Below are 72089 nucleotides of genomic sequence, written 5' to 3' on the forward strand. Positions count from 1 at the left end.
CATTTATCGTTTGAGTTTCTTAAACTCATCTATTACCTTGTTATATCCAAATAGGTTGTTGAGACAACATTGGACCCTATTAAAGTGAACTGGATTAACATAGTAATTGCCCCTGGTTACTTATATGAGGTGACGTCTCTAAGTGACTAGATTGTGAGTCAATTGATGGCAAGTTCAAGTGCCATAGGGTCATAAGAGATGACCAGTCGATCACATAGACAGACTGTAAGAGACACTTTGTCGGTCTGTGACCGCTAATAGAGTTCTGGTAATTCATATAGCCTGGTCGTAGCGAGAGCTACTATAGTATTCTTTTGAGTCAATTCTTTGACTAAAGACTATTCACCCAAGTTGGCACAGTTTCTGAGTAACTTTAAATTATGCTCTACGATTTTCGTAAATGAGGTCTAATGGGCATTTTTTGGTCATGATGAGCTATGGTTAAACAAAGGGAATAGTGTGATACGAATTGTCCACCCCCTTGTCAGGGTTATTTAATAATCTCAGGGCCACTCGAGGAGTAGTGAACTGAAAATGCGTGGCCACGCTTGGAAGGTTTCTACGGTAGATAATTCCGGTCAGATAGTTACTCTCCAGATCGAGGAAACCACTCTTGATATGATCACTTGCAAGAACGACCTGCAAGACACCTTGCATTGAGTGTGAGATTGTAATAGGACAAGAAAATTGGTGACGCACACTTGTCTCGGACAAGTGGGAGATTGTTGGAGTATGTGTCCTCGACAATAGTGCGATCACATTATTAAAACTCATAATAAGAATATATAAAGGGATGATTCATTTTTATACGTCAACTGATCAACATTAATCGGTAATGATTGGCTGACTAGAGTTTGACATTACTGTCGCTTGATGGTGGTGATCAGTTGATCCCTTAAGGTCACACCTGAAGGACAATTCCCTTAATAGATATATTAATTAATTGTATAATGATACAGATTAATTAATTCCTTAAAATTGAACAATTTACATATGTGAGTGAAAATATGAATCTTATTGTAATTCGATTAAATGAGATTCGTTTTAGTAAATAAAATGTTATATATTACTAAAACTTTGTTTATGAAACAATTAAATTAAGAATGATCGGTTAATTATAATTACAATTTGTTGTAGATTATATTAACATGGACCACTTTATACACTTGTAATCATGAATTACTAGTCAATTGTTATATATAATCAAATTAATATATGTAATGATATTTAATTGTTAAATATGCATTAATATTATTAATAACATCTTACATGTTACATGTTACATGTTACACATTATGTGACAAAGAGACAATTGACAAAAATAAAATGGACTCCATATTAGCAATGTGCACCGGTTTTTAGAGGGTTAAAAGGGAGAAATGGTTAATTGTTTTAAATTGTTTAAAAACATAATCATTGCCTATTCTTACAAGTCTAAGCCCTACATATTTTGGGTAAGACAAAAAGAATAATGAAAAGGCCATGCATTGGCCCCTTCTCTTCACCCTACCCGGCCACCCTTCAAAAATGAGCATAAGTTCTCATTTTATATCTCTCTCTAATTCATTCTTACATTATTGAATATCTCACTACTCTCACATTTTCTCTAAAATTAGTTTTAGAAAAATATATTGTTCAAAATATTATATTTAAATTACTAAAAGTAGTAATAGAAATAATAATAAGATTAATTTTAAGATCCCTAATTATATATATCTAGTTAATATATTAGTTAGATTTAAGGGTTGTCTTGGTGCAATTGAAAGGAGGTTCTCACAATATTGAGACAAGTAGGATCATCCATTTACTTTGAGCTCAAGAACAAGTAAGAAAGGTGTTCTTACTTGTGCCCTTAAACCGATTTCAATAATGTAAGAAACTTTATTCTTAGTCTTTGATTTATTTATGTAATGCATGCATAAGAGCATCATCTATTTTAATGAGTAAATTAGATATAAAAATAAAGAGATTATTTTGAGGGTTATTGAATCCTTTCAAGTGGTATCAGAGCACTTAGGTTGTTGCATGCATAATCGGCTTAGTTTTTCCGACTAAATTAAAATTTGAAATTTGTGATTTATATGATTAAGCCACGAAATTATTTTGCATGTTAAGTATTTTGGTCCTAAAATGTATTTTGGTCATTTTGATAATTTATGGTAATTTTTGGCTCATTTTAATGATTTTTAGTAATTTTATTACATTTAATTGTATAAAATGGTAATTAAAATGCTAAAAATAGTTAAACTTTGTTTCTGACCTTGAAATTTTTATATGACCTTACATGCATATTTTACTTATTGTATGTAAAATTTCGTATAAATTTGATTTATTTTGCATGATTTATGATTTTTATGAGATAAAAATGACATAAATGGAGGTAAAATGGTTAAAATTAGTTAAACTTCGATATAGGCCATGAAATTTTAGTATGTTGTCACATGCACATTTTACTCACTGTGTGTAAAATTTTAAATGAAATTGATTCATTTTGCATAATTTATGAATTTTTAGTGTAAAAATGACATAAATAGTGACTATTTTAGCATAAATAGCTAAAACAAATTAAATGGCATGAGAAAATTATTTTATGTTGCATTTTTATCTCACATATCAGATATAAAGTTGGAACATTAATTAGATTAATCTTCATATGCTTTAGATATTTTATTAGATAAAACCGATAAATTGCAACTATATTTTTCTCGAAATAAATTCGAAAATTTTAACCTTGATTTTTGATATTATGAGAGTCATGGAATTATTCCAGAATATTCAAAAATTTAAAATTCAAATTTCGAAATTATTGTAATTTAATTTGGATTTATTCATAAAAGGTTATGATATTAAGGTCGAAAATGAGCATAATTAATAAATCAAGTTGAATTATTGTCAAAAATTGAGTAATGGCTAATTTTTGAGTCCTAAAAGGTTAGGATAATTAACTTGGACAAAAATTTGATTTTAGTATTATTTTGTGTAATTTTAGTAAGTTAAAATTGCGAATATCCATAAAACCGGTTTATATTTACGATATAAGTTAAATAGGGCTATTTGGCACATAAATTGGCATGTTAGATACATATTATAATGCTGCATATTTCATTGATGAATATCATATTTTATTAATATAATTTTGAATTATGTAATTTTATCTTAGTATGGCCTTAGTTTAATCGATATTACCGGTAATGTAAGAGAATATTGATTCGGTTGTAATTTATTGTGATCTCGTATCACTTTTATTTTATTTCATTAGATTTTATTTTACAAATGTATAATAGTAAGTACCATGTACATTTTATTATTTAAATATTTGTAATTCCGGAGTTCCCAAAGATGGTGCCATTCGGAAAGGAGTTCCGATCGAGACGGTGTCTATCCTTGGGAGGCGTGCCAAATGAAGATTCAAGGGACCAAAGGAGTTGGTTTCCGAATATGTAATAGAATATAAGATTTTCTATTTTAGGAAAGGCCATACTAGGAAATTTGTTTTCTTTATTTGCTTGCTTTATATGTTTGCATGCATTGCCAAATCGCCATAACTACACATGCATATTTTATCGTCATATCGACTATTGTCAATTATAATTATCAAGCATTCATCGACATAGTTCACTCAAAGATGATAGATAATAAATCGACAAGACCTCACACATATTTAAAATTGAGATTAGCCTTTCCAAATAGTAGGACTCATGAATCCCTTTGACATTTGGGGTAGATTCGGTTCCCCGGGGTACTTTCATTTATCATTGGGTAAGTGGGGTAATAAAACGTTATTACACACGAAATTTGGTTAGACTCAACGGGATATAAAGACTAGTCTTATGTTCCGGGGCTAGAGATGGAATTTATGAAATACATCGACCGAGAATTCTATAGTAGAATCAATTAAAGAGTTAATTCACCAAATTTATGCAAGTATGGGTTGTATCGGTTTCCCGTATCCATGTTTGTATAAAAATGGATCTCGGAATCGTTTATATAATATAGGTGCGAGGTCATTATATAAATGCATATTTTCTTTAAAACCTTGTTAAAATGTTTACAAGTAAAAATGATAAATGTTAATTGTTTCCTTCATTTCCTTTTTGTAGTCAATTTCGATTAATTTGCAATGACAACTCCGATTTCATCCGCTTCTACTAGTGGAACCGCTCCACCTCTCACCAATGCTTCTTGGCTCCGATCCTCTATGGATCGATGTAAACTTGAAAAGAATGGGACTAACTTTGTCGATTGGGATGCGCAACTCCGCTTGGCCGCGGAAGGTGACGACAAGCTTCGTTACCTTACCGAAGCCGCTCCCGCTATACCTACTACTAGATCCACTGCCGCGGTTAGGGAGGCCTATGAGGCTTACCTAAAGGAATCGGCCGCGATCAAGAATGTCTTGATCTTCTCTATGGATGTCGATCTCCAAAGGAGTGCTATTAAGATAGGCACCGCCTATGAGATCTATACCAAGCTTGTGACCATGTTTTCACAAGCTCCTAGGATCATCCAATATGAGGGGGCCTCCTCATTATTTGAGCTTAACATCAAAGAGGGTCAAAAAGTAAGCCCTCATGTGCTCAAATTGATTGAGCATGTTGAAACACTCAAATTGCAAAAGGTTGAAATTCCCGAATAACTCGTTATTAACCGAGTTCTCCATTCCTTGAATCTCATCAAAGCATTTGTAAAATTTAGGGTAAACTACAATATGCAAAACATGAAAACCTCTCTCCATGAATTTCACAACTTGCTTGTGCAAGCCGAGAGAGACATGGGTCTCAATGTAAATACGACCAAGGATGTGCTCAATATTAATGATAAGAGAAAGGGGAAATTCAAGAAAAGCGCTAGAAAGGGTAAGAAACCCACTCCCAACAAGGGCAAAGGGAAAGCTATTGTGAATAGCTCATCCCAGCCCAAAAAGGGTGCATCTTCCGAAGATAAGTGCCACTATTGTTGTGGTACGGGCCATTGGAAACGTAATTACCCAAAGTATCTAGGAGATGTCAAAGCTGGACGTGTGACTCCAGTAGGTAATAAATTCTCTAATTGATTGTGTTATTGATATAAATCCCAACTTTGGTATTAAGATACAAGTTGAGATTCTCACCCTCTTTAATGTATTTAGGGCATGTGAGCAAAGACAAAGGCAAGGACAAGCAAGCTTGAAGAAAATCTTCGACAAAGGGATTCTAGGGTAGCCGCCCATGGTAGAAGACCTATGAAAGCTTGGCTTTTATTTTGTATTGTCTTCTTAAGTTTTATTGTATTTTGACTTGTTGTTTTAGAACTCGTTTTGATTTCCGTGTTGGACATGGAAATTTGTTTTATTTCCATTATGCAAACAATGGTTGTATGATTTTAATGACTTGGTTTTCAACCCAAGTCATTCGGTTTATGGAATTTTCTTTGTTCTAAAAACTTGGCATCATACACTTTTTTTACATCAACAACATAAATTGATTTGACTTAAATTAATCATAAAAGAATTACAACGATTGGATCATTGTAATGAAATCATAAGCCATGAATTTGATTCCCTCTGATGCTTTTATGACTAAATATCACATCTTATTTGAGAAAAGATAGAACGATTGAAAAGTCAAATAGAGTTATTTGAACTCAAGGTAGAGAATTTTATAAACCAATTGAGAACACCACTTATAACTAAGACTTGTAACCACTTATAAGACTCCATACGAGTTATGGAAGGTCTTAAGACCCTAAAATTGTATAAGGCATGGATATGAGTCCAATCCTTTATCTTATAAAGGTTTGTCTATCTTACTACTAGATTACAATGTCACTACAAGAGGGTCATCTATTAAGGTCATAATGTGCGACATTTACTCTTGAAAATTGTTTGTTGTTTACATAGCTATCTTTCGATAAAATAGGCGTATTTTTCAAAAGATAGAGTGGGAGAAAATTAGCAACAAACTCAAGACTAGTGAGGAGACCAAAAGAAAGCTTCTTAGGTCAAACTCGAGACTAGTGAGGAGACCAAAAGAAAGCTCCTTAGGTTAAACTCAAAACTAGTGAAGAGACAAAAAAGAAGTATTCTTCAATAAAGATTATGAAGTGGTTGTATCAAGAAAAATTCAATTCAATTTACATAAGAGCCTAATGAACCAAAGTGAAATTTGTGCATCAGAGTTGCATAGATAAACATTAAGTTGTCTACAAAGCTGAGTTAAAGAGTAACTATGCTAAGATCCATATCATCATTGCTACACCTCAAAGTGTGAATAATCAAGTTAGATGTTAAGACCAATTTCTAAATAGGTATTTGGAAAATGGTGTGTGTATGTGACATTAACACAAGGTTTTAATCAACACTTAGAAATTGCAATGATCATCTCAAGTTATGTGATAAGAAAATGGTTTTACTCGAGTTGTCAAGAGGCCATAAGTATAAATGGATTTAAGTGGGAGTCGATATTGTCATGTTTAGACATGAAAGACAGTGGGAGAAATTTTAATATCATTGAGGATGACATGCTAACACTACCGTCGATGAAGGAGTGTTTTTGTTTTCAATTCTCGATGAAAGAAGACATGTTGCATTTTAAAATTCCAAATCTATCATTATATAGGGAATTTTAAGTTGGCACGTAGATAAGTATCTTATGTTGATAAGATTCTTTATCAGTTTAATATCAACATAGGTTGAGGAGGTTATTCATTTAAACGAAAGTGGAATTACTATGATAGAGTCATAGTCATTCACTAAACCCCATGAGTTGTTGATCACATGATATCAATTGCTAATGTTTCCGCCATTAGAACGATCATGTATGCCAATGTATGCACATGCCATGATGAATAATATGCTTGGAGCATAATGAGTCAATGACAAGTTATTTCGTATAAAAGTCATTTGAAAGCCTTCAAGAACATCCACTGTGATTCCTGAGAAGAAATGACGATCCAATCTTGTGTTTGGAAAACATACTAAGTTGTGTGTTGAAGGGTTACACAAACTCTGGTATCCAAACCTATAAGGATTTATTGAAATCCTAGGCTAATTTTATTGACTTAGGAATAAGTGACTAGAAAAGTGTTCTAGTATCAATCATTGCAAATTCTACAAATAGAGTCTGAGTACATTGTGATAAGGTGGTTTATAAAGGGACTATAGGTAGTTCCTTCCACCAAGTGTTTTATCACAAGTTATATGATGACAGTGGAAGCATCTTTAAAGTTAAAGAGCCAAAGTCTATGAAGAAATCTAGACATGTACTTAGAAAAGTTCATAACATTAGAAATGACATTGAATAGAAGGAAATAGCAATTCATTAAGTTGGACTGAATGGATACATGGTATATCCACCGACCAAGCTTTTATTGCACCTTGACATGTGTAACATATACACTTTAGATTATAAGATATGAAATAGTAATAAGGTATTGAATATTCATATGTGATAATCGCATTTATCGTTTGAGTTTCTTAAACTCATCTATTACCTTGTTATATCCAAATAGGTTGTTGAGACAACATTGGACCCTATTAAAGTGAACTGGATTAACATAGTAATTGCCCCTGGTTACTTATATGAGGTGACGTCTCTAAGTGACTAGATTGTGAGTCAATTGATGGCAAGTTCAAGTGCCATAGGGTCATAAGAGATGACCAGTCGATCACATAGACAGATTGTAAGAGACACTTTCTCGGGCTGTGACCGCTTATAGAGTTCTGGTAATTCATATAGCCTGGTCGTGGCGAGAGATACTATAGTATTCTTTTGAGACAATTCTTTGACTAAAGACTATTCGCCCAAGTTGGCACAGTTTCTGAGTAACTTTAAATTATGCTCTACGATTTTCGTAAATGAGGTCTAATGGGTATCTTTTGGGTCATGATGAGCTATGGCTAAACAAAGGGAATAGTGCGATACGAATTGTCCACCCCCTTGTCAGGCTTATTTAATAATCTCAGGGCCACTCGAGGAGTAGTGAACTGAAAATGCGTGGCCACGCTCGGAAGGTATCTACGGTAGATAATTCCGGTCAGACAGTTACTCTCCAGATCGAGGAAACCACTCTTGATATGATCACTTGCAAGAACGACCTGCAAGACACCTTGCATTGAGTGGGAGATTGTAATAGGACAAGAGAATTGGTGACGCACACTTGTCTCGGACAAGTGGGAGATTGTTGGAGTATGTGTCCTCGACAATAGTGCGATCACATTAATAAAACTCATAATAAAAATATATAAAGGGATGATTCATTTTTATACGTCAACTGATCAACATTAATCGGTAATGATTGGCTGACTAGAGTTTGACATTACTGTCGCTTGACAGTGGTGATCAGTTGATCCCTTAAGGTCACACCTGAAGGACAATTCCCTTAATAGATATACTAATTAATTGTATAATGATACAGATTAATTAATTCATTAAAATTGAATAATTTACGTATGTGAGTGAGAATATGAATCTTATTGTAATTCGATTAAATGAGATTCATTTTAGTAAATAAAATGTTATATATTACTAAAACTTTGTTTATGAAACAATTAAATTAAGAATGATCGGTTAATTATAATTACAATTTGTTGTAGATTATATTAACATGGACCACTTTTTACACTTGTAATCATGAATTACTAGTCAATTGTTATATATAATCAAATTAATATATGTAATGATATTTAATTGTTAAATATGAATTAATATTATTAATAACATGTTACTTGTTACATGTTACATGTTACATGTTAAATGTTACATGTTACACATTATATGACAAAGAGACAATTGACAAAAATAAAATGGACTCCATATTAGCAATGTGCACCGGTTTTTAGAGGGTTAAAAGGGAGAAATGGTTAATTATTTTAAATTGTTTAAAAACATAATCATTGCCTATTCTTACAAGTCTAAGCCCTACATATTTTGGGTAAGATAAAAAGAATAATGAAAAGGCCATGCATTGGCCCCTTCTCTTCACCCTACCCGGCCACCCTTCAAAAATGAGCATAAGTTCTCATTTTATATCTCTCTCTAATTCATTCTTACATTATTGAATATCTCACTACTCTCACATTCTCTCTAAAATTAGTTTTAAAAAAATATATTGGATATTCTCTCGTGTACCCCTCAACTTTTTCAGTTTTTACGATATACCCCTCTTTTCATGCAAAAAAACTTTGACCGTCAATAACTCTTGGCTACAAGTTCAGAATACGATAAATTTTGTTTCCACATTGAGCGTCTTTAAGAGGTCTTCAGTTTGAGAAAAAATTCACCGACGTCTCAACTCGTAGTCGGGAATTATGGTCGGTCAAAGTTTATTCATTAAAAAATGTTTGACCAACCATAACTACCGGCTACGAGTTCAAAATGCGGTGAATTTTTTTTTCAAATTCAAGGCCTTGACGAGATAATTTGTTTGAAAAAAAAATTACCATTTTCTGAACTCGTAACAGAGAATTATTGTCGGTCAAAGTTTTTTTGTGAAAAACGAGGGGTACACCTTAGAAAACGAAAAAGTTTAGGGGTACACGAGAGAATATCCCAAAATATATTATTCAAAATCTTATATTTAAATTACTAAAAGTAGTAATAGAAATAATAATAAGATTAATTTTAAGATCCCTAATTATATATATCTAGTTAATATATTAATTAGATTTAAGGGTTGTCTTGGTGCAATTGAAAGGAGGTTCTCACAATATTGAGACAAGGAGGATTACCCATTTACTCTGAGCTCAAGAACAAGTAAGAAAGGTGTTTTTACTTGTCCCCTTAAACCGATTTCACTAATGTAAGAAACTTTATTCTTAGTCTTTGATTTATTTATGTTATGCATGCATAAGACCATCATCTATTTTAATGAGTAAATTAGATATAAAACTAAAGAGTTTATTTTGAGGGTTATTGAATCCTTTCACCACGGTGGGCGCCAATTGTTTTGGTAAAAAACTGTCAAAACACGATATTCTGTCTCGTTAGGGAGATAATGACACAAGAGATTTTGGTGACGCGGAAAACCCGATGTGGGAAACAACCGCGGGGGGAGTCGGTATGTAATCCCCTGTAAAATCTAGTGCAAAACAGTGGCGGAAACACTGTCGAATGGGATTAAATACACAGAGATAAAAGTTATAACTGTTATAAATTGAGAATGTATAAAATTCTCAAGGATAAAAAAAAAAAAAAAAAAAACAAATGGTCAAGTCTAAACAATTGCCACTTTTATAAAAAGTGCGAAAATAAAATTCCTCAAAAGTGTTAAAACTAAAAACCATAAAAGAAAGCATAAAACAGAGTAGGATCTGCAAACTACTCGCTACCTCACACAAAAATCCCCAGCAAAGCTAATACCTGTCATGTTATAAACATAACAGCCACAATCAGTGGGGAGTAACTCGACATTCTCCCAGCCATATCACATGATATAAATGTTATAGATGCAATAATATATCAAAAATAAATTGAAATATCAAAAACATATGTAACAAAAATAAATTATCAAACTCACGCTTAAAATAAACGTGCTGCATGCTTAAAAGCAAAATTCCTCAAATGATAGAATGGAAATAATATAGTTCAGGCTAGATTTTCACTTTGGCTATACTCCTTGATACCGCAGCATCTTACACTAGTTTCGAGAACCCAGTGTCATGCAAAGGTGACCAACTCCAGGTCCACTCACTAGAAAACAAACTATAACAGGACTCGTCTTACCACGCAGTGCGTAGTCCCAGTCTAAGTACATGTACATGACTCTACGACAATTTGTACCTCCCACAAGGGTACCCAATCATATAGCTGTATAAGAACCCGTATGCCTTAGTTTATTATTCTTTGCCCTTACTTTAATTATTCCAAACTTAAAAAATATCCCAAGTGATATCGTATATTATTCAAATGGTTGGTAAGTGAACTACACTTTTATTTTCTTCGAATTAGAAAACTTAAACTTAAATCCAAAAGTATAAAATTTATTTAAGGACTTTAAATAAATTAAGTTACTGAAATTAAACTTTAAAGACCATCCTTTGACTTAAGGTACTTTAGTAAAGACTTATTACTTAGGCTTTAGTGAGACGGAGTTCTACATTAGTTTAAAAAACTGAACAGCAGTATTGTAAAATTCATAATTAATTGCAGAAAAATCGAAATGATGCAAGGCCAATTTTCATGGTTTCCTGTAGCTTTTAGCTACAACTTTCATTTTTTTGACCAACTTTAAATTACGAAAGTATCAGGTGTCTAAAAATTCATTTCTAAAAAATTTTAAAACGTCACCCATAATGTTTGGTTCATAAATCCACCTTTAGAAAACATTTTAAGGCAAGGCATAATTTTAAACATAATTAAACATTATAAAACTTCTTTGAGAAAAATATTAGCTACCGTATCAAAAGAAAATTATCTTTTAAAAATGAATCTCGAGAGAAGTCGTAAACGCGTTTTTCAAAGTATTGTTCACAAATAATTGTTTCCGAGCAAACCGTACATTGAAAATTTATGAAACTTTTTGTTTAGATTCTAGACTTATAAATAACAGATTAACAGGAGTCTATTCTTTACACTTTGCAAATTCGAAACAAAAACAGGTGATATGATTTTTACAAACAGACGAACATATTTGACAGATTTAACAACGTTTTCATCAAACTTGTAAAATACACCATAAATCGAAAATAATGATTGAAGACCTAGAAATTTAAACAAAACCTAATACTCCATGTCTCTGACACATATTAAAATCTCGTGAATTTATAATTTAATTTAGTATTTTTAACATAATTAAAACCGAACAGAATCGCTATAATCGCAGAAACTGCATCAATACTTTAAATTACGAAATAAATACTAAAACTCCAAAATAATTACCACGAAAATTCATGGTATCTTAAAATCTATCATTTAACCCAGAAAAATAATTTACACCACATGGAAATCATAAAAACGAATTTAAACTATCTTTATATCATAATAATCGATTTGATCATAAAACTTGTAAATCAACCAAAATAAATACCCTATTGACAAAATAAAATTATACATAGTCAAAATAAATTATGGATATCAAAAGATCAGAGATTAAAGGATTCGAAAATCATATGTATCAATAAATCATCATAAAACATTAAAAATCCGATAATACATACAACTACAACAATTAAATCGATGTAATACCGAGTAACGTCGAAGTTACCTTGTTACGAATCCGAATCAATCAAGTACTCGTCCTTGTGCGGATCGTCATGAAATCCTTTAGTATAGATGAACGGATGATGAGAGAAGATCGATCTTAATAAAGAAGCAAGAAGGCAAGCACGTACGTAGAATTTTGAAATAAAGAAGTAAGAAGGCAAGCACGTACGTAGATTTTGTTTTACAACGGCGGAAGCAGAGTAACCCTCAGAGTTACTGGGTTACGTTTCATATTTTTTTGCAAAAGGAATAGATATGTGAATGATAAGATATTATGTGAATAAATAAAATAAAAAGATGTTAAACACCTTTTAAAATATCTCGGTAAAAGGCTTAGGTTTTGATCTTAAAATGATCATTTGAACAATACTCGGTCCATTTGATAAATTGGACCGCAAATCAACTAAGAACGGATTTAATAAAACAAATAAATAAAAACCGTAAATTAAAAGATAAAAAATTTAAATCTCATAAGTAAGAATTAAAACATATGAGATAAAAAAAATGAATAAGAATAAAAAGGGTTCAAAAGAGATAATTTCCAAAGTCCAACGAATTAACTCGGAGTAGAATTAGAATATGAATAAATGAATAAATAAAACGAAGCTCCAAAGATTAGAAACATAATAACTCTCGAAACAAAGGAATTTTCGAGACATAAGAGAACTTAAGAATTCAAAGGAAGAAAAGAAATGGCTCATAGATAAATTCTGAGTCATACAAATCAAATCGTAATCGAAAATAAAATACGGTCACTAAAGTAGAATACAAAAATGGCGGGTGTTACAACCTCCCCCACTAAAAAAAGTTTCGTCCTCGAAACTTAAAAGTAGAAAACAAAATTTAAAGAACAGGATTTTTTTTTTTTTTGTTTTTTTTTTCTAAAACGTTTCAGTTAACACTTAAATTCGAAAAAATCATCGTTGAGGTCAAACAATTTTTAAACCAGTTTTCAAAATTGAACTATTAAAAATCACTTGTCTCATCTCATGGAACGAGGGAATACTGTCGCGAACCAGGATTCTGTCGTCCAAGAAAAGGCTAAGTCAACATTGGAAAAATCAATTCTTACAACCATGCATCAGCAAGTACTGAACCGGTCATTAGACGTCTTTAATGACAAGTCCTAGCATCCACCAATGTCGAATTTCAAAAGTAAATGTGCCAATTTTACTTAAAACCTTTGAACAAATCAAATTTTGAAAATACAACACCACTTTTGAAAGTTTCTCAAGGCATCAAAGTGTCGAAAAACGAAATTCGGAAGTATTTTCAAACGAATTTCAAGTCATTTCGAAACAAAACCAACTTTAAATGATAACCCAAAACTAAAAGAGAAAGAGAAGTTCAAAACTTTGAAGCTAGTCATAATTCAAAATTTCCAAGATAATCAAAATATTTTCATATAAGTCAAAATATTTTGTGTAAAATGGAATTTCTCAAAGAAAAAGGTTAACGACAAATCAAATATGTATATACAACATAACATTTGAATGTTTTTTTTTGATGCATTAAATAACTTTATTTGAAACAATTCCGGTATATTTCCAAACGAGTTTTAAGACATTTTGAAACAAAGCCAAGTTTAGACACTAATCCAGAGTAACACTAACTATGAAATTAAAGTTTTTAAATCATAACTCAAAATTTAAAATTTCCGAGAACCAAACTTTGTAAAAGCCGAAACTCTTGAATAAAATGGAAATATCCGAGGAAAAAGGTCAACGGTAAATCAAGGCAAAAGTTTTGAAACTAAAGCAAGGGAGAGAAAGATTTAGGAGTCATATATAACTCTCTCAAGGATTATGAAAGGGGATAAACATCTCGAGATTCTTGGTACAACTCCTTTATGAAACTCCAGCTTTCCTATTTCCATCGAAATCAATTACAAGCTTAGTAACACCAGGCAACTAAGTTGTCAAGTTCAAAGTTGCCAAACTTCCTAATCTATATCTCCAAAATTATCAGTTGGGACAACATTCATCCAAAACCTTACATACTTGCGCAACCTCTCAGAATAGCATGGTAAACATCCATCAAGTAGTCCAAACTCCACTCTTACTAACCGAAATTCCATAGGTTATCAAAAGAAAACTAATCCAGTTAACTGATAAGGCCCTTAAGACTGTTGTAAACTCATCAAATCCGCACTCGAGATATAAAATAAACCCAAATAGCCTAATAAGGCATAACACACTCAAGGATTTTACTATTCCGAACTCACCACCAAATCAACAAGGTTACTAAACTCATAAGGTTTCTCGAGTTATGGAACACCAAACCAAAATCCACCATCTAACAACGCACCTCTCAATTGAACATACTAATTCGTTACTATTATCCACAAAGTAACATCCAAAGGTGAAATCTTAGAAGTCCATCAAATGAATATAAAGGTCTCTCAGCAGTCCATTAAATTCTCAATCATAACACCATAACAACTAGTTGGTTAAGAACTCAACCAAGCTACAATTTCGATCATATAAGGTCATCAAACAACAATTTCCTTTAAGGTAATTCAGACCAAAATATTCCTCCGAGAAATACCAGTACTAAGGTTAAGACATTAAGATATAATAGGTATACATAATTCCCAACTTCAGGTTCTTAATTCTTCAAATCAATATAATCAATCCAAAATGCAGTTGAGCTAAGACACTCTTTATTCTCAAGACTAACACTAAACAACCCAAATAAAGTGAAGTCATACCTCCAAAAGCTCATAGGAAATTAAACAACCTCACATCAACTCAACGATCTAAATCCGTAAGAATATAAACTGAGATTAATCTAGATCAACCAAAAATGACACATGGATACTATAAAAGCCTTAATCACCTCCAGTCCAAAATATGTAAATTACCTATAATCCGAAACCATTAACTAAGCCAAAATTCTAACTCCATAATCCACCACTCACCATTCAAGTTAATCCTCAAAAAATAACAGCTCTTACAAGATAGGCATTAAGGGTAAAACTCACTATCCTCAAACATAAGTAACAAGACTTTACTAAACCTCAAACTTACTTAACTTCCATCACATTTCTTCAAGAAATAGAGTTTAACCAATAAATCTCAAGAGAATAGATACCAAGGTGGAGGAATCACAAAGAAGGATTATTCATCAGAATAGGATATGAAAATTTATAATAAGGATATAGGAAGTAGCTAAGGCTGAAAAAGTAAAGGAAGAAGAAAGATGATCATAGACTAACAAGGTCTGAGACCAGAGAAGGAATTTTTAAGGCTCTAGAGTTGCAAGAGGGCTCACTAGGTCGCTCCATCTTCTGGTAGAGAAATAAACACACGAGTCCTGGGTCGCTTCATCTAACAGATCCACAGTATAATCATCTCTTGGTCTACTGCACCATCGCAAAACTTGAGTCTATTCTTGGCCACTGGTCTACAACTTGAGCTAGACTGAATCTGGGCTGGAACTACCATTGTCCCTTCCTTGTGGCATCAAGTTCTCCACGCGGTCAGCTAGGTTGTGGAGCGGGTTCAATAACCCATAATGATCACATTCTGGTCCGGGAAAACACCACGTCCATGTCCACCTTCGTTCATCCTCTTCATCAGAGAAATAAAACATAGATTCAATGATAGTCATTGATTTTACAGGAACACATAAACTAACATCCAAGTCCTAATTGATTTCTACCCACCTCTCACTAAATCATTTATTTAGTCAAATCATTTATTAGGCATTTTCCTAAAGATCAATGTGTGAGCGTCGGGAGCAGTGATGCTCTGATACCAACTGTAATCCCCTAGAAAATCTAGTGCATAACAGTGGCGGAAACACTGTCGAATGAGATTAAATACACAAAGATAAAAGTTATAACTGTTATAAATTGAGAATGTATAAAATTCTCAAGGATAAAAAAAAACAAATGGTCAAGCCTAAACAATTGCCACTTTTATAAAAAGGGCGAAAATAAAATTCCTCAAAAGTGTTAAAACTAAAAACCATAAAAGAAAGCATAAAACAGAGTAGGATCTGCAAACTACTCGCTAGCTCACACAGAAATCCCCAGCAAAGCTAATACCTGTCATGTTATAAACATAACAGCCACAATCAGTGGGGAGTAACTCGACGTTCTCCCAGCCATATCACATGATATAAATGTTACAGATGCAATAATATATCAAAAACATATGTAACAAAAATAAATTATCAAAATCACGCTTAAAATAAACGTGCTGCATGCTTAAAAGCAAAATTCCTCAAATGATAGAATGGAAATAATATAGTTCAGGCTAGATTTTCACTTTGGCTATACTCCTTGATACCGCAGCATCTTACACTAGTTTCGAGAACCCAGTGTCACGCAAAGGTGACCAACTCCAGGTCCACTCATTAGACAACAAACTATAACAGGACTCGTCTTACCACGCAGTGCGTAGTCCCAGTCTAAGTACATGTACATGACTCTACGACAATCTGTACCTCCCACAAGGGTACCCAATCATATAGCTGTATAAGAACCCGTATGCCTTAGTTTATTATTCTTTACCCTTACTTTAATTATTCCAAACTTAAAAAATATCCCAAGTGATATCGTATATTATTCAAATGGTTGGTAAGTGAACTACACTTTTATTTTCTTCGAATTAGAAAACTTAAACTTAAATCCAAAAGTATAAAATTTATTTAAGGACTTTAAATAAATTAAGTTACTGAAATTAAACTTTAAAGACCATCCTTTGACTTAAGGTACTTTAGTAAAGACTTATTACTTAGGCTTTAGTGAGACGGAGTTCTACATTAGTTTAAAAAACTGAACAGCAGTATTGTAAAATTCATAATTAATTGCAGAAAAATCGAAATGATGCAAGGCCAATTTTCATGGTTTCCTGTAGCTTTTAGCTACAACTTTCATTTTTTTGACCAACTTTAAATTACGAAAGTATCAGGTGTCTAAAAATTCATTTCTAAAAACTGTCAGAAAACGTCACCCATAATGTTTCAGTTCATAAATCCACCTTTAGAAAACATTTTAAGGCAAGGCATAATTTTAAACATAATTAAACATTATAAAACTTCTTTGAGAAAAAGATTAGCTACCGTATCAAAAGAAAATTATCTTTTAAAAATGAATCTTTGAGAGAAGTCAGAAACGCGTTTTTCAGGCGAGCTGTTCACAAATAATTGTTTCCGAGCAAACCGTACATTGAAAATTTATGAAACTTTTTGTTTAGATTCTAGACTTATAAATAACAGATTAACAGGAGTCTATTCTTTACACTTTGCAAATTCGAAACAAAAACAGGTGATATGATTTTTACAAACAGACGAACATATTTGACAGATTTAACAACGTTTTCATCAAACTTGTAAAATACACCATAAATCGAAAATAATGATTGAAGACCTAGAAATTTAAACAAAACCTAATACTCCATGTCTCTGACACATATTAAAATCTCGTGAATTTATAATTTAATTTAGTATTTTTAACATAATTAAAACCGAACAGAATCGCTATAATCGCAGAAACTGCATCAATACTTTAAATTACGAAATAAATACTAAAACTCCAAAATAATTACCACGAAAATTCATGGTATCTTAAAATCTATCATTTAACCCAGAAAAATAATTTACACCACATGGAAATCATAAAAACGAATTTAAACTATCTTTATATCATAATAATCGATTTGATCATAAAACTTGTAAATCAACCAAAATAAATACCCTATTGACAAAATAAAATTATACATAGTCAAAATAAATTATGGATATCAAAAGATCAGAGATTAAAGGATTCGAAAATCATATGTATCAATAAATCATCATAAAACATTAAAAATCCGATAATACATACAACTACAACAATTAAATCGATGTAATACCGAGTAACGTCGAAGTTACCTTGTTACGAATCCGAATCAATCAAGTACTCGTCCTTGTGCGGATCGTCACGAAATCCTTTAGTATAGATGAACGGATGATGAGAGAAGATCGATCTTAATAAAGAAGCAAGAAGGCAAGCACGTATGTAGAATTTTGAAATAAAGAAGTAAGAAGGCAAGCACGTACGTAGATTTTGTTTTACAACGGCGGAAGCAGAGTAACCCTCAGAGTTACAGAGTTACGTTTCATATATTTTTGCAAAAGGAATAGATATGTGAATGATAAGATATTATGTGAATAAATAAAATAAAAAGATGTTAAACACCTTTTAAAATATCTCGGTAAAAGGCTTAGGTTTTGATCTTAAAATGATCATTTGAACAATACTCGGTCCATTTGATAAATTGGACCGCAAATCAACTAAGAACGGATTTAATAAAACAAATAAATAAAAATCGTAAATTAAAAGATAAAAAATTTAAATCTCATAAGTAAGAATTAAAACATATGAGATAAAAAAATGAATAAGAATAAAAAGGGTTCAAAAGAGATAATTTATAACAGTTATAACTTTTATCTTTGTGTATTTAATCCCATTCGACAGTGTTTCCGCCATTGTTTTGCACTAGATTTTATAGGGGATTACATTCTCTCCTTTCGGCCCTTCGGTCCAAGGGCCCGACTCCCCCATGTATGACATGAGTCAATTTGCTTAATTAATTACCCACTCGTCTCGTGTCACGTAGCTTAGGCCAAATAGTGAATTTTGGCCCAAACAATGCCCATACAACTTTGCACGATTTTAAGCTAGTACTAAATAATATCTTTCCTTATTGCTACGTGTTTCCAAATAATATCTCTGTGCTGTTCACTTGATGGGATCATTAGAGTTGTATTAATCTTGCTCTTTTTTGTATATTTAAGGACATGTTTGTATCATTAGTATCATTAAATGAAGAGTAAATTATCAAAAACTCTATTTTAAAATACGCTTTTTAAAATTTACTCCTTTTTAAAAAAACGTTTAAAAATTATACCCAAAATATTGCAAAAATTTAAAAATTGCTCCCTAACCTATATTTTTGCATTTTTATGACAAAAATGCCCCTCATTTTTTTATTTCTCATATGTTTATCGACCTCCATTACAACTCTACCAACCTTTCTACCACCTAAAGACTCCACGGTAAACCACCACAATCCTCCACCCAAAATCCACCATCATATTCGTTATATGAGAATAGAAACTTAGGGGCATTTTTGTCCTAAAAATGTAAAAATAGGGTTTTGGTAGCAATTTTTAAATTTTTGCATTATTTTGGGTGTAATTTTTAAATTTTTTTTTAAAATGGAGCAAATTTTAAAAAGTGTATTTTAAAAGGAAGTTATTGATAATTTGCCCAAAAAATATTAAACCTTCAAAATCTAACATAACAGCTTATTGAGTAAATATGATGGGAGTATTTTAAAAGGGATAATGAAGGATGCGGAGTTGTGGACTATCATGAAGAATAAAAGGTTGGACAAATAATTAACTAGTGAAAAAGTACATATGAAAATCAACGCCAAATGACTACAAAAATATTTCACATTCTGAACTTCGTAACATTATAAACAGATAATCTCTCAGAAGTCAAGTAATCTGTGTTGTCAGATGAATTTATCCTCACGCAACTATTAAAGTTCAAGAACAAATAACAAATACAAAAATGGGATGGTAAATAAAGAAATGCACGAACAGTATGAACGGGAAAATTAACAAGTGATAAAAATCTTAGTACTGCTTCCAGGCAGATGGGGTAGAGGCTACTGCCTACATATACCAAAGTGAAGCAAGTTTATAATCTTCACAAATTCTCATTATAAACGGACGCTCTATAGCTATAGACGAATAGTGTCCCTCTCACAAATGAAAGTGGATAATCTTACATCCACAAGTATAAGGTTTTGGATCGACTATTTATCACGTTTCGTTTTTTTCCCCTTTTATGTTTCTTCTGTTTTATTGTACTTATGTAAACTTTCAAAGGATGATTTATATTAGCTAATCAAGTTCATTTTTGCGATTTAAGCGGTTGTTCTAGTTGTTGCAGCAGACAAGGATGATATGGCACAGCAGATCTGCTCTATGCCTCTATATCAAACTATAGTCAATTAGTCTAAAGGAACATTGCTGATTGGTTGTGGATTACAACTTCGCATTACCAGTTTGAGCAAATTTTAAAAGTAGTTAGTAGTAGTATCCTTTTTAGATGAGCATCATGGCAATGTTTCAGTACATCAGGAAGGACAAGGAATCAAGTGGTTATAGATAGAGCAACCAGCTTCAACACTCGGAATGACTAGCAGAAAGATTTAGGGTTCTAGGATCAGTAATGTTTATATGACTTGGCTACAATTGTCGAACATTACTATTTTTTATACGAATTTTCATGTTTCCAGACTAAAACTGATAAATTCCAATAACAATGAAGAAGAGAAATTCTGTATATTCATTCCACATCAATTACAATATTCCCATCACATATATACAAGACTACAGCACACATATCCTAAACCTACTCCTACAAACAAGGAAACAGAATAATAATATACAACCAAGTCTCACTAAAATATGCAACCAAATAACGAGATATACTATAGAATATTGTCTTTAATATTTGATCATATCTCGTATTCTAATACTCCCCCTCAAGTTGGAGCACTTGGTAGTCCAAGTCCCAACTTGAACTGTAAATGATCATACGATTCGCCTCCAAGCGCCTTTGTAAATAAATCCGCGATTTGTTCCTTGCTTCGAATGTGAAACGTATTGATCGTATTTGAGATCAAATGTTGCCGCACAAAGTGGCAATCAATTTCAATATGTTTGGTTCGGTCATGGAATACCGGGTTCTTAGCTATATGAAGTGCGGCTTGATTGTCACAGTACAAATGCATCGGCTTTTCGTGAAAAATGCCAAGTGATGCCAAGAAGGCCTTGAGCCATATCAACTCACTGGTGACAGCTCCCATTGCCCTATATTCCGCCTCCGCAGTGGATTTTGCTACTGTTAACTGCTTCTTTGCTCTCCATGAGATAGGGGATTGCCCTATCGACACAAAATACCCACTTAGGGACCTTCTTGTTATTGGGCAACTCGCATAATCCGAGTCACAATATCCTCTCAACTGAAAATCTGAGTTCTTTTTGAATGTAATTCCCTTACTTGGATTCCTTTTAATGTATCGGACCACTCTTAAGGCTGCGTCCCAATGCTCCTTCTTTGGCTCGTTCACAAATTGTGACAATATGTGTACGGCGTATACAAGGTCTGGCCGCGTTATTGTCAAGTATACCAATCTTCCAACTAAGCGACGATACTTCATAATATCATTCAAAACGTATCCTTTCGCTAGAGCCAAATTATGTCTCGGCTGTATAGGAGTGGGTGCTGTTTTTGCTCCTGCCATGCCGCTTTCTTCGATTATATTCATTGCATACTTCCTTTGATTGAGAAATAACCCACTTTTCCCATGAGCAACCTCCATGCCCAAGAAATATTTGAGTTTTCCCAAATCCTTAATGCCAAATTTTGTGTCCAAAAAAGCCTTAAAAACCGCAGAAGCTCCCTGATCATTACTTACCACAACCATGTCGTCCACATACACGAGTACTCCAATGAATACTCCAGCTTGATTAAGTGTAAATAAAGAGTAATCTGCAAGTGATTGCGTAAACCCGTAACTCTTCATGGCCGTCGTTAGCTTAGCAAACCAGTTCCGAGAAGCTTGTTTCAATCCGTAAATTGATTTTATCAATCGACAAACCTTGTTTTCTCCTTTCTTCTCAAATCCTTGGGGAATCTTCATGTAAACTTCCTCGTCAAGGTCGCCGTGCAGGAAGGCATTGTTTACATCTAATTGTTCAATGGCCCAACCCTTCATCACGGCAATGGCTAACATACACCGAACACTTGTCATCTTTGCTACCGGTGCATATGTCTCATGAAAATCAACCCCCTCTACTTGAGTGAAGCCTTGAGCCACTAGTCTCGCCTTATATCGCTCAATTGTCCCATTAGCATGATATTTAATTTTATATACCCACTTACATCCGATGGGTTTCTTCCCTTCCGGCAAGCTGACTATCTTCCAGGTACCATTTTGTTCCAAAGCGTCTATTTCCTTTTTCATTGCTTCTCTCCATTCAACAAACTTGGCTGCCTCATGATAATAAGTCGGTTCCCTGTGCTTATCGATTTGGGCTAGAAAAGCTTTGTGAGAACTAGAGAAACAATCGGTAATAACATAATTTGCCAATGGATATCGCGTACCTGACGACGAGGGTGCTTTTGGTCCGTGATGAGCATGCGACATGGGTGTAATGATTCTTGTGGACTTGCAATAATAATCTTTCTTCCATGAAGGTTCAAATTTTTGACGTGCGCCTCTTCCCATTCTTTCCTCCTCATTCGAATTGTCATGCTGTACAATTTCACCTCTGTTCTCCTCCTGATTGCAATTTGGCACACGCATGTCTCCATCTCCTCCTTCTATCGTGGCTTCTTCATCGTCACGCACTCCCCCTGTTTCATGTTCTGTCTGATCCTCTATCTCCTTGCTCTCCCTTTGAATACATGGATCAACAATTCCTATGTCACGCTCATCATGCACAAAGACCTGTTCCTGCTCAATTCTCTCTGATTGTGTATCCTTCTCGTTGCTAGAAATCAGAAATGGATGCACATTTTCGTAAAAATTGACGTCTCTGGACACAAAGACTTTCTTTTCCTTTAGATCATACACTTTCCACCCCTTTTTGCTGTGTGGATAACCAATAAAAACACAACGCTTTCCCCGTTCTCCAAACTTGTCCCGTTGTCGGTCTTTGTTATGAACATAGCATAAACATCCGAAAACTTTAACATTATCAAAATTGGGTGGTTTTCTGTATAAAATTTCATAAGGGGTTTTTCCCTCTAACAAAGGCGTGGGAGTCCGATTTATTAAATAGGCCGCCGTCAATATACACTCACCCCAAAAAAATAAAGGTAGACTCGCTTGAAAACGCAATGCCCTAGCTTTTTCAAGTATATGACGGTGCTTTCTCTCAACCCGTCCATTCTGTTGCGGTGTATCAGTATTACTAGTTTGGAACAATATTCCATTTTCCTCATAATAATTCCGCATTGTGCCCGCCAATAATTTCGTCCCATTATCACTCTGTATTCGCTTGACACAAGTCTCAAACTGGGTTTTTACCATTTGACAAAACATCCTCATTAAATCACCGGCTTCACTTTTGTCTTTCATTAGGTACACCCAAACTCCCCGACTGTGGTCGTCGACTATGGTCAAAAAATAATGTGCCCGTGTCAAACTGGCTACACTATATTTACCCCAAATATCAACATGAACGAGGCCAAAAATAATGTCACACCGCTTATTATTTAAATGAAAAGGAGTACGAGTTTGCTTCGCTCTACAACAAGAATCACATATAGCATCTGAAGTCCAATTTAAATTGCACCCAACTAAAGAGGAAAAACGGGAAAAAAATACTTTTCGACGGATGACCAAGTCGATTGTGCCATAATCGCCCTTCCTTTGACACCTTCACTTGCCTTGTGACTTCTTGTTTCTTTGACTTGAAGTAATACACCCCTTGTCGATGCTCACCTCGTCCAATCATCATCCTCGTAGTCGGTTCCTGTATTTCACAATGATCCGAATAAAATGTTATTACACAATTAGTTTCACTAATTAATTGTTTAACGGAAATAAGGTCGCAAGTAAGTGTCGGGACATATAAAACATCATTTAAAACAAAATTGGCACCCAATCTGATTTGGCCGTGTATTTTGGCCTCTACTTGTCTCCCGTCAGGTAAGCTTACTGTTGACAATTCCTCTGTCCAACAGTTTTCTAATAACTCCCGTCTTCCTGTCATATGATGAGAAGCTCCGCTATCAATCAACCACTCAACATTAATAGTAATTTTCATACTTTGTAATTTTTTGTTGCCATCTGAACTTCCGTTCAGTAAAGTCCGTAGCCTTTCGATTTCTTCACTGGTAAATGGCAGTTTCTGCTGCGCTGAGTCTGTGTGCTGGGTCATGGGAATGGTCTTTGGACCTCCCTTTACCTTTCCGTCGTCACCATCCATAATGTAATCGACAAATTTTGGATTTTCGTCTTGAAAAAAAACTTGTTCAGGATCGCTCAACTGCTCTGGATACCATGATAAATTCCAATAACAATGAAGAAGAGAAATTCTGTATATTCATTCCACATCAATTACAATATTCCCATCACATATATACAAGACTACAGCACACATATCCTAAACCTACTCCTACAAACAAGGAAACAGAATAATAATATACAACCAAGTCTCACTAAAATATGCAACCAAATAACGAGATATACTATAGAATATTGTCTTCAATATTTGATCATATCTCGTATTCTAATAAAAACCAAGTGTGAGAGTCATATTGAGTTGGGCAGATCAAACTGTCCACCTCCAACTGATAACGCCAAAGGTAAAACGATCAATGGCAGTGGTTTTTTGAGATTATAATCAATTTAAGTAACTAAAGCAATAAAACGAGTGTCACGGTATATTTTTTTTTTTTTTGAGGAAAACACCCCTACGGGTATTAATTCATTAATGATAAATCATAATCTGCCGCAGAATTCGCAACAGAAGGTAAAACAGACGGCCAAACAGTTTTGCCATACACCCTAGGTAACATATGAGCTAATGCATGAGCTACAGAGTTATTAATGCGACTAGTATGAGACCAAACAACAGAATCAAAAGAACTGCAAAACGATAAAATGTCATCAATTAAAAGGGAAAACGGGCAACGCCCTTTGCGCTTCTCCAACAGCGCATCAACCACTTGAAGACAATCACTCTCCAAAGAAACCCGCCTATGTCCTCGAGCTTGAGCTTCTTGTAATCCATCCATAACCGCTATCGCCTCTGCAAAACGTGGCTCCCACTCCACATCCCTCCTTATCGTGATACCCCACTTCACCTCTCCACGGTTGTCTCGACACACCGCCCCGGTGCTAACCCCTTCCCCATCCTTGACTCCTGCATCCACATTTATCTTAACGGTCCCTTCCGGTGCCGGTATCCAACCCACAGGCTCCCTCCACCTCACTCCCCATCATCACCCCTTCGCCCTCTCCCATCAGCTCCCCCATCTGTCTCTGTCCAGCCATATCCCCCTGTGCGTTAGCATTATGGCCCACCTCCTCTCCCTGTAAAGAACTCATGTTCGTCATTACCTTACCTAGCCCCTCCTCCTCAGCTCGCAGCAACCCAACACACCCCTCCTCCTCAGATCGATGCAACCCAGCAAGCCCCCCCCTTTCTTCATCTTCAAATCAATGGCTATGGCTTGGAGTTTATCAATCATAGCAGCAATATCCATCTCCTTATTACTCCTCCCCTCCGCCTCAAACGTAGAATTTAAGTCCCTCCTAGCACGTCCTGGTCCCTCAGTCGAAGGTTTAGCCACCTTCCACGGAGAGGCACGCATCCATTCACCAAACTTCAACTCCCCCTCGTCGTACGGTCCATCGTCACAGTCCTTCTCTCCATGCCCTATCAACCCACACTCGTAACAATAAAGAGGTAATCTCTCATATTTGACATCAAAATTTACCACCCTTCCTCCCCTCATCTTGATAGGCACTGTTGATTTCAATGGTTCACGAACGTCATGCAACACCCTTATTCGTACAGCTCTATCGATTTCACTAGTAGGCCCAACATCCTTTGCAATATAGGTTCCAAGCGACGCACCTATCTTCTGGAGATTCGACTCACTAGTCCGCCCTACAATTGGTAGATCGTAGACCCATGTCCAAATAGGGAAGAAGAAGAGAGGTACATTAGAAAGTTTACCTTCTTGGTTCGGCTCGTTGAAACACCATAGAAACTTGTCGAAGTGCCATGGTTGGCCCTCCAAAACCCTAGCTTTGTCTCGTTCCGTTCCAAATCGAAAGACGAAAATTTTCTCCTTGATATCGATAGCATTCCCTATCATTGGCTTTGAGGGATTCCACAACCTAATCATAGATTCAATCGCAGCCTTCGCATTAATTGATTTCGTCGCCCAAATTTTCCCTACCAGGAGCAATTGTTCGTTCCCACGACTCTCATCGAAGCCCTCCTCCCACTCAAAAACCCCTCCTTCATCAGATATGAACTCCCCCACCGGTTGTTTCCCTACTCGAATTTGGTCTCGCATTGAACTACCAACCTGGCCCTGCATAGAAGAAACAAAGCAAACAAAGAAAACAAGCAAAAGAAAACGAACTCACGATCGAAATCGTGAGTAGAGCCCCGAACTAGAGGATCGACGCTAAGAGAACGATAGACGAAACCCTAGGAGACTCTAGGAATGTGGAGATCTAGTGTCACGGTATATTTGGGAGTGAGATTATGGTCAACCTAATCAAAACAACCAAAATTCAGCTCAATTCCACAACTTTTACATGAAACCCTAAACCAAATTTCCATCATCCAATGACATAAAGCAATCTAGGCAATATCAACAACTAATTATCAACTGTTCTTTTGGGATTAATTCCAAGCCACTTCAGTTCAGTACGGTTCAGGTTCATTCAGATACGGAGTAGTTTCAATAAACAAAAATTGCAACAAGGAACAAACAAGCTAAAACCAGCAATAACAAATACGGCCAACATAAACTTACGCAATAACATTGGCATTAATTAATTAGCAATATTAAAATAAAACATAATCCGAGAATTAGGACATAAAACTCTAAAACAATCAATTTCTAATCACCACCACGAAGAGCAAGAACAAGATGAAGAACAGAGCCTCCTTCAATATTATACTCTTTAGCGGTCTTATCATCAGCAAGTTGTTTCCCAGCATAAATCAACCTCTGTTGAACAGGAGGAATACCCTCTTTCTCCTCAACCCGCTCTTTCACACGGTCAATCGTATCAGTGGGTTCGATATCAATCTCAATTTCCTTGCCAGTAAGAGTCTTCACCTTGATCATGGTACCGCCACGAAGGCGAAGAACAAGATGAAGAGTGGACTCCTTCTGGATGTTGTAATCGCCGAGAGTGCGGCCATCTTCAAGCTGTTTTCCTGCGAAGATTAGGCGTTGTTGATCAGATGGGATGCCCTCTTTGTCGTGGATTTTGGATTTGAGGGTGTCGATTGTGTCTGATGATTCCACTTCTAGGGTGATTGTTTTTCCGGTTAGGGTTTTCACGAAGATCTGCATGTTTTGATTTGGGGATTTTTCTAGGGTTTTGGGACAAGGAGATTTTGGATGATTTTTGTCAAGCGGAGGGGTAGCTGTATCGTTTATATACAAGGGACGAATATAATGTACGACGATACGATTTAGGAAAGTAAAAGCAATTTAGGAAACTATCGTCGGTTTAAGAATTATGATGGTTGATATAGAGTGTATTTGGCTTAGGTTAGAAAAGTATTTTTGGACTTTTTTTTTTTTTTTTATACAGCTGTAAAGAAAGGTTTTACAATTTTAAGGCCTGACGAGCCAAGCCATGAGCAACGCTATTAAGATGTTTTGGTATAAATTTAAAACATAAACAATGAAAGAAAACTGAAAGACCACGCATTGTTCCAAATGATGATTGAGCTGAATATTCCTATGCAATTTATCAATCTTATCAAGGAGTGTGTTACTTCTGCCACCTATACTTTATCTCTGAATGGTGATTCTTTTGGGTGGTTCAAAGGGCAACGAGGTTTGAGACAAGGAGACCCCCTTTCTCCATTATTGTTTACCATTTGTATGGAATACCTTACCAGGCTCCTTGCTTACACTACTACTACTATGAATTTTAAATTTCATCCTCTTTGTAAAAGAATGAACCTGAGTAGTTTAATGTTTGCTGATGACCTTCTTCTTTTCTGCAAAGGGGATATAGCTTCTATCATGGTGTTACTCAGAACTTTTGCTACATTTTCCAAGGCTTCAGGCTTGCAGATGAGCAAAGGAAAATCAAATGTGTATTTCAATGGGGTGCCACCTGAAGTTAGAGCAGAAATTGTGCAGGTCTCAGGCTGCATTGAAGGGACCCTTCCTTTCAAATATTTAGGGGTCCCAATCAAGCCTTCCAAGCTAACTATCAAAGACTGTCAGCCTCTAATAGACAAGGTGTTAGAGAGAATCAGAATGTTGGGGACCAAAAACTGTCCTATGCAGGGAGGTTAGTCCGTGTCAAAGCTGTGTTTAAGACATTGCACACTTATTGGGCTTCCATTTTCATTTTGCCAAAAGGTGTTATTGCTAAGATTGAAGCTATATGTAGGAACTTCCTGTGGTGTGGAAGCTCTGAATTTTCTAAGACTCCTACAGTGGCCTGGGATAAAATTTGTAATGGCAAAAGGCAGGGAGGCTTGGGACTCAAGAATGAAGTCATGTGGAATAAAGCTGCAATTGGTAAGCTTCTTTGGTGGATCCATGCTCACCCTAACAAGCTTTGGGTTCAATGGGTCCATAGCATATACATGAGAGGGACTGCCTGGGACAATTATCACTGCCCTAATGAAGCTAGTTGGACTTGGAAGAAGGTTTGTAAACTGAAAATCGATATGCACCGCTTACAGTCGATCGAATGGAGTACTTGCCCTGGCAAAGAGTATTCCATTGCTAAAGGGTATGCTTGGCTGCATCACTCTAATTCAGATATAGATTGGCATCATCAGGTTTGGAATAAGTGGACTGTCCCTAAGCATGCAATTATAGCCTGGCTGTATCATCATCGGGGTCTCAACACCAAGGACAAGCTCTTTAGGCTCAACATTGTTAGTGATAACCTCTGCTGCATTTGTGGAAGTGAGGAAGAAACCCTACAGCATCTGTTTTTTAAATGTCAGTACAGTAAGGCAGTTTTGTCCTTGATTCGTGAATGGACTGGTTTTTGCTTGCCTGAAACTAGAGACTAAGATTGGAGGAGGAATGCTAGACTGTCTAGACTGAAAGTGGGAATCATAAATAGCATTCTGAATGCTGTTACTTATCATATTTGGAGGCAACGAAATGGCAGAAGACATGAACTGCAAATCCAAGCACCTGCAGGCTGTCTGAAAATGATACAGTTTGAAGTTCGAACAAAAATTCAACAACAAATCAAGGGCACAATGTCTAGGAGAGATCGTAGTTGGCTCGAAAAGCTTATGTAAGTTGTAATTAGTTCCATGGCTGGCTGATTTTCATTTCAGCTTTAACTGTTGATGTATTTGGTTCTTGTTTACTCAATATATTTTTACATTTACCAAAAAAAAAGAAAGACCACGCATTTCCTCCAGGATGCCTGCAATCAAATGATCTTCCTTGTCAACCCCTGCGATTTCGTTAATAAGTTGTAAGCAGTCCGACGAAATATCCAGATGAAGAAAACCCCCGGAAGTCGCCCATAAGAGAACATCTTGAACACCCAGTGCTTCCGCCTGCAATGCTGATTCCGCTCTAGTTCTCACCTGCCGTCGCATACACTCTTGCCCCATCCCATCATAGGCCACCCATCCAAAAGCCGCCTCATAAGTTCGTTCCCATCCAGCGTCCACTTTAACCCGGATAACATTACATTGTTCCTGATTGCCGATCATTTTTAAGGGGTGTCCGTCCCTTATTTCCGATTTTTTCTGCTCAAGATGTTCCCCAACACCCCCTTTTAAGCATTTCTTCAGGTTCTTCCCATCAACCTGATCGCTTAAGGTACGAACTTTTTCATTAATCAATTCAAACAAAACTCCAGAGATTACTCGTGGGTTCGTAGTCAACCCTTCAAACTTGATATTGTTTCGAATAATCCACAGGCCCCATAAAATTGCTATGAAAATTATCACCCTCTTCACCCCTCCTTCCTTACTCAAAAGGTATCGAATCCAATCAATAATCCAATCGGTCATATTTAAGGACTTTGCATTTTCAACCCTAATACCTAATTCTGACCCTACCCAGATCCTAGCTGAGACCTCACAATCCCTAAACAAATGCTCTATGGTCTCCAGTCGTTTATGATTCTCCCCACACATCCCACAAAAAGCGTCAATATCCATATTTCGTTGTTGAAATTCTTTCCCAACTGGAAGCGTGTTTGTAATGATTCTCCAAACAAGGATTTTCCATGTATTAGGGACAAGGAGATTCTATAGCTGTTTCCGACAAAAAGCCTTTCCCCGATCTCCAATTCTAGTTTTATCTTTTAAGTGTACCCTTCTGTTTTGGTAAATTTCTACCAATTTAGGGTTAAAGTGGTCTTAGCGTTAGGTCTGTATTTTGATTTGATCGATTGTTGTATGTTAACCTGTATGTGCAACGTAAGTAAAGAACACAAACGATTTTGGTGACGTGGAAAACCCGATGTGGGAAACAACCGCGGGGGGAGACGGAATCCCACCAATATTTTCACTATAATTCGGGAGGAAATACAGTTCGATCGTATGCTATGAATGCTAAGGCGTAATTCTTGTGTTTTCCGATGATCCCTCTTTCTTTGCATTGAGGCTCCTTATATAGGGGAGCTCGATGAGGTAGGGTTTCTTGCTTTTCCTCCAAGTTATTCCTAATTTGACACCAAGTAGGACTTTCCTTCTTCGGATATGGTAAGAGGTTGGACTCTCACATACTTCTTCCGTGCAAATCAAAGCCCACGTCCTACGCTGTTATGCTGATTCTATCACCCTGGCTCCCTGATACCCTGCGTCCCTCAACGCTCCCAGATCTGCTGCCCCAGGCCAGCCCATATCAAGGTTTTGGGCCTAACAGTTTGCCCCCAATTTTCCGCGAAATTGCAACCCTAATTATTTGAGCGGGAAATTGCAGTGTATCGTTGAGTGACTTCTCGCATACTCCATTTCAATTCACATTTCTCCAAAACCCCAACTACCCTTTCCTATTTAATCTCACCCGTCCGCCTTTTTCTCTTTCATCATCATTTCATTTCCTCAAAATCTTCAAATTTCCGTCTCCCCAAATCCCTCTTTGTCAACGTCCTTTCACTGCCAGCGCCGCCTTCATTCGTCTTCTCAGGCACTTCTGCTTCTCTCTCCTTGTTTAGCATGGCAAAGACCCGTTTAACATCATCCTCCTCCACCACCATCGACCTCGAAAACGATGACTTCCCTTCATAGGGAGTTCTCAAAAGACCGCATTCCGGCGACTCCCACCTAACCCAAGAGGATATCCCTAGAATCAAAGCCCTGCTTGGATTGGGTGATGACGTGGTGATCCTCATCCCCAAACCTGGTCAGAAAGCAGACGCCTTCCGTGCGGGGTGGATCTGCTTATACACTTACCCCTTCGCCCTTGGCCTTAGATTCCCTTTTCCCTTGATGATTCAAGAGTTCATCCGTCTGAACTCCCTACCCATGGCCCAAATTGCCCCCTATGCATGGAGAATCCTCTTATCCACCGTTGCTCTGAACAACAGCCTGGGCGCTGAAATTGGACTATCAGATCTGGCCCATAGGTTTGAGTGTCGGTCATTGGGACATGGCCAATATACTTTCAGGGCCGTGGAGAAGACTAAAAACTTCCTCCAATCGGCTGCTAAAGGGAAGGACGATGGGTGGTATGAGGATTTTTTCTATGTCAAGCTTGATTCTCTCCCCATCCACGCTGATTACTTTTTCGAGCACTAGATTTTCGCTAAGAGTAAGTATATTTTGCATGTCCATCCTTGATTGTTCTTGTCACTCACTGTTCTTACTCTTTGATCTGATGCAGAACTCAAGAACCCTGAGAAATCCGAGGACGAGGATACTTCTGTTGCCAAGCTCTTTTCCATCCCTGAAGACCGTAGAGTGTTTCCCCTTCTGCTCTCTGGCTTAGCCGACTCTGCTACTGAAGAAACCATGTCTTCTGGTAAACACCCTTCAATCTTTAGGAACCTCTTAACCCATTGATTCTTTATTCTGATCCCTTGCGTTCTTGTGCCCCTGCAGGAAGTGCTAGACCGTCTGCCTCTGAGATCCTGATGCGCCATGCCAGGAAAAGAACTGCCGATTCCTCTAACTCCATTGCCTCCTCAAGAAGGAGATCCTCCTCTAGGCCTGCTCTCGAGCCTATCGAAGTGACCCCAATATCGCGTGCGCCTGGGTCCCCCGTCCATGCTGACGAGCTGCTGCTGCGCCTTCCTGCTAACTTTGGGGATGCGATCAAAGCCAACTCGGCTCGCGCTGGAAAGGTTCCGACCGGCTTGCTCTAGGGCATTTGACTCGACTGCCCCCCAGGAGATGACTGACCTGGCTGCTGAACACTACTTCCTTGTGAGTCTTCTTTCACTGTCTCCTTTCTTTCTCTGCCCCTGTGCTTCCCTGACTCACGGTCTTCTTTATTGCAGGCTCTTCAATCATCTCTCTATCTTCGCAAGATGCTGCAGAGAGCCAAGGTTGAGTGCCTGGCTTCCGTGTGGAAGAATAAGGAGCTCACAGCTACCTGCGCCAAACTGAGGGAACAACTCCATGTGGCTCTAAAAGAGAAGGAGGCAGCTAAAGACCAGCTGGCGAGGACGCAGGAAGCTAACTGCGTTCTGACTTCTGGGCTGACAAAGGCGGAGGCCCGTGCTGAGGAGATGGCTGTAACACCCCCATACTCCAAGTGCCTTGCCAGGACCACTCAGGTATGAAGATATTACCATCTCGGTTACCCGACGCATGATATTCATAAGACAATAAAGAAACAACTTAAATGATATAACTTTAGTGAAAAGTACAACTGAAACCAAATCCCAAAATACGGGTACAAGTTCTTAAAATCAACTGTCTACTGAAATACTGAAATGTCATTAAACTAAAAGACTACAGCGGAAGACTTCTATCGTCAGACGGTGGCACCTCCCAGCTATCCCAATACTCAACTCAAACTCGCTCATTCATTCGCTCACCATCCCGAATGGATCACCGCAGTTTACAAAACAACAACCGGTCGAGTACTAATCACACAACTCAATATATCAACAATAAGATAAACAGACAGCTTAACCGTCACACACACACACATCCACACCAATCCAACAATCTCAATCACCGACTGTCCACTGGACCAGCCTTGCCAGTGGGGGACCGCAGCCGTTCCCACATAAGCCCCGCTCATCATATCGAGCGATAACCCTGTCCATTAATGTGCACATCCCCTCCCGTGGCGGGTTCCACGGAGGGCGAAACTAGGGCGTGAAGCCACTCCCACAAGTGACTCCACTCAGCCGAGAACGCATCTCGAGAACCAGAGAACAATCAATCACAATCACAATCACAGCCGTCACAATACAATTACTATATCAAACAATCAATCTCAACACATCAACAATCATCCCATTATGGGACTAATACTGAGTAGGAAATCCTACCTGGAAAGCATAACTATCAGACGGTCTCTACAGCTGTCTCAAAAAGCTTCTTCTACGAAACCTCCTCCTATCATACAACATACAAATGCTACCAAATCACAAACTACTCAAAAACCCCCAAATTCCTAGATTAGGGTTTAACCAACTTAAAGGAAAGACAACAAAAAGGGTACATAGATCTTACCCTCGACGCAAGGATCTCAACGGTATATCGAACGATGAAAACCGACCTTCCAAACTCCGGGAATTGCTAACAATGCGATTAAGATGATGAACGTACTTGCTTTCTCTCTTTGACAGTAAATTAGGTTTTGTAAAAGTGTTTAGAATGATGACGGAAAAGGTTATATATCTTAATCGCATAATTAACAAAACCCGAGAAAAACTCCCCGTAAAACCGGCTACTCGATCGAGTATCTAAGGTACTCGATTGAGTACCCCTTTGCTCGATCGAGTATCCTAGTTACTCGATCGAGTACCCAACAGGTCAGAAACTATTTTAAGACGCAACTTACCCTTACTCGACAGAGTAGGGCCTACTCGATAGAGTACCCAATGACTCATAAATACGGAGTATTATAGTCTTCCCTCCTTAAAAAGAACTTCGTCCCCGAAGTTCAAACCACTACTAAACAAAGGTACTCCCACAACACTTCCGACTCAACAACCAAAACAAAACTTAACATAAAACATGCTACTAACCCAACTCATCCCGACAGACATACCGACACAACATACAAAAAGGGTATAAAACTCTTAAAAACTGTTCGCGATCATCTCCTACCCCCCTAAAAGAAACAAGGTTACGTCCCCGTAACCATACATACCTGACCAAAAAGAAAAGGGTAACGCTCTTTCATAGCTTCCTCTGGCTCCCATGTAGCTTCCTCAGTCTCGTGGTTAGACCAAAGGATCTTAAGCAAAACTGTCTCACCACTCCTAGTCTTCCTAACCTTTCGGTCAAGAATCTGCTTAGGCACCTCAAGATATGATAAGGACTCATCTAGCTCTAAGCTCTCTGCCTCTAACACATGTGACGGGTCACTCACATACTTCCGCACTTGCGATACATGAAACACATTATGCACTCTCTCTAGCGCGGTGGTAAAGCCGACGATATGCAACTTCCCCAACTCGCTCTAAGATCTCAGAAGGCCCAATGAACTTCTGACTTAGCTTGCCTTTCTTCCCAAATCTCATAACCCCACGCATAGGAGACACTTTCAAAAGAACCTTATCCCCAACTTGAAACTCTATGTCCCGGCGATGTAGATCTGCATAACTCTTTTGCCTATCCCGAGTGCTCTCATCCGTTCCCCGATCATCTTAACTGTTCCACCATCTCATGCACCATCTCTGGTCCTAAAACTCTCGCCTCTCAAGCACTATCGTCCCAACAAATCGGGCTCCTACATCTCCTCCCATATAAAGCCTCAAACGGTGCCATACCAATGCTAGTGTGATAGCTGTTATTGTAAGAAAATTCTATCAAGTCCAGCCTCTGTTCCCAGCTACCACCAAAATCCATCACACAAGCTCGCAACATATCCTCAATAGTCTTGATTGTTCTCTCAGTCTGTCCGTCTGTCGCAGGATGAAATGCTGTACTCATCTTCAAAGTTGTTCCCAACGATTCCTGCAACTCTTTCCAAAACCTTGATATAAACCTCGCATCTCTGTCAGACACTATGTCCTTAGGGACTCCATGTAACTTAAGCACGTTCTTTCGATAGGCCATAGCCAATTGTGCTTTAGTCCATGTATCTTTCATTGGAACAAAGTGAGCTGACTTGGTCAGTCGATCCACTATTACCCAAATCATGTTGTTACCTTGTTGACTCTTTGGCAAACCCACGATAAAATCCATGGAAATGGATTCCCACTTCCACTCAGGTACCTCTAAAGACCGAATCTTACCCGTGGTCGCCATTGTTCCCCTTTAACTCTCTCGGCATGTCAACCAACGGGCCACAAATTCTCATTGTTTCTTTCTTCATCCCAGGCCACCAAAACGTTTTCTTCAAATCCTTGTATAGCTTGTCACCACCTGGATGTACTAAATATGGTGTACAATGCGCCTCTGCCATGATTGTCTTTTTCAACTCCTCATCATTAGGGACACACCACCTACCATCGAACCTCAAACTACCATCTGTGTGAATGGAGAATCGAGACACTGTCCCTTTCTCTACTCCAGCTCTCCACTCAACCATCTTAGGATCCAAAGCTTGTTTACCCCGAATGTCATCATAAAACTCAAGCTGCACTGTCATATCACCCATGACATCTCCTTTCTGCATCATATGTATCCCAAACCTCGCTACCTCATCTCTCAGCCTCATCAAAGATAGAGCTGTACACGAGAGAATGTACACTCTTCCTACTCAAAGCATCAGCAACTACATTGGCCTTCCCTTCATGGTAGATAATTTCCATGTCATAATCGCCAATCAGCTCCATCCACCTCCTCTGTCTCATGTTCAACTCCTTTTGAGTGAAGATGTACTTGAGACTCTTGTGGTCAGAAAATACCTTAAAGATTGCTCCATAAAGGTAATGTCTCCAAATATTGAGAGCAAACACCACTGCACCCAACTCCAGATCATGAGTAGGGTAGTTCTCCTCATAAGGCTTCAATTGCCTAGAAGCGTAGGCAATCACTTTACCATTCTGCATCAACACACATCCCAACCCATTCTTTGAGGCATCTGTATAAACCTCAAAGTTCTCAATCCCTTCAAGCAATGCTAAGATAGGAGCTGTGGTCAGACGCTCCTTTAATGTTTGGAACGCCGTCTCACAACTCTCATCCCAACGAAACCTGTTCTCTTTTCTCATCAACGCTGTCATAGGTCTAGCTATCTTGGAGAAATCTTTCACGAACCGTCTGTAGTATCCAGCTAAACCCAAGAAACTCCTAATCTCAGCAACATTCTTTGGTGCTTCCCACTTTGTCACTGCCTCAATCTTCGCCGGATCCACAGCTACTCCCTCCTTAGAGATCACATGCCCCAGAAAAGCAACTTTCTCTAACCAGAACTCACACTTGGACAGCTTAGCATACAACTCATGCTCCCTCAAAGTTGCAACACGATCCTCAGATGCTCCTCATGCTCCTCCTTAGTCTTAGAGTAGACTAAGATGTCATCGATAAATACCACCACAAACTGGTCCAAAAACTGTCTGAAGATTCTGTTCATCAAATCCATAAACACAGCCGGTGCATTAGATAACCCAAACGGCATCACTACATACTCATAATGGCCATACCTCGACGTGAAAGTTGTCTTTGGTATGTCCACCTCTCTAATCTTCACCTGATGGTACCCCGACCTCAAATAAATCTTGGAAAAGACCGTTGCACCACTCAACTGATCAAACAGGTCATCTATCCTTGGCAAAGGATACTTGTTCTTCACCGTCACTCGGTTCAGCTCCCTGTAATCTATACACAACCTCAAGCTCCCATCTTTCTTCTTTACGAAAAGAACTGGTGCTCCCCACGGCGATACACTTGGTCTAATGTATCCCTTCTCTATCGATCATCTAGTTTGTTTCGAGCTCCTCCATCTCTTTAGGACCCATCCGGTGCACGGTGCCTTAGAGATTGGCCCCGTCCCCCGGTTTCAACTCAACCGTGAAATCTATCTCTCTCTTCGGTGGCAACCCCGGAATCTCCTCCGGAAAAACATCTGCAAACTCTCCCACCACCGGTATCGATCAATCATCGGACTCTCTATCCGGTCATCTCTCACATGGCACAAGATCAAAGGACATCCCTTCCTCAGATAAGACTTCAAGGTGACAGCTGCAATCAACTTAACTTTGGGTTTGACTAGAAACCCACGATAAGACACACTAACACCCTTAGGACCTCTTAAAGACACTTTCCTTTGATGACAGTCTATCTTAGCTTTATACTTTCCTAACCAATCCATCCCAACTATCATCTCAAAACCGTCAAAAGGAAACTCTAGCAAGTCTACAGGGAAATCAACTTGCCCAACTATCATAGATACATCTCTAAACAACCTCCCATATGATACATACTCACCCGAAGGTATAAAAACTTGCTCACTAACAGATTCATACACCCTCAAACCCAACCGTTTAACATGACTCGAAGATACAAACGACTGAGAAGCCCCCGAATCAAACAAAACAAAGGTATGAATACCATTAACAAGGAAATTACCGGTGATAACTTGTGCATCCTCCTCAGCTGCTTTCTTCTCCATCATGAATAACTTTCCATCGGTCTTCTCCGTCCACCTCCCGGACAAGATCGGCTAAAGTGGTCGCTTAGCACCCGACCCTTGATTGTTGTTGTTGTTCGTCGGTGGTTTCTGATAAGAATTACCGCCGTTGCGGTTACCTCCACTCGATAGCTCGACTTCCCGGTTTGCCCATGATCCAGCCGGTCTATTGCTCGCGTAGCTCTGCGCAGGTCTCTGGAAAGTTCCCGGTGCACTTGTGCACTCATGTCTCTTGTGGCCTACACCACCACAACTGAAGCAGGTCACCCCCCAACTTCCACTACCACCTCCACGGCCACGCCCAAAGGAAGCCCCAGCACTGAACCTTGACCCAGAAGAAAACCCTTTAGACTGATTATAGTTGCCTTTCTTGTGATTGGATTGGCCACCACCCTCGCTCTCAGACTTTCTTTTCTCGCCACCTAACCTCTCCTGAGCCATCTCCACCAACCTCTCAGCTCTCCCAGCCCTCTCATAAGCTTCCTTAACATTAGTAAGGACTCCCATGGGTAACTTATCCATAATCTTAGGGGTCAACCCCCTCTCAAACCTCAGCGCCAAATTCTCCTCATTCAAACCCATATCCTCAGCATACCTAGACTTCTCATTGAACTGCCTGTAGTACTCGGCCACAGACATCTCAGCGGTCATCTTAAAACTGTCAAACTCTTCTCTCAACTTACTCCTCACATGCTCCGGTACAAACTCTTTTCTCATAGCCCTACGAAACTCTTCCCAAGGTATAGCAGGTAAACCTTGGTTCGCATATAACTCCTTAGCACTCACTTTCACTGTATCCCACCACTTGCCACCGCCTCCCTCGGATAGAACGCACTGTTCCACTCTCATCTCATCAGGACAGTGAACCAAATCTAATATGTTCTCCATCTCTCTAAGCCAGCTATCAAGAAGGTTAGGCTCCCCAACTCCCTTGTACTCTTTCGGGTTAAACCTCGCTATGTAGAGGCTGATTTTAGAATGATCAACCTCCTTCTCCTTATCCTTATCCTTATCTTTCCCCACAGTCTTTAAAGCCTCGGTAAGAGCATCCTGATGCTCCAACATCTTAACGATGTCATCAATGGTCATAAGCTCAGCTCTCGCATACAACGCATTCTTCTTGGGCGGCATCTTGAAACTATAAGAGAAAAGGGGTGGATATAAACATACGCGCCAAAACCTCAAAACAAGAAAACACGCTGCCCAGAACCTACTCGATCGAGTTCCCAAACATACTCGATCGAGTAACGGGCTACTCGATCGAGTGCCCACCATACTCGATCGAGTGCCCCAACATCAAACCCCAAACAGACCTTCTGATCTCTAACATACTCGACCGAATCGAGTGACCCCCTACTCGATCGAGTGCCCGAGGTACTCGATCGAGTGCCCAAAAACACGATTCTGGACTCAAAATCGTCAAAAACCCACCCGATCAAGTCAGTCCCACTCGATCGAGTCATGCTAACTCAGAAACGCTACCCGCATGCTATATCATATGCTAACATGCTAAAACTTTATAAAACCAACGTTATAACATAACTAAGCATATAATGCTACGCATCTTTTCATACAATCCACGAAATCATTATATCATGTTATTAAACGCCACATTGAAAACATTCATCATGTTCCTCATTCCAACAACAGTTCTACATATATCATCAACCTTTCTTTCACATTCTCAACTTTCTACTTCAAACATCCAACGATTACACACACTTCATCACATTCATACACAAGCTAACCAAACAACGTATACTACCTTGACACGCTCCCCATGTGACCGGTTCAAAATTGTAGGGCAAGTTCGCGACTTTAGGACGTCTCCCAAGCCTTTGCATTAGCTCCTACAACTTTTACCCCGGGTTCATTTTAATTGACTCCCTATGTTCATTAGGTTCATTGGTTACAGGTTTCAGGATCGTCGCTCTGATACCATTTGTAACACCCCCATACTCCAAGTGCCTTGCCAGGACCACTCAGGTATGAAGATATTACCATCTCGGTTACCCGACGCATGATATTCATAAGACAATAAAGAAACAACTTAAATGATATAACTTTAGTGAAAAGTACAACTGAAACCAAATCCCAAAATACGGGTACAAGTTCTTAAAATCAACTGTCTACTGAAATACTGAAATGTCATAAAACTAAAAGACTACAGCGGAAGACTTCTATCGTCAGACGGTGGCACCTCCCAGCTATCCCAGTACTCAACTCAAACCTGCTCAATTACTGCTCACCATCCCCGAATGGATCACCGCATGTTTACAAAACAACAACCGGGGTCAGTACTAATCACACAACTCAATATATCAACAATAAGATAAACAGACAGCTTAACCGTCACACACACACACATCCACACCAATCCAACAATCTCAATCACCGACTGTCCACTGGACCAGCCCTGCCAGTGGGGGACCGCAGCCGTTCCCACCTAAGCCCCGCTCATCATATCGAGCGATAACCCTGTCCATTAATGTGCACATCCCCTCCCGTGGCGGGTTCCACGGAGGGCGAAACTAGGGCGTGAAGCCACTCCCGCAAGTGACTCCACTCAGCCGAGAACGCATCTCGAGAACCAGAGAACAATCAATCACAATCACAATCACAATCACGTAGTCACAATACAATTACTATATCAAACAATCAATCTCAACACATCAACAATCATCCCATTATGGGACTAATACTGAGTAGGAAATCCTACCTGGAAAGCACAACTATCAGACGGTCTCTACAGCTGTCTCAAAAAGCTTCTTCTACGAAACCTCCGCCTATCATACAACATACAAATGCTACCAAATCACAAACTACTCAAAAACCCCCAAATTCCTAGATTAGGGTTTAACCAACTTAAAGGAAAGATAACAAAAAGGGTACATAGATCTTACCCTCGACGCAAGGATCTCAACGGTATATCGAACGATGAAAACCGACCTTCCAAACTCCGGGAATTGCTAACAATGCGATTAAGATGATGAACGTACTTGCTTTCTCTCTTTGACAGTAAATTAGGTTTTGTAAAAGTGTTTAGAATGATGACGGAAAAGGTTATATATCTTAATCGCATAATTAACAAAACCCGAGAAAAACTCCCCGTAAAACCGGCTACTCGATCGAGTATCTAAGGTACTCGATCGAGTACCTTCTTACTCGATCGAGTATCCTAGTTACTCGATCGAGTACCCAACAGGTCAGAAACTATTTTAAGACGCAACTTACCCTTACTCGACAGAGTAGGGCCTACTCGATAGAGTACCCAAAGACTCATAAATACGGAGTATTACAATGGCTGAACTAGCCAAAAATGTGGGAGCCTACACTGCTTTCGAGGGGCGGATTGATTGCATCCGTGCTTATACCGAGGGGAGGCACACATCCTGGAATCTGGAGGAGGAGCTGGCCGAGTTTGCCCGCGCATTTCCCAATGGCATGGACCTGAGCGCCCTGTTTCCTCCTGAAGCTGAAGTTGCTAACCTGGAGCCTGATGTTACAGCCATGGATATCTCTGGAGCCATCTCTGGGACTGTGGAGGAGATCCTGGCGAGGGAGACTGGTGATGGTGCCACTGCGACTCTTGAGGCTGTTCAGGCACCTGCAGCAGAGAAGCAGACAGAGCATGGGGAGCAGAGCAATGGTCAGGATGCAGTTGTCGAGAGGATTGACCTCTCTTAAATTTTAATTCAAATTATCTGGGGACTTCGCCCTGTGTGGCGCAAGTTTGTAAAAAACTCTTTTTCATTTTTTTTGTTTCGGCTTATTTTCTGCCTGCTGGTGTGCAGGCTTTAAACTTCTGATGGCGCCTGCTAAGGGTAGTAGGTGCCTTAACTTAAAGTAGTTCTGGTCCTAGGTTTTTAGGCCCTGCTTTTGTTATACTTGCGTTTTTGCCATTGATTTCTGGAGGTTTGATTCCATATAGGTATACCCAGGAAGCTGACCTGGCTCCAGGTGCACAGCTCCTGTTCCTGATGACAGACTTTTGATAACATATTTTACCCATGACGTAAAATATCTTATCACTAGGGTTAGCTGATTAGAGCGTACCTTCATTGAATGTTTCTGACTAACAAGGAATGTTGCGTTCCTTGTGGTTCCAGACGTTTGAAATCCGTGCGTGCACTCTTTGATCTACGACATAGCTATGGGATTACTGAGTTAACGTTAAGGTATGGGTGGTCTTAGTATGCCGTACCCTGCGCGCTACCTCGGCGTATGCTCTCCATGTGGCTTGACTTAAGATAAACGTCTTCGCAGCCTCACATGGCAGGGACTGGACCCTCAAAGTGTTCCTTATCTGACAAGTAACCAATATTAGTATCAAAGCCTTTCTTCGTAGAAGCATTATAAAGTCCAAAGTAGTGCAAATTACCTGGTGCTATCTCATGGTGTTCCAGGGCAACACCTGGATCCAGGAAGCCACAGCCTGAACTACTTGGTTTAAAAACGACTCTATTTGGTTAAAGGAAAACTAAGGAAGACAAAAGAAAAAGTTTTTGGAAACACACCAATACCTAAAGCATATACTAACTCCCACCCCCTTTTTTTTTTGCTTCACGGACTTTTGAAAGGTCCTTTATACACTAAAGTTTTGGCACTTTGTCAGACAAAGTACCATTTCAAGTGACGGATGTTCCAGGGTTTATCCAGGATTTGACCGTGCATGGTCATCAGCCTGTATGCCCCATTCTTGATAACGCTTTCGACCTGATATGGCCCTTCCCATTTGTAGGCAAACTTGCCTGCTTTGTGGTTCTTGGTATTTTCGAATACCCTTCTGAGTACGAGGTCCCCTACTTCAAGGGTCCTGATTTTGACATTCTTGTTATATGTCCTTGCTACGGACTGTTTATACGATGCCATACGTATGTAGGCGCTTTCTTGCAGCTCATCAACTGTATCCAGGCTCCTAGCCATTTCGACCTTGTTTTGCTCTGCCGTCTGACAGCCCTATCTGTGCGTTGGTACTAGAACTTCTGAGGGTATCACTGCCTCTGCTCCGTATACAAGGCTAAACGGAGTTTGGCCTGTTGCCATTTTCGGTGTTGTTCTGTCTGACTAGAGTACCAATGGTAGTTCATCCGCCCATTTTCCCCCCAGCTCTTCCAGCCGTTTTTGGAGGTTCCCCACAATGATTTTGTTGCTGGATTCGGCTTGGCCATTGGTTTGTGGATATCTGGGGGCTGATTTTCTCAGCGTTATGTTCCATCGTGCACAGAAGCCCTCGGTGTTATCTGATATAAACTGGGACCCATTGTCGCATATGATTTCGGATGGTATCCCAAATCTGCTTATGATGTTGCGCTTGATGAAAGAGATCACCTGCTGTTCTTTTACCTCTGTCATTGCCTCTGCTTCAATCCACTTTGAGAAGTAGTCGGTCATAACTAGCATATATACTCTGTTTCCTGGAGCCCTGGGCAGCTTACCCACTATGTCCATGCCCCACATCATGAATGTCCATGGAGAGATAATCAGATGCATTGGTTCGCTTATTTGGTGGATTCTTTGGAGCCGCCTTTTGACATGATTCACAGCGTTTAGCGTGATTTACGGCGTCTGCGCGCATGGTGGGCCAGAAATACCCTTGTCTCAAGATTTTGTTTGACAGACTTCGCCCTCCAGCGTGGTTCCCGCATTCTCCATTGTGCACATCTTGCAAAGATCTTGTTTTGACTTCCTCTTTGCTTAAGCACCGAGGCATGGTCCCGCCAATGATTTTCTCAAGAGAATATTATCAATCATGATATACCCGGAAGCTTTTATTCTGAAACTTTGTGCTTCCTTTCTGTCTTCAGGGAGTGTCCCATCCCTTAGCCAATTTAGGTATGGAACCCTCCAATCTGCATCCTGCTGTCCTACTGTGGAAACCAGCGTCCTGGCTCCCTGCGCACACTGCATGTGTACATCCTCTTTCACCGGTCTCTGATCTGGCTCCCTCTGGATGGCTGGGGTCAACACATGGGTAATCGGTATGTTTGATAGTTCTGTGGGATGGAAGGTGGATCCTAACGTGGCCAGGGCGTCTGCCTCCACGTTCTGCTCCCGCGGCACCTGAGTTATCTTGAACGTTCTAAACTTTGACTTTTGCTATGTGGCTATCTTCAAGTAGGCTATCATCTTTGAATTACGTGCTACATATTCGTTGTTTACATGACTTACCACAAGTAAGGAGTCACTGTATACCCTCAGGTTCCTCACCTTGAGCCCTGATGCAATCTGCATCCCAAGTATAAGGGCTTCGTACTCGGCTTCGTTGTTGGTTGCCTTGAACTCACACCTAATAGCTTGTACTATCATATCTCCTTTAGGAGATCGAAGGACCAAACCTACACCAGCCCCTCTTGCATTTGAGGCTCCATCAATGTATAGGGTCCATATCTCACCATCCTGATTCCTTGTTATCGCCAGCATTCCCTCTTCTGCCTCCCCATGGGTGGCAGGGCAGAAGTCAGAGACGAAATCTGTTAGGGCTTGGGATTTTATCGCCGTTCTGGGTTCGAATTACAAGTCATAGCCACTAAGATGTACTGACCATTTAGTCATTCTGCCCGAAAGTTCAGGTTTCCTCATAATAGTCTTTAGCGGGTAATTGGTTATTACGTGGATGGTGTGAGATTCAAAGTACGGCCGCAATTTATAGGAAGCAGTAACCAAAGCCAATGCTAGTTTTTCGAAGGAAGTGTACCTGGTCTCTGCAGGAAGCAGAGACTTGCTAATGTAATATATGGGATGCTGCACTCCTTCCTGTTCTTTGACCAAGACCGCGCTTACAGCTGCTTCCGTGACTGACAGGTACAAGAATAGTGGCTCCCCCTGCTCTGGTTTTGCGAGTAGTGGTGGCGTGCTTAGGTAGCTTTTGAGTTCTGCGAATGCTTTTTCATGTTCCTCAGTTCATTCGAATTTCTGACTCTTCCTCAATATATCATAGAACAGCTTGCACCTATCCGAGGCCCTTGATATGAACCTGTTTAGGGCCGCCACCTTCCCTGCTAATCTTTGCATATCCTTTGGCTTCTGGGGTGATTCCAGCTGGAGTATTGCTTTTATTTATTCCTTGCTTGCTTCAATTCCCCTTTGGGTCACCATATACCCTAAGAATTTTCCTGAAGATACCCCAAACGAGCACTTGGACGGATTAAGTTTCATTTTAAACTCTCTTAACGTCTGGAAGGTGTCTGCCAAGTGTTCCATGTGCATTCCTGCTTTTTTGGACTTCACTACCATGTCGTCTATGTATACTTCCATGGTCTTTCCTATTTGCTGCTTGAACATTTTATTTACCAACCGTTGATAAGTGGACCCTGCGTTCTTTAGGCCAAAGGGCATGACCTTGTAACAATATATGCCTCTTTCTGACATGAATGCAGTTTTCTCTTGATCTTGTGGATGCATCTTGATCTGATTATAACCGCTCCAGGCATCGAGGAAAGTGAGTACCTCGTGTCCCGCAGTAGCGTCCACCATTGCATCGATATGTGGCAGTGGGAAGGGGTCCTTGGGACAAGCTTTGTTTAGATCTGTGAAGTCTACACACACCCTCCATTTGCCGTTCTTCTTGGGCACCACTACTACATTAGAGAGCCACTCAGGGTAGCTAACTTCCCTAATTTTATCTGCTGCCAGGAGACTGTCTACTTCTTTGTTAATGACCTCATTTCTTTCTGCCGCAAATTTTCTTCTCTTCTGCTGTACCGGGGTGCAGCTTGGGTTCACGCTTAATTTATGCGAAATAACGGATGGGTCTATGCCCACCATATCATTGTGGGACAAAGCGAAGCAATCCATGTTGTTTTTGAGAAATTGAATCAGCTAGCTGCGCAGCTCTTCACTGCAAGTTGCCCCAATCAATACTGTCCTATCCGGGTGTGCCTCGTCCAGGTGTATCTGGTCCAGTTCCTCTGAGGGAGGCTCCTTATATTCTGTCGAGGTGCCCCGGTTCTGTAATTGCTATGAAGGGAGCTTGGTTGTAGCCTTGAGGGCTTGAGCGTAGCAGTTTCTGGATTCCTCTCGATCTCCTTTTACTGTGACCGTACCCCATGGCGTTGGGAACTTGAGACATTGGTGATATGTTGAGGGCACCGCCTTCATCTGATGCAGCCACGGTCTTCCTAGTATCACGTTGTAGGTGGTTGGACCCTCAATGACTAGGTATCTCACTAGTTTATTAACTCCTTCAATATATGTTGGGATGGTTATCTCACCCACCGAATGCGCAGTTTCACCACTGAATCCTACCAGGGGCATAGATTTCTTTATCAGGTTCTCTTTATCAAAACCCATGGTTTTGAGGGTTTCGAGCATGATGAGATTCACAGAGCTCCCTGTATCCACTAATGCTTTTCGTACGGTGCAATTGCCAATGGATAACGTTATAGTTAGGGCATCGTCATGTTGCTCTGCACCGCTTTCTATGTCAGTCTTGTCGAAAGTTACCGGGGGTAAATTACTCTGGCTTACCCTGTCTGAAGTTTCTGGATGATCCCCTTTACTTCCGGTGGCTTTCCTCTTAGCGGCGAAATATGTCAAACCCGATAGCTCGGATCCGCCTGTTATCACGTTAATAATTTTCGTGCATATGGGTGGAGCAGAAGGAAGCACCTGATTTGCTGCTTCCCTCCTGTCCTGCTTGCCCCCACGTGATAACAGGTGATCCAAGTTTCTCTTGCGTACCTGGAACTTTACTTCCTTTCGCAACCTGTAGCAGTCTTCTGTCCTGTGACCTATGTCCTGATGCCATTCGCATCTCTTGCTGCTGTCTCTGTCGTCGTTGGGTCGATCCTGAGTGGGAGGTTTTGGCCACCTCACCTGATCACCCATGCTTCTAAGTGCTTTCAGCAGCCCTTCCATTCCCGTGTTGAATCCGTACTCTGATAGCTTAGGAGGATGCGGAGAGTCGTCAATTTGCTGAGTTTTTTCTGCTATTCTGTTGATATTGGGTCTGCTGTATGGCTTAGCTCGTTCGTCTTTCTTTTCTGTTGTGAATTTCCTGCTTGGCTTGTCGAAGTTTGCTACTCCCTTTCGAGCCTGTATGTCTTCTTCTAACCTTAATGCCGCTGTAGCTCTCTGTTGGACTTCTTCGAATCTCTAACAAGGATACATCGTTAATTCTTTGTAGAGGCTTGATTCCATATCCAGGCCTTACCTGAAGGCGTTGATGGCAGTGGACATATCGCAGCCTTGTATTGAGACTTTCTCTGCATTGAACCTGGTGACATAATCTTTGATTGATTCACCTATTTCCTGGACGATCCTGTATAGGTCGCTTGGCTGCTTGGGTGTTCTCCGGCTGCTAGAGAACTGTTGGTTAAATGCGTTGACCAGATCAACGAATGAAGATATGGTCCCGTTAGGCAAGCCGACGAACCATTGCAATGTGTGGACAGCGGGGGCCACGGGGGCGCTTGGGAAACAAGCGTTTGCATTTTGTATGGAGTCGCCACCAATTTTTATGGGAAATTGGAACCGTTCGAATACCTCGTGTCATGTCAAGACACAAAGTAGAGACATGAACACTAAGCAATCGTTACCCTTAGCATTCTATGTCAAGAATGACTCTCGTGGATGCCAATGAACACGGGTGTTCACAGATATCTGGAGTAAGGGGTGAGGGTACGTATTAGGAAGCTCTTTTGATCGAACACCTAATCCCGCCCGCCTCGATAGCGGCCTCTACTAATGATTAGGGAAGTTATTCGTGCTTGATATATCGTCGGCTATATGCATGCAATGCAACATCCAAATTTTAATCCTAGCATGTGAGAATTAATACTAAGTCGGTGAACAGTTAATTAGCAAACAATTGGGTCGAAGTTGGATTTAATGCTCATTTACATGTGAAAACATACAAGCAATAAAAGAGAAAAAATAATAAATATGAATTACAATAATGAAAATTACATTAATTACAAAGGATTAGGCGATTTATGTCGAAAATACCTTTAAAACGGATAATTTGAGAAAAAGAGATAAAAGAAAGAATCAAATAAACTAACGAATGAGGAATTAGCGTGATATTACGGATAATAGTTAGTTAATACGTAGTCTAAACAAACTAGGTCAAGGCGTAAACGGGGTTCGGGTGACGAGAACTCGCCAGAAAAAGCAGCAAGAGAGTCGCGTCCTTTGGAATAGGCGCGCGTGACGCCGTTGCGTCTGTTCCTTTCGATTCGGGTCGTGAAGCCGTAATTGCAAGCCGTTAATGTTAATTGGTGATTTTAATGATCGATTGGTATTATTTACTCGGATGAAAGTGATTAATAGGTTATTTAACATACGAATGGGTCATGAAAACAGTAAACATGGAAAAGACGGAATTAAGACGAATGAATTACATGATGGAATAATGACAGAAGTGAAAAATATTAATGAGTCAAACAAATTAAATCAATTAATTAAGTTAGATACGATGGATTAATGATGAATATACGATGAACATGTGAATAAACAGATGAAAACTATATCAAAGACGAATTCCAGAAACCCAATATTGACGAATTGAATCCCTATAACTCGGAATTGAATTTAATGACGAAAACCCGTAAATATTGGATTACTAGGGATTTAAATCGGATTTATGATGATTAAAACATGCTAATGATGATGATTATAATATACATGTGAATTATATGCTATTGTGATGAAGAATTAACAAACAAACGAAACAAAATAAAACAAACTTGACGAATGACAGAGGACGAACGAAGAAGAAAGGAAGCAGGAACTGCGGCAGCCTCACGAAGAGGCGCAGCAGGAACTGCGCTCCTTCGAAGAGGCGCAGCAGTTGCTGCATCCTTTCTCGACGGTTATCTACTGGAAATCCGTAAAAAGAGGTTTTAAAGCACGGTTTTAGAAATCGGTTTTAATGGTACTTTCGACGTAAACCTTACAATTGATGATACAAAAAGTAAATACAATAAATAAATAAGGATTATACCCTCAGACTTACATGTTGACGAAACGAGAAGGACTAAGATATCGATTAGTGATGCTCGACGCGAATGCAAAGAAAGTGCCCTCGTAAGAGGAAAACGATTAAGTTAATTAAGTTGATTATTGTGTAGTTGGTCAAATTGGTCGGTCATGCAAACGGGGAGGCTGGTACTCAGAAGGATCCGAGCTTACGTGGTCGAAAGTTCAAGCACGTAGACGCCAAAAAGTAAGAACAAAGTCTAGAATGCAAAGGGAGAAGAGAAGGGCGGACACTCGCGTGAGAAATATGAGGAGCGAAGGCTCCTTTTTATACTAATCACGTGAAGGAATTAGGGTTTCGGAGACTCTTTGGAAGTGAATCTCGGAAAGATATGAAAAAGATACGAGAAACATGCAGAAAAGGGCTCGGGAAGAGGCGCAGCGAGCCCATCTGCGTCTCTTGGAAGAGGCGCAGACTCTTGCGTACGTTCCCAAGTGGTTTCCTCCTGCAGAAGAAAGATTTCCGTGTTTGAGTTATGGTAGGACGGAAATAATTCGATTTTCCTTAATATCTTATGAGAATATTACGGGAAATTGCTTACTAAAAGATAAAATTTATGAAATATGGAATAGAAATATCCGGAACATTCCAGAACATTCTGACTCGGGTTTTAACGGTTATCAGAAAATGGAGACGGTTTTAGGCCCGGACTCCGAATGTACTCTAATTACTGTCAAAACGACCGTATCGGGACGTAGATGACAACTAAGAGGTAGACATTAATATTTGAGCAATCACTTGACGATAATCTTATGAATTGTCACAAATCGTTCCGCGTACCAAACATGCGGCCCAATCATCACCGGGTGGTTTGCGGGAGGTGCAGAGACGAGGTGTCTACAGAGCCCCCACTTTGACTGAGGCTTGGACAAGGCGAAAGTCAAAGTATAGCCATCAGGTCAATCGAAGATTACAACCTGGCGACTATGGCGACGCGAGGCGGCTCAAGGGGTCTGAGCCAAGGACCTGTCGTCGGGAACATTTTAGAGTCTGTCGACTATCGGGGAGGGTCGTTTAAAGTCCATTAGACTACGTAAGGAGGCTCGCCAGCCATAAGAAGAGACCATACCTGAGACTTCTTTCTCGAGATGCTTCCGGAGGTGCGTAGGAGCTAAGGTTAAGCGTAGGAGCTAAGGGTAAGACCTAAAGGATACATAAGGATTGGTGCTAGGGTGTGGGACCCTAAAGGAAAGCATCGTCGGGAAGGAGGCCTAAAGTAAGTTCAACTTAAGGGTAACTAAAGCTTGGGTATAGGAACTCTATTGGTTTGGGAACTTGAAGGCTTATGAACCTAAAAGGATTGGGATCCTATAGTTAAAAAAATCCTAATTTCGGGTTTACGAACCTAAGAAAGAAGGCTTTGGTTTGGGAACTTCTGGAGAACGACGCCTTTGTCGCACTCTGCGGGGAAATAAGAAATATTATGAGTAGCAGGACACAGGCGGGAACTGCTGAGAGAAAACTGCCTTGGGTAGTCTTCGAGAAACAATTGCGAATAGCAGGACACAGGCGGGAACTGCTGAGGGGAAATCTGCTTAGGTAGACCGTCAATCCTTACGTCATGAGAGAGACAGTATGTCCGCTTACTCTCGCTAGAGACATGATTGGGAATTGATTCTTCTTGTCATGAGAGGGAAAGTATATCCGCTTATTCTCGCTGGAGACATAACGAAGGGAGCCTTCTGAGGCTGAGAGGGAGGCGGACTTGGCTGGTGCCAGTGGTGACGCCCTTCTCCTTCCTGGTGAGGACTACTCGGCGTTCCTTTACGGGAGACTGGCATACTGGCCGGTGGTGGTGAGTATCTTTTATTTTTCCTTTTGATTTGATTTTTGAGAATGATGAAAGATCATCGATTGATGAGAACCATTTGTCTTTGTAGGAGGTCGAGGTGGCGGGCATCGAGCCCCCAGAGTACCCCGAGACCCTCGAGTACACTGACGCGACCGGGAGGACGACGATCTCCGAGCTGCGTGACTTTGACGTAGCCGTGACGGATGCTGGCCTGGACGATTGGCAGCATCTGATTTGGAGGGTGAGCCTCTAATTTGTATATCCTTTGTGTAAGAACAGATTTGATTGAGTTTGTTCAATTGTTGAGAATTTCTTTTGAAAATGCAGGTTGCGCCGTCTCGGTTTGTGGCGTTGTGGAGGGTGGCCAACCGGCTGCGAGCTACTGCCGTCGAGGCACTTGTCGGCGGTCGAGGTCGTCAGGTATGAACCTTACACCTGTTTCCATTTTTGATTTTTGATTTTCTAATTTTGCTTGAATTGATTGACATGAGCCAATTTATCGTTTAGGGTGACCGCGAGCTGGAGCGAGAGTTGGCCCAGTCTCGGGAGGAGACAGCTCGCGTGTTGAGGGAGCTCGAGGTTCGGGATGCCGAGATCGCCGCTCTTGTGGCGAGAGTTGCAGAGTTGGAGGGCGCCCAGCAGTAGTTTTGTGTAGTTTTTTTTGTTTGTTGGCTGTATCTTGTACATTTGTACATTGGGACTATCATTTTGAACATTTTTGGACTTTGCTTGGGGCTCGAGCCCCCAGTTTGTACATTTCCTTCATTTGGTATATATACGATGGCCTGAGCGCCTTTGTTGCTGGGTTGTGTTGCTTGTATCTGCAGGTTAGTTTCGAACAGGTTTGGTAGATGACGGTTTACGCCGTCATGCTGCCGAAATTTACATAGAAAAACACGCAAAGCATACATTTTTATATACATATGGCCTTAATTAGCGCAAAATGAGCGACTCAAAAGAATGCAAAAATGCAAAAATATTGCTGAAAATGACCGGACGGTAGGGAGGGTTACCCCCTAAAAAAAGAAAAAAAAGAAATCTATAAGTTTAGAAATGAATTTAAAGAATAGTAATCAATATATACAAGTTGAAATGAAAATTATTTTCTAAAATGAAAATGAAATTTATTTCCTTAAAATGAAAATGAAATTTATTTCCTAAAATGAAAAAAAAATACAAGTGTGATATAATGGCAGAAATGTCGATGTCGCCTCGAAATGCGTGCCCGCGAAATTAGGAAACCTGAAACATGGTAACCTTCCCGTATTTACCAAAACAATAACCTGTAGGAATAGGAAATTATTTGTTATGGAATTAGGAAAGATCCAACGCGGAAAATCACAGAAGTGAAGCTCGGGAAGAGGCGCAGCATGAGCTGCGTCCCTTTGAAGAGGCGCAGCAGGTGCTGCGCCTGTTCCCAGGTTGTTCTGTTCTGACGGATTTTTGGAACCAGAATTAGTATAAATAGAAACGTTGATGGAGCGTTTATTCACACAAATCTTCCGTCTCATCTTCGTCTAAATACACAAAATTCTTCAAAATAAATTTTCTCATCATGAATACTTTGGAGATCCGCTTGAAGGAATGGACCAATGAGTTTTCAAATATGGAGAAGCATGATATGGGCTCTTATAACTTTGGATCGTTGTTGAGTTTGAAACTCATCAAGGTTGTGAAACCGTTCTTGGATGCTTGCCTTGACTATTGGGACCCAAATTACCATGTTTTTGCGTTCCCTGGAGGTGATATTTGCCCCTTTCTGAAGAGATTCGCTATTGGTGGATGGGACCCGAACATTTGCCTGCCATTCCTTCCACTTATCAAGGGTACAAAAGAAAATTTAGAGATTTGCTTGGACTGACTAGACTTGAGGTGGACCGTCTAGTTACCTCAAAAGGTGTGAGAATGTTGGACTTCATAGATCGATTCATCAACAGGGCCGACCCCACCGTTTCTCATGTTGCTAGGCGGAGGGCATTTGGCTTTTGCTTGTTGCATGTGTATGTCTTCCAAGGGCATGTTGATGAAGACTTGAGAGGTGATCCCCGTCTTCTGGGCCTTGTTGAGCAGATGGAACTGCGCAGGAGCCCAGCTTGCTTATGCTTAGGAGAGATTATATTGGGTTTGGATAATAGGAAATCCAACCGTGATCTGCCGTTTTTGGGAAGTCCCGTAATTTTGCAGGTAAAAGACACCTTTCGTTTCTTTTTTTTTTTTTTTTTTTTTTTTTGTTTCGTTTTTTGATGTCTAATACCTGCTTTTGGTAGGTTTGGCTTATGGAACGGCTCCGATTGATCGAGCCCCCAGTTCATGCGCTTTCCTATCATGCCCGTTCGATTGCGATGAGGACGCGGTTGTACATGGTGGACTTCACCCGGGTCTGTGATTATTGGAAGAACAAGCTGAAGAGTGATGATGGTCCCTTGATTAGGTGGATCGTTCCGTGGTGGCACCTCAAGTCCGTCACTGGAGTGTCTTCTTTGGATCCCACTAGGTCGGTGCGCATTCCTGGATTGGAGTTTATGGTGTGCATCTTTCCGGAAAGGTTGATGAGACAAGTTGGGCTGAAGCAGACGATCCAGAGGCTTGATACCGTCCCGCAGACTGCTATGGCGCTTACTACAGAGAGCCGAAGAGAGTGGGCTATCAAATGGGCCCAAAGAAACATGTGGTTCTTGAATTTCTCCGCCAATGCTTTATGGGTGTCAGATTCTTATCTGAGGTGGAGAAAGGCTACAACTCCGGAAGAGCGCGAGAAGTTGAGGAAACGCAAGCCCATCGACTACAAGGTGCACGAGGGAGAGAAAGAGAAGGAGAAGCATCTGACAGAGGGAGAAGAAGAAGCCGGGTTTCAAGTCATTCATCCTTCGAAGAAACCGAAGACTACTCCTGTCGCAGAGATGGTGATTGGCAAGAATGGAAAAGCTAGGCCTCGAGAAAGACCATTGGTGATTAGGTCTGAAGTGGCGCAAGAGCGTCCGACTCGAGGTCGTGACAAAAAGTATGACAAGAATGACAAGGGCAAGGGGAAGATGGAGGAATAGCCCAAGTCTCTTTATTTATTATTTGATTATTATTATTATTGTTGTTGTAATAAAAAGGAGGGATTTTTAGAATCCTAGCCTATTCTATTTTTTTATTATGTAGCGTATTATTATTATTAAAACAATGAATGAAATAAAAAAGGTTAAATGGTTATGAAACCGTTGTGATTTTCTTTTTATTATTCTTGTCGAATTTCAAATGCAATGCAAATGTTCTTCTATTTACATTTTAGATATAATGGGTTGAATCCTGTGAAGGATTGCCTGTATTCACTTAAAAAGCGAAATCAAACCCTTGCGCGTAGTTCGAGTAAATGTAAAAGAATAATTGTTCGAAGCAAGAGCTTGTAATGAACGTAGAAAATAAGCATGAGCTTTTGCTTACTCTGAAGGTGCGAATTTAGTTTATTTGATGATACGAGGATGACAAATTTGTCAAAATGCAAGAGCACAGTGACATTTAGCTTGTTTCAGCTTGGCCAGGGGCCGTTTATTTAGTGCCACAAGAGCGACACGTGGGGTTACGCGAGGCGCGTTTTCATTCCTATTCTAGGCATAGTATCGTTTCAGTTGGTCAAGGTTTGTGGGGTTTGAAAACTCATTCCCGTCTAGGTCTGTGATTCTAACCACACCCCCTGGGAGTATTCATTTGACTAGAAATGGTCCGGCCCAATTAGGTTTGAATTTTCCCCGCGGATCGACAGGTAAAAGAGCTCTAACCGATTTAAGCACCAAGTCTCCTTCTTTGATGTTCCTTGGCCTAACCCTTTTGTTGAAAGCCCGTTTGATACGTGCTTGATATGTTTGGACGTTATGCAAGGCGCGCAGCCTACGTTCATCCAGGTGGATGAGCTCTTCATTTCTATCCCTCTTCCAATCGGCTTCTGGGATTTGACTTTCTAGTAAAATACGCAAGGATGGTATTTCTAGCTCGACTGGTTGTATAGCTTCCATGCCGTAGGTCAAATAGAAAGGAGTAGCCCCAGTGGGCGTCCTGACAGATGTACGATACCCCCATAAAGCAAAGGGTATCTTGCTTGGCCAATCTCTATAGTTGTCAATCATTTTCTTGAGAATCGTGACAACATTCTTGTTTGCCGCCTCTACCGCGCCGTTAGTCTGTGGTCTATAGGGCGAAGAGTGGTGATGCTTAATTTTGTATTTGGCTAGCAATTGCTTGGTTTCAGCTTGGAAATGTGATCCGTTATCGCTAATGATCTCATGTGGGCAACCATATCGACAGATGATGTTGTTTTGTATGAATTTTGCCACATTTTTAGCTGTAAGACCAGTGTAGGAAGCCGCTTCTACCCATTTGGTGAAATAGTCGATTGCTACTAGAATGAAACAGTGACCTCCTGTTCCGGCGGGGGTTATCTTCCCGATTATGTCAATTCCCCATGCAGAAAATGGCCAAGGAGATGTCATTGTATAGAGCAATGAAGGAGGGACATGTTGCACATTCCCGAAGATTTGGCAGTTGTGGCAATGTTTTACGTATTTGATGCAATCGGATTCCATTGTGGTCCAATAATATCCCAAACGTGTGATTTTCTTTGCCATCATGGGCCCGCTCATATGAGGACCGCATTCTCCGTCGTGGACTTCTTCCATCACCTTTCGTGCCTGTGAATGATCAAGTCAACGTAGGACTACACCAAGAGGTGTTCTTTTGTATAATTTTCCTTGCATGAGGACGTATTGGGAAGCTAGTAGGCGTATAGCACGTTGTCCCCTCTTGTCCATATCTGGTGGATATGTACCGTTAAGCTTAAAATTCAGGATTGCTTGGAACCATGGTTCTTGTGCGATTTCCTCTTCATCGGTGATTTGGTGGACATAAGCCGGTTCTGACCGTCGTTCGATGCACAAAGGCATTTCCACCATGTGATCTGGCATATTAATCAAAGATGCGAGTTTCGCAAGAGCGTCTGCAAATTGATTTTCTTCCCGAGGTAGGTGTAGGTGGGTTACGTGATCAAAGAATTGAGCGACTTGGTCTATTCTAGCCTGATAAGGTGCGAGGCTTTCGCTTCGGATTTTCCAAGATCCTGTAACTTGGTTAATGATTAGTGATGAATCCCCATGTACTCGGAGGTTTTTAATGCCTAAGCTCACTGCCGCTTGTAGTCCAATGAGACAAGCTTCGTATTCTGCGGCGTTGTTTGTCACCTCGAAGTCGAGTTTGACGGCAATTGGTGTATGCTCGCCTTCAGAAGAAATGAGCAACACTCCTATTCCGAATCCTCTTAGGTTTGATGCTCCATCAAAGTACAGGTCCCAGGAGTCTACATCAGTTTGGAGTATATCCTCGTCTGGAAATGACCAAGTATCTATTGTTTGTGCGTCATTGATAGGATTTTCTGCGAAGAATTCGGCGACGGCGCGACCTTTTACAACTTTTAGTGGCACGTATTGAGGTCGAATTCTGAGAGCATCAAGGTCCATCTTGCTAGACGTCCGTTGAGGACGGGTTTCTCGAAGAGGTATTTGACTGGATCCATTTTGGAGTATATTTTGACGGAGTAGCTAAGCATGTAATGGCGTAGCTTCTTCGTTGCCCACACAAGATCGAGGCATGTCTTTTCGAGTTGTGAGTATTTGCACTCGTATTCCAAGAACTTCTTACTAAGGTAGTAGATAGCTCTTTCTTCACTTCCTACAGTTTGTGCCAGCATGGCACCCATGGCCGTTTCGGTTACTCTGAGATATAAACCAAGAGGTTGATCTCGTTGTGGTGGCATGAGCACTGGTGGTTTAGCCAATATCTCCTTGATCCGGTCGAATGCCTTTTGACAATCGTCATCCCACATGGTGTGGTCTGTTTTCTTGAGTTTCTTGAAGATAGGCTCACAAATCATCGTAAGTTTCGATATGAATCGACTTATATATTGCACCTTTCCTAGGAATCCTCTGACTTCTTTTTCTGTTTGAGGTTGTGGCATTTCAATCAGAGCTTTGATTTTGGAAGGATCTATTTCTATACCTCTTTGACTAACGACGTATCCCAGGAGTTTGCCAGATGTTACCCCGAATGTGCATTTCTGAGGATTGAGCCTCATGTTGTACTTTCGTAGCCTTGCGAAGAACTTGCGAAGGTTCGCAATGTGCCCTTCTCTTTCCTTGGATTTGACAATCATGTCGTCTACGTATACCTCAACTTCTTTGTGCATCATGTCATGTAAGAGTGTAGTTGCGGTGCGTTGATATGTAGCTCCGGCGTTGATCAATCCGAACGGCATTACCGTATAGCAGTAGGTTCCCCATTGGGTGACAAAGGCGGTGTTATGCATATCTTCCATGGCCATCTTGATTTGGTTATAACCCGCATACCCATCCATGAAGGATAGTAATGCGTGGTCTGCAGTATTGTCCACCAATATGTCGATGTGAGGTAGAGGGAAGTCGTCTTTTGGACTTGCTTTGTTTAAGTCCCTAAATTAAACACAAACGCGGATTCTCCCATCCTTTTTGGGTACGGGTACTATGTTAGCTACCCAGTCAGAATACTCGGAAACTTTGATGAACCCGGCTTTGAATTGCTTGTCAACTTCTTCCTTAATCTTTAGAGCCCATTCTGTTCTCATTCGTCGAAGCTTATGTTTCACAGATTTGAAACCTGGCTTAATCGGAATTCTATGTTCAGCGATATCCCTGTCGATCCCTGGCATATCCTTATAGGACCAAGCGAAAACGTCTTTGAATTCATTTAGGAGATCTATGAAATCGGCCCTTTCGGTAGAGCTCAAGGTAGTCCCTATCCTAAGTTCTTGGGGTTCTAGTTCGGTTCCTACGTTGATGGGTTCGGTGTCTTCTATTACTGGTCCCCCTTCCCCTTCCTGTAGTATTTCTTTGGCTATGTAGGGAGGTATTTCGATCGAGTCTGGGTCTTGGTCAACCTCAGTATCATCATAAACAGAATTGCACTCAAGATAACACAAAGAGTAAGCAGAACCTGATTTATTCATATTAAAATTTGAGTAAAGTTGAAACAAAGAAGCCAACTGATCCATGGTCAGTGGCGGCAAAGGGACAGTGGTTGGGGCATTTCCCGAACTACTGTGACTACTCGAGGCTAAGCTAGGAGAAACGAAGGGAGTGGGGATGACGACAGGAGTAGACTCTCTAATGACTTCTCTAGACTCCGACTCTGACTCCGACTCCGACTCGAACTCATCGTCTTCTGGTTCTCCTTTGAACATCTCTCCTTCTCCAGTGGTGAGCTTGAAGAGTCTTCCTTGATTGTTGGTCCATTTGATAGATTTTCTCCATCCTTTCTGATGTTTTGTGTCGGTTTCTGTGATCAACGCGGTGGGGTTGAAACGATCGTCTTGAAGTATCATAGTAATGATCTCATCCTGCGCGGTCCTAACGAATCGATCTTCTCCAAACAATAGGCTAACAGCTTGTTCGTCTAAGCAAGGTGCTTGACGGGTTTTGACGGTAGGAACCGTTTCTGGAGGGATGAAGTAGCAATCGTGAAAGATCTCGATTCCGGCTAACTTCCTCTCGAGATAATGCCAAGGTTCGGGAAATCCGTGAAAGAGTTCTAGACTTCCTTCTTGAACAAAGTACCCATTTAAAGTAGGGAGGTAGGGCCTCATTTGGACTCCTACGTGCTTGCGGTTTTGGACTTGGGCGAGCATTTCGAGGACCACCTCTTTTGTAGGTTTATACCCTAGTCCAAGTGGTATCCTTGTTGAGTTGCCTTCCTTATATGGCGCGAAGGTATTCTTCCGAAGAGGGTTCAAAGGCATTCCAGGGAAGTATCCCTGGGATTTGAGTATGTGGTTGACCACCAAGTTGGAGTAGGGATTATAGTATAAGGGTGCCAACTCACTTTCTATGACACTTACACTTTGGAAGCCCCAAAGTTCGTATATAGGATCTGCAAGGACTTGATTGTTCGACTGTTTTTCGATTATTGCCTTGATGGGTGACGAAGTGATCGTCACTACTTTGCCGTTTAGTGGGATCTTGATCTTTTGATGAAGGGTGGATGTTACCGCTTTGGAAGCATGAATCCAAGGCCTTCCCAGAAGTATGTTGAAGGAAGCCTCGATGTCCACTATTTGGAAATTAACCTTTCGTCCAATTGGCCCTGTGGCTATGGTTAAGTTGGCAAGTCCTACTACCTTTCGTCGTGTACCGTCATATGCCCGCACACCTTGGTTGGTAGGGGTCCAATCCGACTCTTTCATGCCTAGCTTGTGTGCCGTTTTGAGGGGTATGACGTTGACTGCAGAGCCATCATCTACCAAGGTCATTGGCACATTCTTCTTTTGACAAATGACAGTGATGTAAAGAGCAAGGTTGTGACTAGCGCCGAAAGGTGGAAAATCTTCGTCTGAGAAAGTAATAGGATTACTTAGCTTTGGTGATTCTGGGAAGACCAAGTTGACTACATCTTCAGGAGTAGAGTTGTGTGCTACGTTTAGCTTGGCCAAAGCTTGCAGCAAAGCTTGGCGATGTGGGAATGAGCTTGCTACCAATTGCCAGACTGAAAGATCAGCCTTGGTCTTCTGTAATTGCTTGAGCAAATGATCAGTGGAGTCATCTTCATTGTCATTTGGTGTGATGACGTTGGTTGGACCATTTTGAGTAGTGCTTTGATATGGACGACCCGAACGAGTTAGGTGGTCCACATCTTGGTCTTCACCGTTTTGGACTATTTCTTTGACTAGGGAGTTTTCAATGAGATACTCGTCCTCATCATCGTCGGCCCAAACTCCATTGATTGCAGCTAGTTCTCTCATTCTCATGATATCATCTTCTAGTCGTGTGATTTGATCGACTAGTTTATCAACTACGGTGACTATTTCTTGCATAGTGGCATTTTGAGAGAAGGTTAGTGGCACATGTTCTTCGGGTGTCGCGTTGGGATTGTGTAAAGTTGTTACCATGTTTTCTAGTTCCCAAACTTGTCTATCCACACTCCTTGCCCATGTGATGAAGTCGGAAATGGTAGGGGAGATAGTAGAGTAGAGCCCTTCATTCTCGATTGCATGAATTTCATTTTCGATGGGAAAAATGAGGTGTGAGCAATCTAAGGTAGATTCGTCACTTGTGATCACTAGAACTCCAAGAGGATTCTGAGTGTTGTTGGGCTTACCTCCCGGTGGTATTGGCAATCGACCATCTTCAATCATGTCTTGAAGCACGTTTTTCAACTTGTAGCATTTTTCTGTGTCATGCCCCTTGCCTCTATGGTATTCACAGTATGAATTCTCGTCCCAGAACTTGGACTTCCTTTCGGGTTCGGGAGTAGGTCCAATGGGTTGGAGTTTACCTTGCTTCATTAGCCTTTTTAGAGCGTTGGAGTAAGTGTCCCCAAGGTTTGTGAATTTCCTTGGTGGGGTATTTTTCTTGGATGGCTCGAGAAGGTTAACTTCATCGGTCTTGATAGTGGAGCCGTATGAACGACTTGTGGACCCTTGATATCCTCGACCTACCGTTTTGGACAAGAGTCCTTTACGGATGTCATCTTCAATCCTTGTCCCTAGTACGGTCAAGTCTTTGAAAGTTTTGATGTTTTGGTATCTCAAATGATTGGCATAGATGGGCTTGAGATTATCCACAAACTTCTCCACAAGAGTAGCCTCGTCCGGGCGTTCTACTAGTTGAGTGCTAGTCTTCCTCCACCTACTTAGGAAGTCGGTGAATCCTTCTTTGTCGTTTTGGGTAAGAACCTCTAGAGTACGCATGTTTACTTGGATCTCGGCATTATCCGCATATTGTTTAGAGAACTCGATTGCGGCGTCTTCCCAAGTAGCGACCTTCTTGTGATCTAAAGTGTAGAACCATTGCTTCGGGATGGTGTCAAGAGATGAAGGAAAGATCCTTAAGAACATCTCGGGTTTGATGCCTTTGATAGACATGTAATCCTTGAAGGCACGGATGTGGTTTAAAGGGTTCTCGTGTCCCTTGAACTTAGGGATATCCGTCATGTTAAAGTTAGTTGGCAATTTGGAATTGACGGCCTCATACTTGCGATTGTTCTCTCTATAAATGTCATCCCCCTTAAGGTACATCAATTGCTCCTCTAGGTATTGGAGTCTTTTCTCAGCTGCAGTCATCCCTATGAGAGGATTCTCATCCCTAGATTCATCATCGGAGTTACGTAGTACTTCACTTTCATGAGGAGGCAACCTTCCCTCCACGGCATAGATACGGCCTTCGATGAGCTCAAGGCGGTCATAGGTTTGTTCCTGGGTAACTTGCATTTGGGCCAGCGCGGCTAGGATTCGATCATTACCATCTTGAAGTTGGTGGAGGTTGGTTTCATCACTTGATCCGGGCATCTTGAAAACTGGATAAGAGATCGGCGACGAATCAAAACACGATCGACCATTCTAACACACTTGCTAAAAGAAGAAATGTTTTGACTCGTGAAGTGGGTGTGTGCCACTTGTGTTGAGTGAGCTTTGAAGAAAGACAAGGTCTTTGAAAATGTGTGTCCTAGTCAACTATAGTGTAGTTGTAGGAGTGGACTCGAAGTGAGGTTTTGAAATGGGCTTGTGACCCGAATTTTGACACGACAAATGGACAGAGTTTTGACCGGATTTTGCGCTAATTAAAAGCCTATTTCGAAATTTTAGTTAAGAAAAAGGGTTTTGATTTTTTTGAAAAATCGTCATGGTTTTGTTTAGAAATGGTGATCACGTAAGGTACACACATTTATACAAGCATTATAACGGGATGCTGAGTGCATTTAAAAGGGTTTTGGTTTAAAGGGTGGGTTGCCATACCGAACCATCAAACCCGAAGTCTGTGGAGAGGCTCGTACCGAACAAGAGTAAGGCCGATTCCTAGTCCATTTCCTCAAGTAGTGAAGGCCCTTGATACAAACAAGAGTAAGCATCATGGTATGGATGACGTCAATCGCTATCCATCCTTAGGCCCAAATAAGAATTAGGACCGTTTAGACGGGACGATTGGTCGAATGGGTTGGGTTGGGCCTAGGAAGGCCGAATGAAACGATCTAGGAAGACCGAGTTATGAAAACCGACAATTGTCTTGTACAAACTATTCCCTAACCTTGTTCAAGTTTCACCCTTGGCTACACGTAAGTGTATTATCCCCAGCGGAGTCGCCAAACTGTGGACAGCGGGGGCCACGGGGGTGCTTGGGAAACAAGCATTTGCATTTTGTATGGAGTCGCCACCAATTTTTATGGGAAATTGGAACTGTTCGAATACCTCGTGTCATGTCAAGACACAAAGTAGAGACATGAACACTAAGCAATCTTTACCCTTAGCATTCTATGTCAAGAATGACTCTCGTGGATGCCAATGAACACGGGTGTTCACAGATATCTGGAGTAAGGGGTGAGGGTACGTATTAGAAAGCTCTTTTGATCGAACACCTAATCCCGCCCGCCTCGATAGCGGCCTCTACTAATGATTAGGGAAGTTATTCGTACTTGATATATCGTCGGCTATATGCATGCAATGCAACATCCAAGTTTTAATCCTAGCATGTGAGAATTAATACTAAGTCGGTGAACAGTTAATTAGCAAACAATTGGGTCGAAGTTGGATTTAATGCTCATTTACATGTGAAAACATACAAGCAATAAAAGAGAAAAAATAATAAATATGAATTACAATAATGAAAATTACATTAATTACAAAGGATTAGGCGATTTATGTCGAAAATACCTTTAAAACGGATAATTTGAGAAAAAGAGATAAAAGAAAGAATCAAATAAACTAACGAACAGGAATTAGCGTGATATTACGGATAATAGTTAGTTAATACGTAGTCTAAACAAACTAGGTCAAGGCAGAAACGGGGTTCAGGGACAGAACTCAGCCAGGAACAGGCGCAGCAGAGCTGCGTCCTTTGGAATAGGAGCGAGACGCTGCGTCATTCCTTGGCTCGGCCCGGGCGTGAAGCCGTAATTGCAAGCCGTTAATGTTAATTGGTGATTTTAATGATCGATTGGTATTATTTACTCGGATGAAAGTGATTAATAGGTTATTTAACATACGAATGGGTCATGAAAACAGTAAACATGGAAAAGACGGAATTAAGACGAATGAATTACATGATGGAATAATGACAGAAGTGAAAAATATTAATGAGTCAAACAAATTAAATCAATTAATTAAGTTAGATACGATGGATTAATGATGAATATACGATGAACATGTGAATAAACAGATGAAAACTATATCAAAGACGAATTCCAGAAACCCTATATTGACGAATTGAATCCCTATAACTCGGAATTGAATTTAATGACGAAAACCCGCAAATATTGGATTACTAGGGATTTAAATCGGATTTATGATGATTAAAACATGCTAATGATGATGATTATAATATACATGTGAATTATATGCTATTGTGATGAAGAATTAACAAACAAACGAAACAAAATAAAACAAACTTGACGAATAACAGAGGACGAACGAAGAAGAAAGGAAGCAGGAACTGCGGCAGCCTCACGAAGAGGCGCAGCAGGAACTGCGCTCCTTCGAAGAGGCGCAGCAGTTGCTGCGTCCTTTCTCGACGGTTATCTACTGGAAATCCGTTAAAATAGGTTTTAAAGCACGGTTTTAGAAATCGGTTTTAATGGCACTTTCGACGTAAACCTTACAATTGATGATACAAAAAGTAAATACAATAAATAAATAAGGATTATACCCTCAGACTTACATGTTGACGAAACGAGAAGGACTAAGATATCGATTAGTGATGCTCGACGCGAATGCAAAGAAAGTGCCCTCGTAATAGGAAAACGATTAAGTTAATTAAGTTGATTATTGTGTAGTTGGTCAAATTGGTCGGTCATGCAAACGGGGAGGCTGGTACTCAGAAGGATCCGAGCTTACGTGGTCGAAAGTTCAAGCACGTAGACGCCAAAAAGTAAGAACAAAGTCTAGAATGCAAAGGGAGAAGAGAAGGGCGGACACTCGCGTGAGAAATATGAGGAGCGAAGGCTCCTATTTATACTAATCACGTGAAGGAATTAGGGTTTCGGAGACTCTTTGGAAGTGAATCTCGGAAAGATATAAAAAAGATACGAGAAACATGCGAGAAAGGGCACGGGAAGAGGCGCAGCAGCCACTGCGTCTCTTGGAAGAGGCGCAGCACCTGCTGCGTCTGTTCCCAAGTGGTTTCCTCCTGCAGAAAAAAGATTTCCGTGTTTGAGTTATGGTAGGACGGAAATAATTCGATTTTCCTTAATATCTTATGAGAATATTACGGGAAATTTCTTACTAAAAGATAAAATTTATGAAATATGGAATAGAAATATCCGGAACATTCCAGAACATTCTGACTCGGGTTTTAACGGTTATCAGAAAATGGAGACGGTTGTAGGCCGGACTCGAATGTACTCTAATTCTTGTCAAAACGACCGTATCGGGACGTAGATGACAACTAAGAGGTAGACATTAATATTTGAGCAATCACTTGACGATAATCTTACGAATTGTCACAAATCGTTCCGCGTACCAAACATGCGGCCCAATCATCACCGGGTGGTTTGCGGGAGGTGCAGAGACGAGGTGTCTACACAATGCTGCTCCGGTTAGGGTTGAACCGAATCCTTTACACATACATGCCTCCTTTGAGGCTCCCGTGGCGGTAGTAACCATCATCTTCTGCTTGAATTGACTGATGTGATCACAGGGGTCCGTGGTTCCATCGAAGAGGGTCATCGTTGGGACGCTAAATCCTTTTGGTAAGGCCACTGTAGCTATATCGTCAGTAAACGGCGAGTCAGCGTAGCTTTCTGGTGCAGCCATCTCCATAGGCAGAGGCATTCCTGGGACCCTCCGGAGGAGGCTCCGTAGTTCCTGGTACTGATGTTCTATGTATGTCTCTCTCCCGGTGGGTCGCAGATGCTCCCGTGACTGACGTTCTGCTCCTCGTACGAAGTTTTGCTGTTCCAAGACTTCTGTTTGGCGCATCTGCGACGCTGCTGCCGCCGGGGTGCCTCCCCAGGTATATTCAATTTGATTCGTAACTGGCATCCTGGTTATCGGGACCGTAACTGTAGCCCTGCTTCTCTGATGTCCCTCTGCGCCTGATGTGGGTGTAGGCTCTTGGCGTGCTGGTTCCTCATCTGGCGTTAATGCCCCCAGTCCTATTGGGACCAGGCCTCCTCTTGGCTGTGGTGTTGTGTCCATGTCCAACCTGAGTGCTACTTCGCGTGGTAATACCCGTGTCTGCCTTTGACCCCCACTTTCTCCTGCTGGCCTTCCTGATCTGTCTTCTTGCGTTCAAGGAGCCGAACTAGCGGCCTGGCTCCTCAACTCATTGATCTGTTCTCGGAGGAGATTGTTGTCCTCTTCCATCTGAGATCTCATGCTCCTATTTTCGCTCTGCATAATCCTGATTGTCCTGGCTAATGTGTCCAGCCCGCTTATCATGATGCTGGTGGGACTCGGAGGAGCCTGAATCTGTTGCCTAGGTTGTGTTCCTCTTTCAGGCTGCGTGACTCCCTGCCGTCCCTGAAGGACGCCTGGATCTCTAGTGTGAGTCCTCCCCGAAGATGGGCTTGTTGCTGCCTGGGAACTTTGACTTTGCTTGACCGCTGATATCTGAGCAGCAGCGGTGGTCTGAACCGAAGTTGTACGTACTGCCGCTGCTGCCGAGGGAGATGGTGCCTGTGTCGCTGTCGAGGGGGGTATCTGTGTTGCTGGGGCACCGCTGGTGCTGCATGAGTTGGTTTCCTTGTGTCCGGACATGTTTTGGTTGCTGAGTAGACTAGCTAACGAAGACGACCACTATGCCCCATGGTGGGCGCCAAACTGTTTTGGTAAATTTCTACCAATTTAGGGTTAAATTGGTCTTAGCGTTAGGTCTGTATTATGATTTGATCGATTGTTGTATGTTAACCTGTATGTGCAACGTAAGTAAAGAACACAAACGATTTTGGTGACGCGGAAAACCCGATGTGGGAAACAACCGCGGGGGGAGACGGAATCCCACCAATATTTTCACTATAATTCGGGAGGAAATACAGTTCGATCGTATGCTATGAATGCTAAGGCGTAATTCTTGTGTTTTCCGATGATCCCTCTTTCTTTGCATTGAGGCTCCTTATATAGGGGAGCTCGATGAGCTAGGGTTTCTTGCTTTTCCTCCAAGTTATTCCTAATTTGACACCAAGTAGGACTTTCCTTCTTCGGATATGGTAAGAGGTTGGACTCTCATATACTTCTTCCGCGCAAATCAAAGCCCACGTCCTACGCTGTTATGCTGATTCTATCACCCTGGCTCCGTGATACCCTGCGTCCCTCAACGCTCCCAGATCTGCTGCCCCAGACCAGCCCATATCCAGATTTTGGGCCTAACACCTTCCTAGTCATATACTCCTCAAAAATCAACCCATAACCACTCTTGACTGTGAAAACCCCATCCTTTGTGAATGGCCAATAAACCTCATCAAACATTTTTGTAGCTGATGTGACCATAATTGGCGCATATTTAGCCCCCGAATTAGCCTTGTTTCCATGCTTTTTAGTGCTTATTTGGGTCATTTCTTATCTTTAGTTCTTTGTTTTGCATATTCTTTGAGATTTTGATCCCTTGGTAGGAAAGGAGTAAGAATCTTGCATTTTCATGGCAAAACAAGACTAAATTGATCGAATTCAATGACCAAGCATCAAGGAGGGACAAGATTAGAAGGCCTTTGTACATATAATAGTAGAAGAGCAATGTTGAGGAAAGATCCTTGAGTCCCCAAGGAAATCCCCAAGGAATTTATGAAGAAAAGGGAAGAAAAGAAGAAGTTACTATGCTGACTGACAATCCGAGCGGATTGTCAGCAATCCGCCCGTCCAGCCCCTGAACAATCCGAGCGTCCCCAGCCCGAATCCGCTCAGATTCCCCCTCAACAATCCGTCCGGATTCCTCAGAATCCGCTCGGATTCCATCGCCCAAATCCGGTCGTCCCGACCTTATTCCGCCCGGATTTCTTCACAGCACGGATTGTCTTCTTCAAGCTACGAAAAGAGAAGCCCTTCTCTCAGAAAATACCGGGTCCTCCTTGCTCAACTTAAAAAGTGTAATTACTAGTTTAGCCCTTAGTTAACCCTAATGCATCCTCCCTAATTTTCACTATAAATACCCCATTAGGCTAATTAGAGGAGCATGTTCTTCTTATCAATAATTAGTGTAGTTAATATCAATCAAACCTCTCTTCAATATTGTAATCAAGTATTAATCAAGTTTTAATCCAAGTTTTAGTTCTTTAATCTCTCTTTTGTTCATCCTTTATTTTGGGTAATTGAAGATTATTTGGGTTATTATTGGGAGATTGACAACCTCTCAATCTAGCATTCAAGTACTTCTATTATTCTTGCTTTATTATTGGAATCATTAGTAGGTATAATCTCTTAATCCCTTTTTAATTATTGTTAATTACTTTCATTTATTCATCATGTTTCATATTGTTGGTATGATTGACAACCTTGCTAGCATGATCAACATGATAATGAGTGAGTAGTCTCTTAGCTAGGGTTAATGGGTGATTAGGGGAAACCAACATGGGGAATGATTCATGCTTAAATTAATATGCTTTCATGTTTTATTTGTTTGCTTGTTTTGATCTCAACTCATGCACATGTTATATTTGATGAAATGCTAAGCCTATGAATCCTTGCATTTACTATCATCTCCTATCTTTTCAATGAGACTTGTAAGACATAACCCAACTCGAGTCTCATTAGACCATGCATGTTATTGAGTAGGGAAGATTAAGTCGACTTGTAGGTGTTGTACAATCTAATCGATTCGGCTCCGGGACCCAAACTTTCCTAGGATTGTAAGATATAACCCAACTCAATCCATCACAACAATAATTGCTTGCTTATAATTTGAGAACATGTTTGTATGATCATATCCCATGATTCCCCTATGATCCCATTGTTGGAATATGTGTCCTCCGACAATAATGCGATCACGACTGTTGATCATGATGATCACATGTTTAAGTCTCATCAAAATGAATACAATTGGGAAGTAATATTGTTACTGTCAACTGGTCAACATATATCGGTAATGATTGGCTGACTAGAGTTTGACATTACTGTCGTGTGACGGTGGTGACCAGTTGACCCCCTAGGTCATACCTATAGGGCATCACTCTTAATTGATTATTTAATTAATCGTATAATGTTACGAGTTAATTAAATTACTTGAAAATTGACGGACGATTTTGGAAGTAAAATTTACGTATCATATTGAAATGTGATTAAATAAGATACGGTCTGAGTAATTGAATTGTATCATTACTCGGATGAAATAATTGTTTAATGTAACAATTAAATTGAATGAATTGTTATAAATACAATCAGTTGTAATTTATAAAAGGTAAAATATTTTGGCACAAGTAATTGTAAAATTACCAAGTCGATTTTTGTGTGTGACGTATTTTTGATAATACGTTGATTTTTAATATGTTAAAAATACATAACAAATATATGTCACATGTGACATGTGACATATTTACAATTGACAAAAATAAAATGGATCACTTGTTAATCCATGAATGCCGAAATAAAGGGGTAGTGGAAGCTAATATTGTGTTTGTTTAATTATTATAAGAACACAATGATTACCTACATTCCTAGCCATGCAACCCTAATATTCTTGTGAAGACAAAAGTGTTCATGCATTGGCTCCCCTAAAAGCCCCCCATTCCACCCGGTTTTTTATGTGAAAACCATCATTGGTTTTTCTCATAATTTTACCTATTATTACACTAAAATGTGTTAGTGATATTCATTCAACTTATTATCCAAAAATTAGTATTCTAGAGAGATAAAAAGCTCTCTACATCTCCCTCCATAATACCGAAATATTTATGTGTTTATAAATATTTTTGGGTCAATTTTCTACCTTGATTAATATTATAACTAGTATTTGTAATATTAATTATATTAAGAGGAGCCTTGGGTATAAAGCATAGGGAGAGATCTTACACTTAGATCTTCATTCTTCCATTGGAAAAGCTCAAGAACAAGAGAGATAGGTGATCTCTCTTGTGCCCTAATAGCCGAAATCTACAATGTAAGGACATGATTTCTCCTCTATTTATTTTATTGTTTGCATGCATAAGATCCGTTTTAATTTTATGACAAATTAGTTTAGACATATATGACTAAGTTCTATATGATAAATTTTGACCAAATAGTTTCAATCGGTATCAGAGCCACGGTTGTTTGCATGCAAATTGGTTAAAAGTTTTTCCGAGTTATATGAATAACAAATAAAACTTGTAAAATTTGTGTTATTATGATATATCACGAAATTATTACATGCATGTTAATATTTCTGGTCCTAAAGTGTTTTAGGATATTTTGGTTAATTTTTCGGATTTTTATTGTTCATATTTTACAATAATGGCATTTAAATGTGATTTTATGAGTAAAAATGTCATTTTTGGTCTAAAAATAGCTATACTTCGAATTTTCACTTGGTTTTTGGATATGTTGTTACATATATTATTTTGAGATAACCTGTAAATTTTTATAATTTTTGGACTTGTTATGCTCGAAAAATGTATTTTTCATTATTAAATTCGGATTTAAGTGGAAAATAGGTTAATATGAGTTAAATTTCGAATCTGGTCATAGAAAATTAATATGTTGTCACATGCAATTTTACAAGATGTGTGTAAAATAATTGGCTATAAAGAAGTCTTTTTGCATGATTTATGAGTTTTTTGAAGAAAAATAGCATAAATAGTGACATTATTAGTGGAAAATTAATAAAACATAATCTATGACTTAGGAAAAACGTGTAATGTTGCATTTTATTATATTTTTCAGATCTAAAAATTGAAAAGTTAATGAAAATAATTTTTCCATGTTTTTATGATTATTTTATTAAATATCGATAAACCGCAACATTGTTTTTCGGAAAAATTTCGAAATTTTAACCTAAGATTTTGAACATTATGAGTGTCATGGAATTTTTCCAGAATTTTCATGAGTTTAAATTTCAAATTTTGAATTTATTTGAAATTTTGTGATTTATTTGAAGTTTAATAGCTTATTTTTTTGTAATTTTGGTCCATTTATGAACAATTTTATAAAATATTGGTTAATTATGGTCAAATTATTAGTGAAGACTATATTTTGAGTCCTAAGAGGTTAGGGTAATTAACTTATGCATAAATATGAGTTTATGTATTTTTGTGATTATAAAATGTTGAAATCACGCAAATCCGTAAAAACCGAGTAATATACGATATTGGCTAATTAAAAGGCGATTTAGCATAAAAATTGAGCATGTTCATACATATTATAATGCTGCATTTTTCTTTATGATTGTCATAATTTTAATTTATGTAATTTTTGAATTATGTAATTTTACTTAGTATGGCCTTAGATTTAATTGGTATTTCCCGAAATGTATGGGAATATCGATTCGGTTGTAATTTTATTGTGATCTCGTATCACCGTTTTGTAATTTAATAGATTTATTTTATTTTAGTTACAAATGTATAATAGGAAATTATGTAATTTATTATGTAATTTTATTCATTAGGAGTTCCAAAAGACGGATTTCTTCAAGAATGGCGATACATAAAGACGGTGTTACCTCGAGATGCGTGTTACAACCGAAGTTCAAGGGACCAATGGAGTTGGTTTCCGAATATGTAATAGATTAATAGTTTTTCTATTTTTAGGAAGGCCATACTAAGATTTATTTTTCTTTATGCTTGCATTTTATTTTATGTCACATGCATCGCTAAATCGCCATAACTAAACATGCATTGTCTATTTATCGAGTTTATCGACCGTGTCAATTAGAATTATCGTAGTTCACCGCTTTAGTTCACTTAAAACGTGATAGATAATAAATTGACATGACCTCTCGCTAAAACTATCAATTGAGACATAGCCTTACCAAATAGTAGAAACCATGAAAACCTATTTCGTGAGGGAGTGCACTCGGCCACACCGGGGTACAAACCTTGTTACGTAGGGGAAGTGGGTGATGAATGTTAATCCACCGAATTCATGTTGATGAGGGATGTATCGGCCCCACCGTGCCCAAGTTAATGTGGGTTTGGATCATGGACACATTTATTCGAAATTTGGATTGAACTCAACAAAAGTATTTGATAAGGGATGTATCGGCCCCACCGTGCCCTTGTCGATGTGTTTTGGGCTATAGATAATTGTTAATGTAATATTATCGACCAAGAGTTCTAAAAGTAGAATCGATTAAACGTTAATCCACCGAGTTATATTGATAAAGGATGTATCGGCCCCACCGTGCCTAAGTCGATATGAATTTGGGTCTTGGAATCATTTATCTAGTTGGGTAGAGGTCACTAGAAAAATGCATATAACTTGTTTAAATCATACATTTTTACGAGTATTATTAAAACGACAATTGTTTTACTCCTTATATTTTGTTTTGTAGACCACTTCTTATTCATAACAAATGGCAACACCAACTCCTAATGCTACACCACTCGCTACTTCATCTTGGCTCCGATCCTTTATGGATCGATGTAAACTTGAAAAGAATGGGTCAAATTTCTCCGAGTGGGATGCCCAACTCAAATTAGCCGCCGAGGGTGACGACAAGCTTCGTTACCTTACCGAGGCCTCTCCACCCGAACCCTCCACTAGGTCCACCGCGGCCACTAGGGAAGCCTATGAGGCTTACCAAAAGGAGTCCGCCGCAATGAAAAATGTATTAATATTTGCGATGGAGGCGGAACTCCAAAGGAGAGCCTTCAAAATGGGCAATGCTAATGAGATTTACTCCAAACTTGTGACCATGTTTTCACAAACTCCGCGGATCGTCAATATGAGGCGGCCGCGGCATTCTTTGATCTCGACTTCAAAGAGGGCCAAAAGGTTAGCCCTCATGTGCTCAAACTCATGGAGCTTGTCGAGACCTTGAAGATTCAAAAGGTTGAAATCCCCAAAGAACTCATCGTAGATAGGATTCTACACTCCTTGTCTAAGGTCAAGGCATATGTGCAATTCCGGGTGAATTTCAATATGCAAGACAAGGATGTGTCTCTTGAGGAGTTGCACAAGTTACTTGTGCAAGCCGAGAGGGACATGGGGTTAAATGTGAACCCTCCCAAGGATGTGCTTAACATAAGCACAAAGAGTAAGGGGAAGTTCAAGAAGAATGGGAGAAAGGGCAAGAAGCAAGCTCCCACATTCACCAAAGCTAAGTCTTGTGAAGCTAGCACATCCAAAGTCAAGAAGGGTCCTCTTGATAAATGCCATTATTGTAATGGCATGGGACATTGGAAAAGAAATTGTTCCAAATACCTTGGTGATATCAAAGTTGGAAAGATCACTCCAGTAGGTAAATGACTAACCTTCTTTTATGTTTCTAAATTCAACTATGGTATTATGATGCAAAGTTGTGATAATGTATCTCCCTTTTATTATAAATAGGGCCTCCACCAAGCAAAGACAAAGGAAAAGAAAAGCAAGCATAAGAAACCATGAAGAAGCTAAGGATAGCTTTTATGGAGCTTTGTTTTTCATTGTCTTATTTTAAGTAATGTTTTGGATTTTAGAACTTTAAGTTTCCGTGTTTGACATGGAAAAGTATTTTGGATAATGAGTTGTATTTTGGATGATGGTGACTTGGTTTGCAA

At 39.9% G+C, this 72089-nt stretch overlaps 3 protein-coding genes across 3 annotated transcripts; 1 reads left to right on the top strand and 2 right to left on the bottom strand.

Annotated features, from left to right (window-relative positions):
• Positions 1 to 26847: 26847 nt before the first annotated feature.
• Positions 26848 to 27309, bottom strand: LOC141651777 (ubiquitin-NEDD8-like protein RUB1). Its single transcript, XM_074459475.1, has one exon. The coding sequence runs from the start codon at positions 27307 to 27309 to the stop codon at positions 26848 to 26850; it is 462 nt and encodes a 153-aa protein (XP_074315576.1).
• A 615-nt stretch (positions 27310 to 27924) lies between these two features.
• LOC141651779 (uncharacterized) lies at positions 27925 to 29006 on the top strand. The gene is made up of 2 exons (XM_074459476.1): positions 27925 to 28267; positions 28339 to 29006. The coding sequence occupies exons 1-2, from the start codon at positions 27925 to 27927 to the stop codon at positions 29004 to 29006; spliced, it is 1011 nt and encodes a 336-aa protein (XP_074315577.1).
• Positions 29007 to 43365: 14359 nt separating this feature from the next.
• Positions 43366 to 45465, bottom strand: LOC141651780 (uncharacterized). The gene is made up of 4 exons (XM_074459477.1): positions 45027 to 45465; positions 44366 to 44543; positions 43840 to 44170; positions 43366 to 43731 (listed from the first exon to the last, which is right to left on the bottom strand). Exons 1-4 carry the CDS (start codon positions 45463 to 45465, stop codon positions 43366 to 43368), a joined length of 1314 nt encoding a protein of 437 aa, XP_074315578.1.
• Between the last annotated feature and the right edge of the window lie 26624 nt (positions 45466 to 72089).

Source organism: Silene latifolia, chromosome 4, assembly GCF_048544455.1.
Source record: "Silene latifolia isolate original U9 population chromosome 4, ASM4854445v1, whole genome shotgun sequence".
NCBI lineage: Eukaryota > Viridiplantae > Streptophyta > Magnoliopsida > Caryophyllales > Caryophyllaceae > Silene > Silene latifolia.

Coding starts and splice junctions, on each gene's coding strand:
- LOC141651779 (XM_074459476.1), top strand. CDS start 27,925: ATGAACCTGAGTAGTTTAATGTTTGCTGATGACCTTCTTCTTTTCTGC. Junction 28,268..28,338: donor AAACTGTCCTATGCAGGGAG/GTTAGTCCGTGT, acceptor TTTTGCCAAAAG/GTGTTATTGCTAAGATTGAA.
- LOC141651780 (XM_074459477.1), bottom strand. CDS start 45,465: ATGGATTGCTTCGCTTTGTCCCACAATGATATGGTGGGCATAGACCCA. Junction 44,544..45,026: donor TGCATTCATGTCAGAAAGAG/GCATATATTGTT, acceptor AAGCATTCGCAG/AACTCAAAAGCTACCTAAGC. Junction 43,732..43,839: donor ACAGTGACTCCTTACTTGTG/GTAAGTCATGTA, acceptor AAGATAACTCAG/GTGCCGCGGGAGCAGAACGT.
- LOC141651777 (XM_074459475.1), bottom strand. CDS start 27,309: ATGCAGATCTTCGTGAAAACCCTAACCGGAAAAACAATCACCCTAGAA.